This window comes from Cryptomeria japonica, chromosome 5 (assembly GCF_030272615.1).
Source record: "Cryptomeria japonica chromosome 5, Sugi_1.0, whole genome shotgun sequence".
NCBI classification, from domain to species: Eukaryota; Viridiplantae; Streptophyta; class Pinopsida; order Cupressales; family Cupressaceae; genus Cryptomeria; species Cryptomeria japonica.
The window spans coordinates 472,048,387-472,120,475 of NC_081409.1; the positions used below are offsets into that span (position 1 = coordinate 472,048,387).

The 72,089-nt window shown below is 36.1% G+C and overlaps 1 protein-coding gene across 1 annotated transcript; it reads left to right on the top strand.

Annotated features, from left to right (window-relative positions):
• Window positions 1-9,903: 9,903 nt before the first annotated feature.
• Window positions 9,904-55,138, top strand: LOC131049919 (PHD finger protein ALFIN-LIKE 2). Its single transcript, XM_057984013.2, has 5 exons — window positions 9,904-10,310; window positions 10,409-10,441; window positions 32,548-32,770; window positions 54,182-54,305; window positions 54,421-55,138. Exons 1-5 carry the CDS (start codon window positions 10,208-10,210, stop codon window positions 54,679-54,681), a joined length of 744 nt encoding a protein of 247 aa, XP_057839996.1. The 5' UTR covers window positions 9,904-10,207; the 3' UTR covers window positions 54,682-55,138.
• The last annotated feature ends 16,951 nt before the right edge of the window (window positions 55,139-72,089 follow it).

Consider the following 72,089-nt stretch of genomic DNA (forward strand, 5'->3'; position numbering starts at 1 on the left):
AAACCAATTGATTTGACCTAATTGATTCAGATTCAGATTGCTGTGAGATTCTGAAATGCTCTCCCCTTGTCATCAGGCTTCTCCCCATACATTAGTCTTCTCCCCCTTTGACAACAATGCCAAGAAGTAAAAGAGCTAAAACATGATTTCTTCCGCTGAGAAGTGAATTCCTTGCTGTTATGTGTCAACTCAGTCTCAGTCAGAGCATTATGTCTTCAATTCTTGTTCCCTGTATTTGTTTTCTGGCACACCTTTAGAAAACATCCTAAAGTGTGTAAATCAACATCAACTCCTAAAAGATATTCTTTAGAGTCATCGAATTGATGCTTTCACCGAACTCGGTCAGTGAGTAGAAGATAGGGGTAGGACCCCTAACTTGCTTCTGAGATACTCAAAAGTGTCCCTTGGCAGTGGCTTGGTGAAAATATCTACTATCTGTTCCTTTGAACTAACATACTCCAACACCACTTTCTTCTCTTGAACTTCTTCTCTAAGATAATGATATTTGATAGAGATGTGCTTTGTCTTAGAGTGAATAACAAGATTCTTTGAAATGTTAATGACACTAGTATTGTCACAGAATATAGTTACTGGCTCAATAACTTTCTCATTTATACCTTCCAACAGTTGTTTGATCCATGCTATATTGGTACAATTCAATGCTGCAACAACATATTCAGCTTCCGCTGTTGACTGTGAAACACATCCTTATTTCTTGCTAAGCCAACTCACTAGTCTTTCTCCTAAAAAGAAAGCTCCTCCACTTGTGCTTTTCCTGTCATCTATGTTGCCTGCCCAATCATCATCAGTATAAACTTTCAAATCAAAGTCATTTCCTTTCTGATATACTAAGCCATAATCCTCAGTACCTTTCAAGTATCTGAAAATTCTCTTGATTGCTGTCATGTGTGTTTCCTTGGGATTTGCAGAAAATCTTGCAACTATACCTACTGCATGTGCTATGTCTGGCCTGCTGTGAACAACATATTGCAACTTTCCAATCATAGATCGGTAAAGTGTCTCATTAACAGATGCAGATTCATCATTCTTTGATAATTTACAGTTGGCCGTCATAGGAGTACTTACTGGTTTTGAGTCCTCCATTCCAAATTTCTTCAAGATTTCCTTTATCTACTTGGATTGAGTAATGAAAATCTCATCTTTCATTTGCAGTATCTGTAGACCTATAAAATACTTTATCTCACTGATTAATGACATCTCAAATTCTTTGCTCATTTCATTTCCAAAGTTCTTGCATAAAGAGTCATTTTCACAAAAGATAATATCATCAACAAATATGGCTGAGATCAGTATTCCATTTTCATCATTCTTCATGTACATATTGTTATTTTCACTTGTTCTTATAAAACCAATCTTGATCAAATAAGAGTGCAATCTCTCATACCATGCTCTAGGTGCTTGTTTCAAACCATATAATGCTTTGTTCAATTTACATACCTGATCTTTATTCTTGTCTTCAACAAATCCTTCAGGTTGTTCAATGTAAACTTCTTCTTCTAATATACCATTCAGAAATGCAGATTTGACATCCATTTGATATACTTTGAAATTTTTGAAAGCAGCATATGCCAACAATGTTCTTACTCCTTCAAGTCTTGCCACAGGTGCAAAAGTCTCACTATAATGAATTCCCTCTTCTTGAGCATATCCTTTGCAAACTAGTCTTGCTTTATTTCGAATGACCTCACCTTTTTCATTCAGCTTGTTTATGAAAATCCACTTTGTACCGATTACATTTTTGTCCTTCGGTATTGGGACCAGTGTCCATGTGTCATTCTTCTTGATTTGATCAATCTCTTCTATCATAGCATTTATCCAATCTTCACTATTAAATGCCTCTTTCACTATCCTTGGTTCAAATTTAGATATCAGACATGTGTTCTGTCTCAGTTTTTTCCTTGTCATCACTAGATCATCTTTATCTCCTATAATCTAACTTGATGCATGATTCCTTCTGACATACTTGGCTAACACAAGCTCGGTAGGCTCTGTATGATCTTCTTCATCACTCGGTAACTGAATATCCTCTTTATTTTCTAACTCTCTCGGTAGGACTTGTCGGTTGAACATAGACAAATTCTTCATAATCTTCTGGTTCCTTAGAATTTCCTTCATCATTTCTTTCTGCAAATTCATCAATTTTCACATTTGCACTTTCTACTATTTTGTTAGATGATTTGATCAAACATTTAAATGCTTTACTTCTAGAGGAATAACTAAGAAATGTTCCTTCTTCACTTTTTTGATCAAACTTTCCATTTCTATCTTCTTTGTGTACATAGCATCTACTTCCAAAGATTTTGAAATAACTTACATTAGGTTTCTTGTCATACCAGATCTCATATGGTGTCTTCAAAGTTTCTTTCTTCAGTTGTACTCAGTTCAGGGTGTAAACTACAGTACTGATTGCTTCTCTCCAAAATGTTTGAGGTACCTTCTTTTCTATCATCAAGGTTCTTGCACAATCCACAATTGATCTGTTTCTTCTCTCAGCTATCCCATTTTGCTGTGGAGTTCTCAGTGTAGAGACTTATCTTTTTATACCATGATCATTGTAGAATAAGTTGAATTCATCAGAAGTGAACTCACCTCCTCTATCTGATCTAAGACATTTCAGTTGTCTTCCTGTTTCATTTTCAACTCTTGCCTTGTACCATTTAAACATTTGAAAAGCTTCTGATTTTTCTTTTAAAAACATAACTGACATCATCCTTGAGTAATCATCCACAAATAATATGAAATATTTATCACCATAATAACTCTGAACTTTCATAGGACCACAAAGATCAGTGTGCACAAGATCTAAAATTCCCCTAGAAGTGTAGGACTTACTTGTAAAGCTTGATCTTGTCATCTTACCCTTCTGGCATCCTCGGCACATAGCATTCTCAGGTTTCTCAAGACTCGATAGACCTCTTACTCAGTGCTTCTTGCTTATTTTGATCAGATTATCAAAATTTTACATGACAAAACCTTTTATGCCATAACCAGGTATCATCTATCTTTGCATAAAGACACTTATTCCAAGTTGAGTCAAGGTGAAATGTGTTACCTTTTGTTTGAGTCCTGGTAGCAGCTAACTTTCCATGCTTGTCATGAACTTTGACAATTCCTTTCTGAAATTCTATTCGGTAACCTATGTTGTTTAGCTATGCTACACTCAACAAATTATATTTCAAAACTTTAACCCAATAAACATCATTACATTTAGCATTGTCAAGAAGTGTTATGGATCCTTTACCTTTTACCGGACATGGTGCATCATTACCAAATCTTACATAACCTCCATCATAATCTTCTAATTTAACAAACTTGAGTTTATCACCTGTCATGTGATGTGAGCATCCACTATATATGATCCAAGAATCATTAGTATTTATGTGAGATATTAGGGATTTTTCTTCATACCTTTCTTCATCTGATCCATCTTTGATAGCCACATAAACTACTTCCTTTGTATCAGTTTCATCTAATTTATCATCATTTGATTCCTCATCGGCTATTAGGCATGACTTTCTATCTCTTCTTCTGAAGTCTCGGTGTCCTCTGTAATGATTATCTTTCTGTCTGTCATCTCAGTAATCTCTCTTTTCAATGGATTCTTTGTCAGGGCAATTAGAAGCCATATGTCCTATTCTATCACAGTTAAAACATTTCAAAGGCAAGTTTCCTTTGTACTTACCTTTTCCTCTCGGTAGCCTTCTGGCTAATAGTGCTTCAAACTCTTCTTGCTTTCTGATTTCTTCATAAAGTTTGTGTACCTCCTCCATGTTTTTGCGAAATCTTTCACTTGCTCCACTGTGATTCCCTTCAGAGTACTTATACTTTATATCATTGTAATCATCAAATTCATCAAGATGAAAAGAACTAAATGTAGACTCGATTTTATTTACCGAAGACCCACTATTATCAAAGTTACTTAACTCAAATGCATGTAGCTTACCAATAGTAGCATCCAAAGAAACTGGCATATTGGGTACAGACCTCAATTCATTGATTGCAGAGACTCAGATTGCATAAGCTGGTAGAAGGGTCTTAATAACTTACTTGTGACATCCTTTTCTTCAATGGTTCCTCTTGCTCCTTTGATTTGATTGACAATCTCCTTTAGTCTTGTACTGTACTGGGTTATGTTCTCACCTTCATTCATCCTCATAGATTCAAGTTGTCCTCTTAGACTATCCACTTTTTCTCTTTGAACATGTTCATTACCGCCATACACAGATATGAGCTTGTCCCACATTGCCTTGGCATCATTGCAGCCTTCTAGATCATTAAACTCCGAGTCGGTCAATGCAAATGTTACTTCAATCATTGCTTGAATATGTTCTTGCTTTGCCTTTATCTCTTCCATTGTCAATGGATAGGTGCTCGGTGTAATGAAATCATTCTCCAGATAATATACAACATATTCTCTAACTCCTGATAAGTGCAGCTTCATCCTTTTCTGCCATGTAGAGAAGCTTGACTTGTTCAGCTTCGGTGCATCTCTCTTAAACATCTTTGGATCTTTGCCTCAAGTACCTTTAAACTTTTTCTTCCGGAGTCCAAAGCTCTAATACCAATTGATAGTTCTGATACTAATTGTTAAGTACAGATGCCAAGCTAACAAGACAAGAGGGGGGGGGTGAATCATACAAACTTAATCTTCCATAAAATCAATAGATTCAACCTCGGTAGCTTAAACAGATATATGTAATCAAAACTGTAAAACATGCAACCTTAAGAACACATAATCATAACTTCACTCATAACACCAGATTTAACGTGGAAACCCAAATAGAGAAAAACCACTGTGGGATTTCAGACCCACTAAGAAATATGCTTTTCTAGAGTATGCTCGGTTAAAAGCAAACATTGTTAAAGATTACAAACACATTGCTAGATGTGACCCGATTAAGGGATTTCCCTCATATATGTTAGGATCTTCACCTTGTTAGAGGTGACATTGTTAAAGGGTTTCAAACACTCAATCAGAATGTCACCTTGCTAGAGGGTTTTACAAATAAGACTGTTAAGTCCACTCGGTTAAGAGATTTTCTATCACTTCACAAAATAACAGTAATAAAAATATATCAACAACTTTGCATCTAAAATGCTAAAGCAGATTCTTATTTGCTCGATACAATCTAGTCATAGGACTTATCTTGTCCCTCTACTGGGCTCTATACTCTATTAATCAAACAGGTCTTCAAGCTTCTGTGCTCGGTAATCACTATGTAGCATCCCTGTGCTTACACTTGCTCGCATACATTGTTTATGAACAGTTCCTTATTTATAAATAATTTGCTAATCGCTTAATCTCCTTGATCACATATCCCATGATCAATCATAGCCATCAGATCTTCAAACTTGACCAGGTTTAATGTATCCTTCAATCTGAAAACGTTTTACCTCACCTTGGAACTTGCATACATTTCTTGGAACTTATGCTAAGGTATTGCGGTTCAATTTGAGCTGTAGATCTTTATGCCGATCTTCCATTGCCATAGATTCTTTAACAAACTTCATGCACAACATACCGATCATTTAATCAATTCTAGCTCATCAGCTTCCTTCATTAAATAACGCTTTTAATCATTTAATGCATTTTGTTACAGCTCGGTAAATACTAAACTTCACTCGGTAGACATTCCACCTTCATTAACCGATAGCGATAACCTTAGGGTTTACCGACTAGGTTCCATTCTCGGTAACATAGTATAGTATTAACCTTACAATCAACAACATATGTAGGATGTCAAAACAATCTAAACATCATGATCTCATCATTGTCTAACTCAGTAATAGTTGCCCATTGAATAACTTATTTCTCCCCTTATTCATCACAATCTTTTTGTGTCTTTTACCGATATCTTTATACTCATCAAATCATACTTCTTAAGATATGGCAACATCATACTGAATTAGAAAATCAATTTCTTGACATCAATGATAAAATAATAATATTAAGACAGTAAACATCCTTAATCAGTTATATCCATAATCATCAACAACCTTCTCAATATCCTTATTGAAATGCCAACAATCTCTCCTTGTCTGTTATAATGCCAACATATGGTGCCCTGGTCCCTCCACTTTGCAGTCAAATTCGATAGGTTGCAGACTCAAGACCTCTAGTTTGTAGTGTCTCAGTTGCAGCCTCCTGTCTGCAGAAACATGAAAGTGGAGTGGCACCCTGGTCTAGGCTAGTTTTGTTCAATTTGCAGCATTAGGTACACATCCTGAATCCTCCCCCTTTCATACTTTCAATATCTCAATTTCATATCTGCAGGTTTGTTCAATTCTGAGTTCATTTGTGCTTCATTTTGTATCTCCTAGTCTAGGTGACCATTCAAACCCTAGTTTTTCTCATCATTTGCAACAAGAGGAATAGAAACCCTAAGAGGTAATCCTTGTCTCTCTCTTTCTCACAAGAAGTATCCAAAGTGATCTATCTCCCTAGGCTCTTTCATATTCCCAGTGTGTTGGCAAAAGTGGGATTAGGTCCTAGTCACCCGATCTTGCTTTTCCCGCCCCCACACCTACTTGCAACACCATATTGAGATGGAAACAATAAAATTGATTGAGTCTGTTAGATCATTCTCATTTTCTTCCACTTGTAAAGGTGATACAGGAGCATCCTCGGTTCTTGGCAATCTTGCATCAACCAAAAATATTTCCTTTCTATTTTGCTCTATGTTTTACAATTTCAGCATTTCATTATGCATTTTTTGACATTGGCTCACTGGATCTCGAGGAGTTGTATTATGCTTGAGGACTTGATCATCTACCTTATCCCAAAACCGTGGAGCATTTGGATCATTTTTCGACAAGTTATCGCTATCAGTTCTGAGACAGTTTTTTGGTATCGGTTGCTTGGACCTATTTGCATTCGTAATCTACCGAAATCTATCATATCCCTTCCATAGCTTGCATAGACTTGAGCATTGATTCTGATGTTCCTTGGTGTGTGGCCAACCTTCCCTTTGATCTACACTTCATCCTTTGGATTTTCCTAAGGAATTTCTTTGGTGGAGGCCGACCTTGTCGTTTTTACACGTTAGGTCTTGTTCTTTGGCATTTGATCCTTTTTTGGGCTGACCGGATCCCCTTAGATCGTATAAATCATTGTAATTGAGCATTAGAATATAGATAAGTTAAGATATAAAATATAGAAGATAGATCTGAAGATTTAAGGTCCCGATTGTGACCTGTTATGTAATTAAGCATGTTTAGCAGGCTAGTGAGCCAGTTTCTGTAACCCGACTATTAACGGTTGATTGTAATAAGTTTTCATGATATAATTCATTAAGTTCTGCATTGCCTCCATCATATCCTTGTGTTTCTGTTGTGTTTACTCTTGCTAATCGGTCCGAATTGATCTCTTTGAGGTCCCTCTTAACCGGTGATTGCACCAAAAGGTGCAAGTGGAAAGAGAGGAAACAAAAGGCAATTGTCAATGTCTTTCCTCGATTCTATGCTATTCTCGACGAGGGTTTTGAACATTTTGAAATATTTTATTAGAGTGAGCTGGTTCTGTACAAGCATTTTTCTGACATTTCTAGAAATATAGGTCTCACTAAAGATGACATTGTTGTAAAATTGGAAGCAAATGAATATAAATAAATATTCCATGGCATATGTTGATCACCTAGTTGACATAATGAAGAGGACGAGAACATTGAAAATGAGATAGATATAAGAAATACAATACAAATGAATGAATGGGAATTGCTATCATAAATGGGGCTTGCTACTGGTGAAAATATAAATGCCCTTGAAATGCTTGGTAGATGTGACTTTGACAATATCAATATATGGGATGAATGTTCAATACCTCCTCATTTACATGACATCACATAAAATTTCATAAGCACAAACAAGATGTCCCAACAATATGAAGAATCCACATTACAGTTCAATGATCCAACATATCCACTATCTACCAAACAAGAACTAACACTTACCATTATTAAAGAACTTTATAATCCTACCTAATCCATTGCATCACATACACTTCAGAGTTTAACATAAAAAAAATTAACCCACTCCTCATTGTTTCTCCTACAGGATTTGTTGCATTCAACATACATGCCTCACCTATACATGTTGCCCGCAAGATTACAATAAGAGAAATGCAACCATTGAAGAGGTAGTCACTAACAATTTTTCAAGAGGACACGAGACATGCAAAATACCTCCTTATCAATGAGATGAGCTTCATACGACCAAAGTTACTATTGAAAATAGATAGTAGATTACAAGAAGCTCTCCCCCACTAAAAACACCTATACTTTAGTGTGACATCTATCATTCTTGTTGGTGACTTGTCACCAACAAATGTTATTTACAAACCCATCTATGCATCACACTCAAATGCCAAATTCTTATGGGAACAATTCATTGCAATTGTTACATTACAAATAATTTTTTTTCAACAAGGTGACACTCAAAGTGAAATTAACTTTCGTTGAATATTAGAAAACAATTGTCCAACTGAACATGTTTGGGAATTACAAATGAACTGCACAAGCAAATCACTATGTATTGATGGACAAAAAGACTTTGACTAGTCAATGCACCTATACTCTACAAATGATTTAGTGAGGAAACAACAAAAAATTGCTTAAACTACTAAATCTTCCTATTGTACCAAGTATTGCGATAAAAACACATGTAAAACCAAACTTTGATAATGACACTGACCAACTTCCCCAAGAACTCTTACTACGCAGAGGCCAACAAATTATGTTAACAACAAACCTATCGATTCAAAGCACTAGATTTACCCTTGTATGTAGTTGTCTAATCTGATAGTTACAATGGCCCACCTTGGAACCAAGATGACCCAAAACGTATGCCTATAAGACCCATAAGTCTAGGTGATCATAAACAAATACCACTATCCATGGCATGTGCAATCACCATACATAAATCCCAAGGACTAACACTCCCCAAAGCAACAATTGACATAGACAAAATAGAAAGACATGACTTAACTTTATCAATTATATCTAGAGTTAAATCAACAAAGGGTCTTTGAATAAAACCACCACTCACCTTCGATTGATATTTAAGAATGAAAACTAACCCATACATAATTTTTAGGAAAAAGGAAGAGTCTCAACTACATTAGCTCTCATTATAATGAGTAAAGGTACACAATTTTAAATTTAACCTTCTGTAGAAAAACTTTCAATTGATTCTTTTCGTTACTATCCTCATAGCATATTCTCTATGAAAAAAACGCTACTATATTAATACTTTCATGTTATGTAAGTTGTTGCTTAATATTGATATATTGCTATCTCAACTACTTCTCATGTGTTTTCGATGTTATAATCTTACATCTATAATTCCTTTTCTTTGTTCACAAACTTTCACATTTTTACATTTTGTACTTTTCATACATAAGACCATCAATGCATTCATGATAAAAATTCACTAACTTCTTGTTTCGTTGTGTAAGAATGCAATAAAAGAATAACCCAAAATATTTTGCCAACCTCATTTTGTACAAGCAAAACGAGTCATCAACTTCAAAATCGTGAAAATTAAAATTCTAAATTCTAAATTTTTTTCCTTCATTTCAATATGACCAAATATGTAATTCATATATTTTTTTAAATGTTACAAACAAGATTGTATATATACACTTCCTTAAACATATTTATTTACATCTAACTCTTATTCACATAACCCTGGTGCAAGTGGTCGTATAAAATTTGCCATCTTCACATACACTTAATCTAATAAATTAATTTTCAAGCATGCCATGCTACATTGGGTACATTAGCTTGCCCTTGTTAAAAAGTGTCATAGCTAATAAACGAAGTTATTCGCTTGAAGTTATCTCGGAATGACATTAAGAGGTTGTTCACTTTGGGCCCACTTTGCATCCTCATATTGAAACCCAAGTACAAACAAACTGCAAACTAAGGGAGATATCTGTGCAGCTCATCGTCGTGCAACCGCTTTTTTGGTTTTTTGTTTATTGGCAGCTGATCTGCGTCGTTTCGTTATGCGGTTTTTTGATAACATATCTGTTATTGGTGGATGTTTTACGATTTTGATTTAGCACGAGAGATGGTGGGAGCGGAGTAAAACCCGGTTTACACGAGAATTTGGGCGGGGAATTGTAATAGTCTCGATAACGTAATAGGCCTAGAAAGAAAAAAATATAATAAGAAAGTGGGGTTTGGGCATGGAGACCGCCACATCAGTTTCTACAAACCCTCGGACAGTGGAAGAGGTGTTTACAGATTTCAGGGCACGCCGAGCTGCCATTGTTCGGGCTCTTACTTCTGGTACTTTTTCCTTCGTCTTCTCTTTCTCTTTTTTTTCCTTTTCATTTTAACTATTCCATTTCTTAATTTCCTGTTTTCTAATTTGATTATGTTTGCAGAAGTAGACCAATTTTATTCGCTATGTGATCCAGGTTAGTATGTTCCGCTTACAATTCTTCCAGATCTGTGCTGTTTTTTAGTTGTAAATTTGATTTTATGTGGCGAAAATTAAGCTTCCTTTTGATGTTCTATCTCAAATCGGTAACTATGCAGGCTTTCAAAGGTATTTTTTTTCCAGATCTCAGAAAATATTTAGACAAATTTACCTGTTATAACATTTCCAAGTGCAACTTAACTAAAAAGAAAAAGTAAATTATTACTTCTGATGAAAGCCGTTGCTTACGAGCGAGCGGCTCTTTAGGAAATAATTTTGACTGTTTCACCTATGGCTTTTTCAGATCTGCTAAAACACGGGAATTGTTTTACTTTTGTTTCATAGCACAATTTTTTTAAAATCAAAGGCCCTGTAAATTATAGAATAATGACCATTCCCGAATTATTTCTCTTTTCTAAGCTAAAACGTTTTAAAAATTTTTCTTTCAAAAAAACTGGAATTTTTTTCTAAATAAAAAACGTTTTTTAATTTTTTTCAAATACTACAAAAAAGCTGAAGGGGAAGGAGAATTTTTTAAAAGTTGTCAATTCATATTGATGGTTAACATGTGTTTTTATGCGGATGACCAGAAAAACGGGAAAAAGGCCTTGGACGGCCCTATCTGGTGATCATGGTTTTTATTTTTGTAATACGCTAATTTTCGGTCCATGGACATGATATGTCAGTAGTTTTGTTTGCTAAACAAGCTACCTGACGTCTGTGGAAGTTTGATCTTATACTAAGCTGTACGGTTAAAATCTTAATGTAAACACTAAGATTTAAAATTTGAAAGATAATGTAAATTTAAAGGGAATTTTAAATAACTGAAAGGTTGGAGTGATGTCAATGGGGACCCGACATCATGGGTAGGGTCTTAAGATCCTGCCACATGCCCTTGGTGCAATGAAGGTTTTTTTTGTGTCTTTACACGTGTCTTACATATAAGAGTTATAGTAGAGAAGTCTTGCTAGTAAAAGGGAAAGGGAAAGGGTTTTTTTATAGTCCACGATGCCAGCCATCTGTGTATGGGTTAGAGCAGTATGGGACTACCTCGTACTCCTTGCGGGAGGTACCTAACTGCACTACAAATGAGGCGTACATACCTTACCCCCTTGTTGGATTTGAACTTGTGACCTCTCTTTCAAGAGCACAAGTTCTCCACCACTAGGCCAACTCAGGCTGTACACAGGCCATCTCAGTATGGTAATGAGAAGAGCCTGTAACTAAAAATTCTACATAACCCGTAATATTTCTTTCAAATTAATAAGCCCTCTCAACTATAATAAGATCTCAAATTAACCCTCGGATAATTAATTTAAGCTCTAATTTTTGGTTCTCCTTGCATTTATTTTTGTCAACCTGTACACGTCTTACATATGAAAGTTGAAATCATTACTGTCGAGAAATCTTAGGCTAGTAGGGTATGGTAATGAGAAGAACCTGTAACTAAAAATTCTACATCACCCATAGTAATTTTTAGTCTCTTCAAGTTAACAGGACTTCTTAACTATAATAAGATCTCAAATCGACACTCAGATAATTAACCTAAGCTTGAACCTTTGGTTCTCTTGTCAAAAGTTGGGAGGGATTTTCTGCAAATTTAAATATTGAAGCATTCTCTTGTGAAAGGTCATTAATAAATTCATCATGCGCTGGAAAAGTGCAGAATTTTGGTTCATAGTGGACAGTTTTCATAATTTTGAAGGATATGGTTCAGGTCACCTACTTATTAATAGTCACCCATATTTTGTCTTTGTTAGAATGTTCTGCTTTTCTTACTTAAAATTTTATTCACAAGATTAAAAATAATTGCATGGAGCATTTCTTTATCTTATAGTATATGCCATTGTTGTAGAGGAATCATGATAGAAATGGATTATATCTAGATGAAATAGTTGTTTTCACTTTCACAATGCACAATGCATGAGTATGTTATGAATTTATAACTCTCCCTTTTATTAGTTTTACTTATTTATTTCATTGAAAGTAACTTAATTTTTGTTGTAGTGTTATCAGAATTTATATGCAAGTAATTGGGGGTATGTGGCCTTATGCAAAGTTAATGCTACTTGATTTTAACTACTATGAGTTGAGTCCTCTTTAAAACAAAAAAAATTGCAGAAAGGTAGTTCATTTTTTTTAATAGATAAAATAGGGGTATTATTTGGGACCCTTGGTCCAATGGTAAAATGTAAGCATTTATCCATACACGTGATCTTATGGGATAATGTGTAGACAAATTAATGTCAAAAGCATTACAATGTGGAAACACAAAAAGACCATTAGGGCTTGCTAGATTCAAAAAGTGGCCTCTATCACCCTTGGGGCGAAATTGGACTAGATGCTTACAATTCTAGTTGTAGAAGAAGCTTCAAAATTACAACTTCAACATCCCTTGTGGCAGCAGATTAGTAAACATGCCTTGCTTGAAAACCATTGTCAATGTAAGGATTAGGTTTCCCACACTTCCTGAATTTTATTATGTATATTTATTTATTATTTGGAAAATAATGCGCCCACATACAAAAAGGGCATCCCACTTGGAGTGGCACTGATCACCACTTGTAAATTGAATTATGATGTGTTTTAAGAGCACCTATGTCATAAGAGAATCTATGATGCATAAGAACTTGTAAGGAGAAGTTACAAAGTGGACTAGAAAAATCATGAAAACTTTTGGCCAATTTAGAATGATGTGCAAGAGCTTCTTTGAAGAGGTTGAATAAGTTCAAAATGTAGCATACCATTTTGGTACGAGGGCTTTTTTGACTTGGAAGTTACATGCTATCACTGGAGATACACATGTGAAATGAAATGTTGAACATGGATTTTTGTGCCCAAGTTCAGCTCATGGTTTTGACCCATTGTATTGGAAAGCATTGATGGTTTCTAGATTTGGACTTACCCATTCATTGAATGCTTGGGATGGACGTATAATGCACTTGTATTTGTAGGGGGTTATGTTGTTGAAGTTCTCCAAACATGGTTCAAGGTTGTGATTGAAGGGATCGCTACTTTGACATTGTATCGTAATTTAAGTATTTATTATAATACACATAGTTCTCCTTTGATGCTATTTTTTTTTTTCAAAAAGGGCTTGTCTTAGTGCCTTGTATGATGTGATCTTGCTTTGTGTTGTATGTTGTTGCATGTCTTCAAGTCTTTTTGAAATTGTTAGATTTGTATTTATTTAATATTTCTCTTCAAGTAGGAAGATTCATAGTTTTATCTAGCTTCCTTCATTTGGTATTAGAGCCTGATTGTAGCTTGTTTGATTTATGTAAGGAAAAGGTTTTTATTGCTATTAACCCTAGTTTGAGTGGTACCTTTTCATAGGTGATGTTTTTTCAAGTTAAAGATAACATGCACATCAAGGATGGAGATTGCTAGATTTAATGACACTACATATGAGTTGTGGAAGATCAAGATCGAGGACTTACCCTTAGACAAAGATCTACGAGCTGTTGTATTTGGTTAGAAACCTTAAGGCATGAAGGGTGAAGAGTGGGTAGTGTTGGGTTGGAAAGCGAGAAGCGCCATAAGATTTTGTTTGCTAGATTTAGTGCTCCTACATGTTTCAAGGGAGACTACCATGGATTCCATCAATGATGCATTGGTTGTCAAGGGTAGATTGAAGCGTCATAAGATTTTGTTTGCTAGGTTTAGTGCTCCTAGAAGGGGCTTCCTCATGATTTTCACTTAAGCGTCATAAGGGTAGTGTTGGGTTGGAAAGCGAGAAGTGTCATAAGATTTTGTTTGCTAGATTTAGTGCTCCTACATGTTTCAAGGGAGACTACCATGGATTCCATCAATGATGCATTGGTTGTCAAGGGTAGATTGAAGGACAAGTGCAAGAACAATAAATAGAAAGAAGGACCAAATCAAAGGGCAGATCTAAGTTTCTTGACAAATCCAAAGTTATGTGTTGGAATTGTGGCAAAAGTAGCCATATAAAGGACTATAAGGAAAAGAAGGGCTAGAAGGGGCTTGCTCATGATTTTGACTTAAGAGCCTCTTAAGATGACTCCACATAGGGAGTGGTTTTTTTAGTATGAGAGCATTGACAATGGAAATGTTTACTTGGGTGGCAATACATTCTTTAATATTGTTGGATGTGGCAAAATCAAGTTGGGTATTGACTGATGGGAGGATTCTCTTTTTAGAGTTTTTCACATCCTTGGTCTAGCTAGGAACTTATTGTTTGTAAGCAAAATGAATGACATGGGTGTGCAAATAGTCTTCAACAAGGATGTTGTCAGATGATTCATGGAGCCATGGTTATGGCTAAGGGAGTTCATGTTGGGACTCTGTTATGCCTTGAGACTAGCACCTTCATAAAATGTAACAATTTGGAGGGTTTGTAGTATAACTGTATAGAGGTTCCATAATGGATTCACAATAAAGGGATCCATGCTAGATGGGTTCCATATCATGGTGGTTCCTCAACATGCCCTTATATGAATGAACCATATACTTCCAATTGAGAAGACAATGTTGTGGCATGAGCACACAGGCCACATTAGAGGAAAAGGCCTTAGGGCCTTGAAATGTAAAAACATGGTTGGGTCGGTTGATTATGCCTTTTATATTGACTCTTGTGAACATTTCTTATATGGAAAACAAAATTGTGTTCAATTTTATTTGAGTTTTGCTAGTTTTGTAAGGACTTTGGACTAGGTTCATAGTGATGTCTTTAGTTTTGTTGATTTACCTTCACTTTGCAAAATCCTTGTATTGCCTAACATAAGATAGCTCTATATACCCCTCCACAAAATGGAATCGTAGAGAGAATGAACATGATGTTGATGGAGAGAACTAGGAGTATACTTATTTTGTTTTGGATTATAAATTTTTTGTAGAAGTTGAGTACAACTTGTTAATGATAAACAAATTTCCTATACAAGCATTTGTTGACAAAGCCTTAGAGGAGGTCTAGATGGGTAAGAAGTTCTTACATCATTATATGAAAATTTTAGGCTATGAGATATTTGTGTGTGCCTAAAGAAAAGAGGTTAAAGTTGGACTTCAAAGTTGAGAAATTAATCTTCTTTGGTTACAATGATGGCGTGATGGTGTGAAGTGATATGAGCATTGCAGTCTAGTGATATTAAAGATACCATATAATGGGAATGGGATCTTTAAAGAGATCAAGTTTTTCACTACAATTGAGCAATCAAATGATTAATGCAAAGACAATGGTGCAGGTAAAGCTGAAGACTAAGAAGGTTGCACTTGACTCTCAAACAAAGTTTCAGGCTGGACCTAATGAGGAGGATGATGATAATAGTTTTGAGATTTGTTATCAGGTTCCTTTGAAACTCCCTCTTACCTGTATGGGTACAATTTAGGTCTCAGGTTGGTTCCCCATTGGGGTCACCCATGTTCAACCTGGCCACGCCAACAAGGAACTTGGGGCAAACCCAATTACACCCAAGGGCTGCCCAAAAAAAGAAAAGACAAAAGATTAGTTTTTAGAACATTTTTATAAACAAAAAAGTGCTTGTGTATGTAATTTTGCCCTTAAGTGATAAAATTGTAAAAATGGCGTATGTCATGAAGGCTTGTGTGGTTTCAAAGGCCTTTATTTGGGCTTGGTGGTAGGGACTCCTCACCTCGACCTCGCCCAATATTTCGATGAGGAATGCAGTTGGTGTGATACCCTTGAACCCTGCAAGGGGCGTTGCCTGTAGATCCCCATGAGGGGCATTGCCCCTTGACCCCTTCAGGCACATTGCCCCCCAAACCCCCACGAGGGGTGTTGCCTCTCAACCATGTTGGGGTCTCCACTCACAAACCCACCCTAGTTATTAGAATCTCTTGTCACATAAGGAACTTGATTACAATGAGTGTGTGACGAGGAATTGGGAACTAACTCTTCAGGGTGTTGATTTAGAAGTTATTGTTGCACAACTTGCCAACAGATATCTTTAAATGAGGCAACTTGTAATGGCTAGTGGAAGTGGCATTGTAACTCATTATGGTTTGTGAAATTGAATCAAATGTTGACTTTAATGCTTTTAATAAAGAGTAATATGGAGAACATTAAATATCAGTGGTAATTATCATTGTCTATCGACATTTGGTAAATCATTGAATTATGAATGAGTGTTTTCATTTTTTCAAATTATGAAGTATTTAAATACTTTTTTTAATTGGAAATAAATAAATTATAACTATTTAAAAAATAAAAATAAAGCGTCTACCAATGAGTATCACTATTCTATATTATATAATTTTAAATTTTTTAATACATATATATTTCTATATACATACATATATATATTCTTGTACTTGTGCTCGTACCCAAGGATTTTTTTGTTGTATCAATATTAGGTATTGATACTTGTATTGGCACCTGTACCAAAATTGCTAACTTAGGAAGAAGAAGAACTTCCACTCCAACTTGTAGGAGGTCCATTTGACAAAGGATGAAATATAGCCCACTTGATTTTCCTTGTATTTTTGCTTTGACCACTAACGATGAGAGCCTAGAACTATGAAGAAGGCATTGAAGATGAAAGGTAGTTAATCCAAAACAATTGCCATTGATAAGGAGATGGCATCATTGGAGAAGAACAATACATGGGGTTTGGTTGAATTGTTTAAGGGTAGAAAACCTATAGGTTGCAAATGGGTTTTCAGAAAGAAATTTAGTTCTAAGGGCTAGATAGAGAAGTACAATGCAAGGTTGGAATTTGCACATTTGTTGAACATAGTTAAGCATTCCAATGACAATGGGAATGATCTCAAGGTGTGGGACCCTTGTGTTTGAGATTAAATCTCCAACAAAGGTTGGTTCCTTTTTTAAACCTAGATGCATGTCTTTATTTAACCAAACACAGATTAAACCTACAAAGTAATCACATTTTATTGATTTGCTAGGGAAAAGGGAGAGAAGAATATAGATTGGAAAAGAGGTGATGCATCGAGATTTAATGAGTTTCCTCCTTGCTCACAATAGCACAAGAAACCAACAAAATTTTTGGAACTCACAAATCTCCATTTAGTAGCTCCTATAGATAAATATGGAGGTAAAGGATTTAACAATCACTAGAAGGTGTTGGAATTGTTTGCCATTGCGCCAGAAGCTCAAACTATCAATGCTCGATACAAACGCCAATTTAACTCGACCCACGGGAGGCGGTTAAGCCATGTCACGAGTCCCCAAGGAGGTGCTGACCACCAAGTCAACAATCTACCCCTCAACATTGATTGAGCCTTCAACACCCACTGAAGGGAGACTTGAACTAGGGAGACTCGAACTTGTGACCCAAGGATTTGATACCAATTGTTGGAATTGTTTGCCGTTGTGCCAAAAGCTCGAACTATCAACGCCTGATACAAACGCCAGATTTAACCCAACCCACGGGAGGTGGTTACGCCATGTCACGAGTCCCCAAGGAGGTTCTGACCACCAAGTCAACGAAAGGGAGGAGAGAATACATAGATAGTTCATGTAAACCGTTGTTACACAACATAATCTTTCTAAAAGCAACAAAACTCATTCAAACATGAAGATAAGCAAAATTTACACAAAATATTAGAATTGAGAAGAGATGAAACAAGCAATTTTATCGATTTAGAGGCAATGAGCTTGTTTATAGTAGTAGAGTTGTAGAGGATGCAAGTCTTTGAAGATAAACTGAGAAGGAACCCCTAAAAAATGAGCACAACAAGCCTTTTATTCTAGAAGAGAGACTAAAATTGTCAAAAAATGTGGCAAGCTAGAGAAGCCTTAGATATTTTGCTTCAACCAACAAACAATAGACATGTGTACAGTGTGATTTGATTGATTGAGATGCAAGGAACATTCTTTTACTAATGGCTTGTTAGTAGATCAAATCCACCTAGGAAATATGTTGTAAAATATAGCTTGGGGATGGTGTTGTCAGAAAGGGATGTTCGTAGTATTGAATAAAGCATTTATATTTTGGCCTTTGACAATTTTGGCAATGAGCATTGCAATAGCAATAATGGTGTTGCAGAGTGGTAGGCGGAACACAATAGCCTTTTGGAGTGGTCTTTTCACTTGTCAACAGTTGACGTCGACAAATGATTTCGTTTTGAGAATTGGTGGAGCTCCAATGTGGTTGTAACAACCTTGTCAAGAGTTGATAGAGGTTTTGGAGGTTGTTGAAGCTTTTGACAATCTTAAATTTTCTTCTTTCTTTTTCTTTCTTGTTTCTTTTTGCTTCTTTTTTGCGTTATCTTTTGTTTTGTTTGTCATCCATCTTCCTTTGGTTCTCTTTTGTACATCGACACTTAGTGTTGGTGTTAAAACCAATTTTGAGAACATTGTTGGCCTTTGATGGGGTTGTGACAACCTTGTTGGATACCAACACAAGTTTCAAAACCACAAAAATAGCCTAAAACTTAACTTTTTAATTACATGTCCACTTTCTTCGTTTCATTTCTTCATGCTTGTTGGCCTTTGGGGTGCTTTCGACAACCTTGTTAGCTTTTGATGGAGGTTTTAAAACTTGTGAAACTTGCTGAAAATAGAGCACTTGCATCTTTTTGCTTTCTCCCTTTGGATTCGTGCAAATTTGAATTTAGAATGATTTTGGGCACCATTGAATTGGAATTTGGAGGTTGGAGGGCATTGGATAGCAACAATGGTAGAAATTTGATTATTTTGGTGCTTTTGGAAGAGTTTGAGGTGCAATTGGAACTTTGTGAGAGTTTCCATCTGATTTGCAGTTGGAAAAGTTACTTGGGATTGGCTCTGTGGAACTGAACTTGCCAATCACTAGCCTTTAGTATCCAGTCTAGATGGAAAGTTTTGTTGATGATGTCACCGTGATATAAGGATGAGACGACTTGCATAAAAATGCAAGTGAACCCAACTTGGATTTTAGAGGCCAAGTTGGGCTCATGGTTTTTACCCATGGTAGAAATACTTATTGGTTCCTTGGATTTGAACTTATCATTATATTGGATGCTTAAGATGAAGGTATAAAGCACTTGTTATGTTGCAAAAATTTCTCCAGACATAGTTGAAGGTTGTGATTGAAGGGTCGACTATTTTGACATTGTACCATAATATGGATGTTCATAATATTGCTTGATTGCTCCTTTGATGCCAGGGTTTTTCCAAAAACGGTTTTTTATAGGAAATACCTTGTGTTGTGTGATTTGCTTTGTGTCACATGTTTCTAAATCTTTTTGAAATTGTTAGATTTGTATATATGTAAATATATAGTGTTGCACCTCTCTATGGGTTAAGTAAGAAGTTTAATAGTTTTATCTAGCTTCCTTTCACCCACAATCATCACCATGACATCCACAACCACATCCCCAACCTCCTCTTGGCTGCAATTTGTTACCTTTTGCCAAGATCTCAAAATTTTCCTTACTCCATTCTATTATATACATATCCCTTTGGATCTTTGGAAAATAGGCAATCCAAATAGTGAAGCACTCCACATCCACAACTTGCAACTCCTCGTAGATCATGTTTGGCCTTGTTGGAGCATTTCCATGCTATGAAGGCATTTGCTCTTGGAGTGACTTAGAATGAGAAAACAATCTCATTGTGCATGACCCTTAAACATAAGACAATAGGAGGGGATGTCTAGGGGATGAGCGAATGTTTGTTGTTGGAAAAAGATAGGCCTTGTTGAATTGCTCATGACATTAAGAGATCCCTAATTCCATTTCTTAGCTTGCTTGCGTTATCAAATTCCCCACATTCAACGTGGTGGCCTTTCAAGTCTTCAAACTTTTGCTCTAGAGCAAAGATTTTTCAGCCAAGAGAGGAGGGAGAAGAACTTACCCCACTAGGCATAGGGGTTGATACCTCAACAACCCTTGATGGCATGTTTTGACATGCCCAATAGAAGTGTTGGCTCTTGTAGCATTCTACACCAATTTTAATTGATCTTGGTTTGGGAGGAATATTTCTTGTAAGAAGATAGTCATCAAAAAAGCCAAGTGTAATCCATGCATATATAATTGTAATTCAAGCTTATTGGGCTGCATTCCCTTTTTGTTGAAGCTTTTGGATTGGAGAGTTTTTGTATATTTTGAAGCATTTGAAAATTCTTGGTTGTTGTTGATCTAATGCTTACTCCAACAATTGATAGGGTCTTAGAAATGCTCTTTTGCTAGAGCTTCCTCAAAGGCATGCTCATTGTTTACCTCACCTTTGAGCTAATGGTTAAAGGGCTTTTGAAGAGTCAACAATTTCATAGCTTTCAAAAACTGTGCTTATATTGTTATGTACCTAGGCATATGATATCAAGATATGAGTAGAGATGTTGACAAGTGGATCCCTTTTGTTAGTTAAATTGGGTCATAAGGATAACTCGTATAGTTAATTATATTGGGTCATAAGGATAACTCGTATAGTTAATCATATTGGGTAAGGATCCCTTTTGTTAGTTAAATTGGGTCATAAGGATAACTCGTATAGTTAATTATATTGGGTAATGGGTGGCCTTTGTTAGGAGGTTTATATATAGGAGATGAATATAATTGTAAGAGATATGCAAAGAGTATGTTATTGGGTTTGAATCTCACGTTGGAGATATAATGTGGAGTGCCTTCTTCGAAAAGGAGTTTTGTATTGTGTTGCCCTAATTTAAGGGTTTTTGCTATTTCTAAGAATATTATATACGAAGGCATCTTGGTCCACAAACATATCTTGTTTTGGTTTGTGATCTCTCTTAATCTTAATAGAATTTTCATTATCTTGAGTAGTGTCGTAATTATATGTGGGAATCCTAACAATTGCTGATTAAAAAGGCTTTTGACATGGCACCAATCCTACTCTACACCACAATTTCCTAGAAGATGAATGCTCTTGACTATAATGTTTCCTAGAAGATGTGCTCATTATTGAATTTTTCTCAACTTCATTAAAGGCTACTAGTTTCCAAAGGCTAAAGCTAAATGGTTTTCCCTCAAAGAGGCCTTAGTGCTGTAAAGTTCTTTTAGAGCATTTTGAAGATATTGAGAGGGCTGCCAGATAATAGCTCCTATCATTGATTTGATGTTTCATCCAAGGACTAATGGGCAATGCTAGATACAAAAGGTAGATGAAAATAACTTAAAAGAGTGGGTCTTGTGATTTAAGCTTTATAACAATTGGGCAATGGCAGATATGAAAGGTAGATGAAATTCCATAAAAGAATGGCTCTTGTGCTTCAAGGTTTATAACAATAAAGTGCATGAATTTTTTTTTATGAGCATTGAATGTCTTGTCAGATGAGCCATTTGTTTAACATCCATTCCTCCTAAAAGATAGTCCCTAACCATCTTTTTCAAAAGAAAACTCTTGTAGAGAGAAAAGTTAAGACAAATTTGATGACCTATTGTACAAAATCAACAAGAATACTTGTAATGGTTTAATCCATAGAAGCAAACGGCGACAAAAACTTGTTGATTGACATTTGCAACACTTTTTCGTGTTCAAATCACCTAAAAAATGCGTTTAAAACATGTTTGAAACCCCTTAAGAATCTCTCACCAATCCATGACCCTTGAAACCTGCAATTTTTGAATAGATAGCATAGTTGTGGGATGCTTTTAGGGCACAACTGCAAAACATGAGATTGTTGGAACATGCAATGAAGGCATTACTAGTTCAATAAGTTTGCAAGGAGTTGTGAGGCACTGTATTTGAGTCTGAGGGAGGCAATTTATATTCTACTTTTTGAATGATAGGTTTTCAAATATCTGTCATGTAATTTTAAATTTGTGTATTGTTGGTTGCAGATGTCAAGGTTTGAGAAATCAAACAATTTAAACATATTTGTCTAAGTTACTAGTCTTGGTACTGGTTCAACTTCGGGTTTGGGAGGTCAGTCAAAATTATTTTTGGGGTTGGATTTGTTTTGGGTTTGTTGATACAAAAACATAAAAAAATCATAATTACATACATATTTACAGCTCTAAATCAAGACTATTAGACGTACTATATATATTTCTAATATATAAATAATATTTATAGGCCTTATACAATATTAATAAATAATAAAGTTAATATAATACAATATTAATAATATACAATATTTTTTTTATATTAAAATAGTTCGAAACATATACATCATAACCACTGGTGCCCTACATTTTACATGTATTTTGCTATCTACAGTATCATTTTCACATGTATATCAAAAAGGCCGTAGCCCTGTGTCAGATCACTTGGTATTACAATATGAACAGAATATAAAGGGGATTAATACAACAAAGTGCCTCCTGTGTCAGTATACATATATCAAAAAAGAACCACACTGCTCACTGAGCTCTTGCACCTTTCTCCCCAGTCCTAGGAGAAAGCTCATCTGGATCTTCAATCTTGAGTCTCTGCATGTACTGTGCCAAAGCCTTATTCTCCTTCGGATGCAACATATCCATATGTTTCTTGAAGTACTGGACAAACTGGATATCTTCCTTGTAAATCTGAAGAGCACCTTCACAAACCAGAGTCATGAACCTGTCTTTAGAAATCTCCAAGACAACAAAAACCTGTGACATAATATAAAAATGAGTGAGTTTGCTGCTAAACTCAGTAAGCCTCCTCCTCTTGTTTTGAAAAGCTTCTCCATTTCTTTCTTTCCATAAAAATCACAAGACTTCACAAGAAAAGATAGACCAGAACCGATTCATCCTAAGGTCAAAAGATTCTACAAAACAAGCAAAGATTTCACTCCAGGAAGGGCCAGGCCAGTGGTTCCAGACAATAGAAGGGCCAAGGAAGATGGACCACACACCACAAGCAAAATCACAATAAAAAAACAGGTGTTCAAAGGACTCCTGGACATTACACACACCACACCTAATAGACTTAAGACCCTCAGCAGATAAAAAGGAACCAACAGCTAATTTTTTCAAAAGAAGCAGCCATCTAAAACAAGACTTCTTAGGATCAATGGGAGAATGCCAAAAGAAATAAAAAACAAATTGCCACCTGGACTTAGGCCAATCAAGACCCCAACACTGATTAACTCTAGTAACATCGTTCAACATCATATAGATCTGTTTAGTAGAGATGTCCAAAAAGGAAGAACCATCCAACCATTTTAGTTGCTTCAAAAAGGAGTTAGTATCCAGAATCTTACTAGGGAAGAAACAACCTGTAGCCTTACCAATAAGAGAATATGTTTTCTTTTGTGAGGGAGGAATCCCATATTTAGAGTTAATCTCAGCCCAAGAGCCAAGTCGGTTGTCAACCAATACATTGCTAATAAGAGAAATACCCTTATCATTCCAGATCTTAGTAGAGCAGCTTTGAGTCAAAGCAAGAGGTTTGTTATTCAAGTTCACTCCCCACCAGATAGATCTATCCACAACAGCATATGATGGAGAGCTGCTTATGTTGAAATTAGCCTTTCAGATTAATATAAGAACCTAGAAATCAGAATTAGCTTCTAATTAGATTGTTTGCTGATAAATAGAGATAAGAAAAATGAACACAAAGACACAAGTACCCTGGGAAAACCTCCTTCTAGGAGGAAAAACCCAACAACAACAGATCCTCAGATCTGATTATGATATATTGAATTGTAAGTACAATATCAACCCAGCTAGGGCACAATTATCAGCTGAAACCAAACTTATCTCTTAACCGCCGATTTGTGTGTGATTCAAGGGCTTCAGCTTGTTTGCTATTCTTTGCAGCAGACTGTAGTATTTCGCATCATCAACAGAAGTGTTTCGCAACACCTTCCTTGCTGACCTATGGAGGAAGAATTTGCACTATAAGGAGCAGAGATATTTCGCACCTCTCAAATCCGCATGAAATGTGAATGTATCTTTAAACCTTGCAAGTGGCTGGAATATATATGAGGTTCATCTTTTTACTTATCTCTAAGTCGGCTCATTTAACCTTGGGCGCTAAAACCATTTTGCAAATAACAATGATGTGGATAGGTCCACACGTTTGGAGTGTAGGCTTAACTTCATACATTTCAATATAGGGTTGACCCTATAATGGAAGCATGAGTTTCTTTTATGTTGGCGTGTAGGATATAAAGGGGCCAGCCCTATGCACATAGAGATAGGGCCCAGCCCTAGAAGGATTCGGATGATGTCTTTAAGGCAATCCGAATCCTATTTAGTTTTCTGACCTAGTTACAAAATCAACAGCTTATAGCATCCTTAGAAGGGAGTAACCTCCTTACCTGTGACCATGCCTTTCATAATGAAGCAAATACATTAGAACCAAACACCTTCATGTTATACTCCCCCAATACAATATCACATAAAGGGATATTCCTCCACCTTTTGCCTTTTTTAATAACCGACCTTTCAATATTGTTCCTGATCAACACCTTCCAAGGTTCATTACCATACAGAGCTTTGACAATCCATTTGGAAGCTAAGGCAGTGCCATGGGACTTGATATCCTTGATAACCAATCCACCCATACTCCTTGGTCTGCAACACCAATTCTAGTTCACAGAGTGCCTCTTATTATGACCCATCCCATTAGACCATAAAAAGTCCCTCATAATCCTCTCAAGTTAATTGGTTTGGTAGTTAGCAAACACCCATGCAAAGGTACAATAAATATGATGGGAGGAGAGAACCTTTTGAACAATCTGCACTCTTCCGGCCAAGGAGAGAAGGTGAGTCTGCCATTTTAGATGTTTCCTTTCAATGTTTGAGTATATCCAATGCCACATATCTTGAGTAGAAGGGTTAATAGCAAAGGGAATACCAAGATACCTTACAATAGAGTTCGGACCTGCCCATTGCCAACCTTTGCAGGGGATCCAACTTGGAGGAACCTCAGACCACCCAAGCACTGTAGATTTGTGAGGAGCTACCTTTGCTCCAGAGGCCAGACAAAAAAACTGTAATCTATCCATAGCATTATCAAAGTTTTCCTCATTCAAGGCCAAAAATAAAGCAGTATCATCAACAAATTGGGCATTGATCAGATCATCAACATTAGGAAGAGTAAGTCCTCTGATAGAGGGCCCAAGTTCAGGAGCCCTCAGAATGTAGTAAAGAGCATCAACAACAATGACAAACAAGGCCGAAGCAATGGGGCATCCTTGCTTGATAGACCTCCTTAGAGGGATAGGTTCAGAGGGTTCACCATTAACCTCAACAACTGTGGAGGAGTCCTTAAAAAGAATATCTATCCACCTACAAAAGTAGGAAGGAAAGCCAAAAGCTTGCAACATTCCTCTAATGAAAGGCCACTCAATTCTGTCATATGGTTTCTCGAAGTCCAAAAGAACCATTGCAACATTCTGATGATCAGCTTTAGCCCAGTGCATTGCCTCCCAACTAGTAACCAAGTTTTCCAGAATATATCTATCTTTAATGAATCTAGTTTGTGTGGCAGAGATGAAATTATCCAGTAACCCAACAATCCTCCTTGCTAGCACTTTTGCAACAATTTTGTATGAAATATTCAGTAAGGTGATAGGTTTCCAGTTTTTAACCAGAGTCTTATCCCCACCTTTAGGTAGCAACTTGATGACACCTTTGTTAATGTTTTCTCCAAGGGAACCCTGATTAAAAACATCTTCATGCAATGGAAATAGTTCCAAGCTTATCCATTCCAGGTGCTTCTTTTAGAATTCAATAGGTAACCCATCTATCCTTGGGGACTTACCATTGGCTAATGAACTGAAAGCACTTTTAATCTCCTCCAGAGAGAATTTATGACTCAGAGCCTTAGCCTCCTCACATGAGATTTTCTTAGGGATTAACAACAAGCACTTCTCGAGGGCCTCCTGATTCATATCACCATGTTCAGAAGAAAAGAGACCATTGTAAAAACTGAAGAAAACCTCCTTGATGGAGACCGGATCATTAGTGATTGAATTGTTGACTTGAATGTCTTCAATAAATTCCCTCTTATTCTTTGCTCTAATAAGATTGAAGAAGTAGCTGGTTCCCTTATCACCACCTTTAATCCAGCTCATTTTAGCTCTAACCTTCTGCCCTTTGATCTTGAAGTGTTGCAATTTCCTTAGGAGGTTCTTGACTGAGGATAATTCTCCCTCAAGTGTCAGGTCATTCCCCTTACTCTGAAGTTCCTTTTCAATCTCATTGAGCCTAGACTGAAGAAAAGATTCCTCTTTAGACCTCTCCATAGCATATTTCTTACTAATGATCCAAAACATTTTCCTCCAAGAAGCAGTAAGAGCCTCCCATTGTTCCCTAGGTGTGAGGTTAGGAGAACATAATTTGGTCAAGAGGGAGACCATCTTGATAGCCTCACCATTATCCTCATCATTAAGCAAGGAGACATTAAGTTTGAAACCATTTTCCCTTTTATGCCGTATCACAGAGGAAGGATCAAGGTCCATGTTAACAGTGACAGAGATAGGAGAGTGATCCGAGAAACTAGCAGGAGAGACACATGTAGGGGCCTGCCCCCCCTGAGAGAGGAAAGAAAAGAAAGAAGCATTTGCATAGCATCTGTCTAGTCTACAATACATTCTCTGCTTACCACTTTGATTATTGCACCATGTGAACCAGATACCAGAAAAGGAACCCTTTTTCTTCTCCATAGGATCTACCAAATTAAATCTCTTTTTGAATTTAGCCCAGAAAAAATGTTCATTATTACCCTTCCAACAATGTTTATTGCCACCACTTTTGTCCCCACCATGTTTTATCATGTTAAAATCACCCACAAAATTCCAATGGGCATTCGGCAGACCGATTGTTAACCAGTCCCAATGCCTAGCTCTATCTTTGTACTCATTGGCAGCATAAATGTTGCAAATACCAAAAACACATTCATTCTCTTTAAAGGTGACCCACAAGGCTCTTTGGCAGGGGGAGACACCATTAGCAATGATCTTATCTACCCACTTAGGGCCAACCAGAATGGCAGTACCACCTTTACCCCTATTAGATTGGAGTGGAACCCTATGGCCTGGGCCCACAAGAATTTCAGCATAGTATAAGCATGGAACCCTACCACTTTTGATCTCTTGGAGGCATATAATGTCTTTTTCCTTGATACTGTTACACCATTTTCTAACCACATATTTTCTATTAGACATCTCCAGGCCCCTAACATTCCGGCTATGTATGTGCATCATCATAAGAACTATTTGGTGGAGGGTTTTTGATTCTTGTACAACCTCTTAAAGCACTCAGGCACCTCATTGGCTTTTTTACTATTATAATTAGAGAGAGATTGCCTATCAGGTGTTTTCCTTTTCTTTCTAACTTTTTTACTAACCACCTCTATAAACTGCTCAGCATTACTGATAGCCATACCATCCGCACCAAAGGGCACAATTTGTTTATCATGAGAAGCATCCACCATGGAATTCATGATACTAGGTAAGGAGTTGCTCATCTTCAACTCGGATGGGACTTGTAGGGCATTCCTTAAGAAACCAACCTTCTCCTTAATACTTGCAAGGGCAAGCTGTTGAGCATTCAATCTGGGTTGAGGGGAGGGATTCAAAACCTTCACTTGATCACAATTAGAAGGATTAGCTTGTACTGGGTGACACCCGACAAGGATGTTGGGGGGATCATTCAAGAGAGGGGCTTGGACAACCTCATACTCATCCTCGAATAGAGGATAGGGTAAACTAACAAATTTATTGCCATTACTATCACCAGTCGGGCACTCAAGGCCAGAATTGACCTTCTCCTTGCCATTATCAGATGGGATATCCACTAGTAAAGAATTGCCTTCCTCAGTTGAATTAATAGAGTTTTGCATTTTACTACTATCACTTCTCAAATTGTTTTTATCATCAATATTAAAGTTAGCATTGTGAGAGTTTTTCAGAGAAGGACAATCCTTTCTTATATGCCCATTAACTTTACAGAAGAAACAGGCCCCCAAATTGCCCAGCATGGACAATTCCCAAGCAAAGCTTTCTCCTTCAAAATCAATAGAGATAATGTCAGGAAACACAACCTTGGGATCAAGAGCAACAAGAGCCCTAGCATTCAAATGAGGGAGAGTGGTTCTCGAATCCTCAACTTGCAGAACCAAGCCCAACGGCTTCAAAATCTGAGGAATGAATGGCCAAAATTCGGGTTGGAGGTTCTTAATTTCAACCTAGTTAGGGGAGGAGCGAGCAATAACTTGCTCGACATTTCCTTTGGGAGGCCCTAAACAGGGAGCGCCCAACATTCCAAAAATTCTTCTTCAAGACCCTATCTTGCATATAATGTGATTTAAAAAAAATTACAAATAAACCCTTCTGAATCATTCTGCAAAAATTAACATGAATACCTAATTTCTTGCCCCAGACATTAGCAATCCAGTCATCAAAAAATTAATAATATACAATATTAATAATATATAATATTATCACATCACAATAAAATTATAAATGAAAGTGAATATTAATAAATAATAAAGTTAATATATAATATAATATTAATAAAATTAATATACAATACTATAATATAATAGTAAAATTATAAAAAAGTAATATTAATAAATATTAAATATTAATTATATTATTAATTTTAAAAATAATTAACATACAAAACTTTTAATTTTTTTAATTATTTATCATAATATTAATAAATTATTTAGCTTATTAACATAAATTTTTAACTCATTCCAATGGGAAGCCCTGCTCTCTCTCAAACTGAGAGGTGATGGATTGATCTTAGTAAACAATGCTGTTACTTAGCCACTATTAGAGGTTATATGCCCAAAGAAGTTTTGATTCCCATTCATCCTGAAACACTAAGCATTGAATCATTTACTAGCAAAGCTTACATGCTACACTGCATTGTGCTATTTTAGACAAACTTTACATTTGAACAGTCTTAGATTCATTGTAACTGAAATTTTGCCAACTGTCAGCATCCAGATATTATTTATGCACTATGAAGTATGCTTTGTAATTTGTATAATTCAACTCAGTGATATGAATGAATCTAAATAACAAAAATCTATTTTTATACAATTCATTGGTTAAACTATATTTTATTTGCTCTTTATATCTCTATGCTATGGAAATGTGTTTAAATTTAAAAAACAAGTAGTTTTTGTCTCTTTTTCTACATTTTTTAACCTTTTTTTAAAACGTAATTTTTCCAAAAAATCTTATACTTTTGGTTTGCTGATTTTTCCCCCAAAATATTTTTGCAATGTATGTGGCGTATATCTGGGAGGGAATCAGTAATAGAATCGTTTGATAGTGTCCACACTCCACAGCATTGATGAATCATTGATGATAATGGACTGGGATATTCACCAGAAGTAGAAAATTTCTTGTAGGGCAAGTTGTAATTAATTCAGACAATGAGGAAATATTAGTCATTTTGTGTTGAGCTAATTTTCTGCATATCTAAGTATCAAATTTTGTTGCTACTGTAGGTAGTTGTTAAGCAACTTTGATATGTGGCCTGTTTTGACCCACTTAGGGAATATGTAAATAGTATAAATATAGCTTCTAGCTTTATGCTTAGGACCTCGTTTTCAATTCAATAGCAATTGTAATGTTAAATGAAAAAAAAGCAATTGTATTAGCCTTTGTAGTTAAATATCTATTAAATAGTTGCTTAACCTCTGAAGTTGAATGCAATTGAGTATAGTTGAAGCACCAATTGTAATGTTCTGCAATTTATTGTAGTTCTTAGCATTATGTTCTTTGTTGATTTCAATCTGATGTAGTTGTGTTCATAGCATTATATAGTTCAATCTTATGTTCATACCTTTTACTTTCTTGCCTAATTGTGTTGTTTTAATCTTTATTAATAGTTTAGTATTCCAAGTTGAGTGTTGTGAATTGTAAGAATTGATCAGACTATTTTGGTGCACCATAGTCATGCCATACCAGGAATTATTGGTTGTGTAGCAGTCTTGTATTTGGGTGCTAGTCAGACATATTCTTTGACCTTTCGGACAATGCTGCAACAATGACAATTGGAATGGTATTAATTACCCTTCAAACCATACTGAAATAGTGACAATTGGAATGATGTTTTAACTGCCTCCCATCCATTTGTCATCTATGTTACGTCAAATGTTCTATCTCATTTCCATATGTTATGTTACATTGAATGTTTTATGGGTTTTGATTACCACACTGTATTTTGATTTGTATCTTTCTACCAATCAAAGGTATTGGTCTTTACTCCAATCTAGTTTTATTTCTAACTGAATGACAGGGTAGAAACGATTTTGCCTTGTTATTTCTATGAGTTGTGAACCCTTTTTATATCTATTATCTGTTTCCCCCAAGTGATATTCCAACGCTAGCAGTTAGCATTGGAATAGGGAGTCAGATCGAATTTGGAGGTTGTAGGAAACTGCCTCAGTTTCTTGTTATTTATGTTTGATTGTGGGGGCATGCTCTAGATGGGTATTCTAGCAAACACAACTGATTCACCACTTGAGGTCAGCTTAGTGAGGAATGAGTCAGCAAGTGCAACGTTAGTGTTTTAACTCTTGGCCTTTCCTCATTCATTTGGGCTCAAAATGTCTCACAACAAACCCAAATAAATTCTTTTTGAAGTCACACAAATCTTCAATCCACATTTAGAAACTTTCTCATGAAATAATGTTTCTTTGCATGTGAACAATGTGCTATAGTGAGCGAAGCAAGGCAGAAAAAGCACTAATGCTAATAAAGAGTAGAGGGAGAAATTAAGAGGGAAAAACAATGTGAGAAGACAGAAAGGCATCACATTAAAATTTCAATCTGCCATGATCTCTTCACATGCATTTGAAGCAACAAGATGTTCAAGTGTTCTACTGAGTGACATAATTGCTCTTCCCTTTTAAGGAGATGACAAATCATCCTAAAATATTTGATTGAAGATTTAACGGGGTCCCCAATCGCCTTGGAATCCATTATATTGCCTTACTTATGGTTGACAAGTTTATCCAATCATTGTCATTGGAGCTAGCTATTAAAGGGAAAGTGTTTTGATCTGCCCCATTCGTTGGCTAGGAGGTTTGCAGGCTTATTGGCCTTGTGCAGCAATGAGCAAAGGTTACAAATTGGAATTTGGTTGCTATCTATCTCATCTCCCATAGAGTGTTGTTAAGCTTCCAACTACGTATAGCATGCTTATTCATTTTTGAGGTAACCAGTTGGGAGTCACCCTTGACTTCCAGAGAAAGGATGTGGAGCTTTAAAGAAATGTTAAACCTATGAGAAAAGTCCAAGACTCTGCTTAATTGTTTATCTTGTAAGGGATGACCATCTAAGAGGCCATGAGCTATTTTTCGAGCTCGTCTCTAAGGTACAGCCAGTAACAGCTTTACCTGGATTTCCCTTTGAATCGCTATCAAAATTCCATTTCCACTTCAATTATTTAGTGCATACAGCCAGTAACAGCTTTACCTGGATTTTCCTTTGAATTGCTATCAAAATTCATTTTCTACCTCAATTATTTAGTATATACAGCTAGTATTATTGATCCTTCAATGGACGAAGGTTGTTTCAAACTTACTTCAATGGTTTTAACTGTCATTTCTCTCGGAAGATGGCTATGCTATCACAAGAGAGGAACTATTAAAACTAATTGAAGTATATCTCAATCGAATGATGGAATTCAGCTTCAAAAAGACATTTGACTTGATTATATTATAAATTTACAAATTTCCCTCATTTCAAGTTAAATTATATGTATTTAATCAAAATTTAGCTTAATTTTACTTTGGGAGTTACTGAAATTTAAAAGTGGGGGAAGTGGCCCCGTGTGAAATTAGCACACACCTAATTTCTTTATCCAAAAACACTTGAATTTTTTGCCTTATGTAAATTGAAATGTTTCGACAGATTATATTCAAATTTAAGTCAACTATGTATTTTGTATAGCCTCATTTTGCTCAAATATCTGAGATAAATGTCTTGAGTTTTGTGTACAAAGGTAATTATTCAAATTCAAGACTATATAAATTTTTGCCGTTGTGGAACAAAAAATTTTGTGTTATCTTTCAAGCATTTTCATTGTCCATTAAAAATCACTAGAATTCTATGCTGTGGAACAGTTGTAAGTGGTTCAGTCTGTATATGCCATTGAAAATTACTGGGTTTCAGAGGTCATTTCATATATTTAAAACATTTTTGAATTTTGCCCCCACAAAGAGAGCTGGAATTTACCGTTTAATATTCTTTAAAATAGTACACAATTAGCTCTTTCCTACTATTTTTTATCAGGGCTAAATTAAAATTAAATGAATTGCTGCAGAGAAAGATAATCTGTGTTTGTATGGATATCCCAATGATTCTTGGGAAGTAAACTTGCCTGCGGAAGAAGTCCCACCAGAACTTCCAGAGCCTGCTTTGGGTATCAATTTTGCAAGAGATGGTATGCAACGGAAGGATTGGCTTTCCTTGGTTGCTGTGCACAGTGATTCTTGGTTGCTTGCTGTTGCTTTCTACCATGGTGCTAGGCTTAACCACAATGACAGGTATTTAGTTGTCTAATTTCTTTTCGAGTTAAAAAGAATTCTCGAAAATTCTTCTTTTTTTTTGGTTATGTGAAGAAATACTATTGTTATTGTATTCGATAGAAATGAAACTTTTTTTATTAAAAATATTCTTCTTAGTTGGTTCTACTCATGCACTGAGAAAGCACATTTATTCTTTAACTATTCATAGGAAAATGCTCATGTATTTGGTTGTGGATTTATATATAACATTCTCTTGTTAGTGTGAGTAAAGATTGACTTAGTGGTTCTATGAGTTATATCGCTTGTGACGTCCTCGGAACATGTGGATGGTCAATATATGTAAATGTTTAAACCTGTAAGGAAGTGATTGAGAAATTTGCTACAACTAATTATTGTGATCTGTGGAAGGCTTGCTTGGTGTATAGGTTTGCCCATGTTTCGCCCATGTTAGGATGGAGGAACTTTGGTCATGTTAAAACTGGTTTGCAGCTAAGGCAGATAGAGAGATAAGGAACTGGTTACCATTGTGCAAGGAGCAGGAGCAGGTTGTGTGAAGTGACATTTGTTAGAGTTCTTACCTATTTGCTTAGACGGTGTTCTTCTCAGCAGAGGCACACTTCAGCAGCAGTAACATCAGCAGATCCAGTTCTGTGAACAGAAAGAGAGAAACTTGGACACGTGGCATGCATATAGGAGTCTCATCCTCTTGTAGAATTAGAGTAGAATTAGAATGCTTTTCAGTTTTAAACCTCTTACGTTTGAATTTGTATTCATAGCACCAGTATTCACGCTTTTCTAGATTTAGAAGTCTAAGTTTGCATATGCCTGCATTTTGTTTCAGATTTAGAAGTCTAAGCTTAGGTTTTACATTTTGCCATTTTTCATTAGCGGTTTGCTTTTTCAGATTTAGCTAGGCTCCATCTTTAGCTACAGTTCGATTTTCATTCAATGTGCAGAAGTTAGGAATTTTCCAGTTTTTAGGCAGTATGGCTCATGCAAGGAAGGGTGCACTGTCACGACTCTACCATAAAAGGGCAAACACAGCATAAGGAAGAATGATCTGTTTCCAAGGCTTTGCAATTTCCAATCAAAACCATACGCTAACAATCATAACTAGCGAATGATGGGTTAACAAAGATCGTGGGAAATTAGTTAAGGCAAGGCTTAATTCTAAGAGGTGTGATTGGTGGAGGATCAAAGGACACGAGGGAAAGGGACAAGCCTCATGCAAACCATTGCTAATAAGAAGAGACATGCCTCTTCACTTGGAGAAGGTATAACTATAAATAACAAAGATTGGCCTCCAAGAAGAAGCATCAAACAGAAGGAATTCAGAACCATTAGTCAAGAAGATCATATTCAGATCAGACGTGAGAACAGCAGAATTTTAATCATTTCAGACCTGTATAACAGCATATAACATTCCTAATAATTATTCTCGTGGTATATATATATATGGCCCTTGCATTATTTGCTAATATTTATCTTTTATATGTTTGTGTATGATTGAATATAAAAATGCATGACTGTTAATAAATCTGTTTGTAAACCCCATCATGGAAGGAGTGAGGGAGGTGTAAGAAGAGGGGAAACTATGAGATTGCCATCTGAGTAGGCCACCTGGAGCGGATGTCCATGTTGCTTGCCACTGGGGCCAAGAGGGCAAAGATCCACTCTTGGACTCAGATGGGACAATCAAGATTCCCCCTATTATGATCTCCGCTCCGACTCTACCATGATGGGTTATTGACTGTAGGGGATGAGGCATGGATAAGGAAAGCAAGTACAAGCACACCACTAAGTAGGCCACCCTGAGTGGATGTCCATGTTGCCTGCCACTGGGGCCAAGAGGGTGAGTGTCTGCCCTTGGATTTAGTGTGGGATGGCTTCGGGTGGACTTATCACGCTTCTTCCTCCAAACCCTAATGTGTTTGAATAGTGAGAAGTAATATAGATATTATGTGTGTTGATTTAAAGATTATTATGTGTTATTATCTAACCCTAATAATTGGAAATATATATACATGTATATGTATCTTTGGTTATGATTGCACTATCTAAATCCAGATCCATATTGTTAATGAGATATTTACTTGATAAAAAGGTAACCCTAACCCTAGCTTATTGCAATTGTGATTCTAGGGCAAAAATCTAGTGTAAATCCGGAAGGGGACATTACATGCACTTACACTTCCTATCCTTCATCTATAAAAGAAAGGAGGGGGGTGAGCGTTTTTCGCTTTTCAATGAGATGTGTTTGCAGATTTTTGTATTCAAAATCAGCAGTTTTAATAAGACTTGTGAAGTTTAAGTTTCCTAATGTTTAAGAATTTTTTTTCTGAGTGCAGAATCTGCTTGTCATGGTTGAAAATTATACATGTTGTTAGAGTGGAGCTGAAATCTTCCAAGGTTTTTGTGGATGGAAAGGTTTGCTACTTGTGACAGGGAGTTGTCGAAGGGTGGAGGATCTCAATGGGTGTGAGGCCTGAACTTTAGTGATTGAAGTCAATTTGTGTCTATGAGAGGCACAAGGACCTGTGATAGTTTGTTGGGTGTGATGCCCGAGATCTTCCAGCGATTGGAAGGTTGTTTTTAACCTTAGATGGGTGGATGATTTATTTCAGTGTGTATGATGCCCAACAGTCTTCAATAATCGAAGAGATTCGGACCTGTGGGAGGTCATACAATGGGAATCTTAAGTGCTTCTTTGATTGGTGTGTCAATCTAAACCTGTGATGGGCTTCTATCTTAGTTATTCCTAGGTGTTTTGTTTGGTTTTAGCCTGTTTCAGGCACTACAATATGACTATTCTTGGTCTAAAAGAAAGTGATGCTCTTGAGGTACTTCCAACAAGTTACACCTTGGAAGCGTAGATAGTAGATGCTATTGGAGGATGTTGGTCTTGTGGAGATGAAGGTAGAAACTCCATTGATTGACTTTCTTTCGTTGGCCATACAAAACAAAAAGTCAGCCAAAGCAAATAAATCATCCTAGATTTGGTGAAAGGACTATTTATCCCTCACATTGTGGAGAAGATGACAACAAAAAAGATTGATGATGCCTTGACCACTCCAAACCAAAGTGTGAACATTTCCCACAAGGTTTTGCCAAAGAACAAGCTCAGTGCCACATGCATAATCAATAAAGACATAGTGACTAGTTACCTTATGAAGATCATTGACCTTTAAAGGTCAACTTGTTGCTATTGAGGTGGAGGTGGAGGTGGAGGATGATGAGTTGGTGCCTACAGCTATAAATTAGTTCTCTGAGATGAAGGTTTCGACTTTAAGTAGAGCAGAGGAGCTATATCTAGACTTTCACCAATTTTTTCCATGGTGTTGTGCCTACACACTAACATTCTTTCTAGTATAAGGTGGTATGTGGACAATGGAGCATCCAGACACATGACTTTCATTCAACAAGAAGGTGTTCAACAAGTTTCAATAATGAGAGAGTGGCATAAAGGTGACGTTGGGCAATGATGCAACTTTTGTGGTTATCAGATTGGACTTTTTCTTTTTGCATGCGTTGAGGCGATGTTCTTGAGCAAGATGATATCATGTATGTTCCTGGTTTAATGAAGAATCTTTTTTAAGTTTGCTGCATAATAGATCTACTTTGTATTACTGTTGTTTGCTGGTCAACAAGTGATGATTAGAAAACATAGGACTGAACCTAATCGAATTTTGACCAAAGGCGTTTGTGATAGTGGCCTTTGTAGGCTACTTCTTGATATATTGAGCAGTTATGGCAAGATGCGATGATGGGGTGTCCTTCGTTCTTTGTGGAGACAGTTTCTAAACATGCTGTTGAATTGTTAAATGGTTCTATGCATGCAATTGATAGATGATTTGAAGAGTACCAGGATAAATTTATTGGAGGAGGATTCTCTCAAAAAGGAGTTGACCATAATGACTCTTGCTTCAGTTTCTAGATGTTTCTTTCAAAAAGAGGGAGTTGATCTTGTATGCCCATGAATTCAGATTTAAGAAGGTCCTAGATGGGCTGATGTGCATCATGAGTTTGGTATTTTAGGTTCAATGAGTTTTTAATCAAGTTGGGCTTTTCCAAGTTTAGTACAGATTTAAAATCTTTATTTGATAGATGATCCACTTATGTTGGTTGTGTATATAGACGAGTTTATTATTTTAGCCTTAGGGGGTGCTGAACAACTCATGATGTGGTGCGAGGATAATTTGACATGAAAGATGAAGTAAGTTGGTAGGATGCTGATGATGTTTTCCTTGATGAGGGAATCAGACTTTGAATAGTTTATGAGATTTCAGAGTACAAAAGGAGAAGTAATCTGAGGTTATATTTCTTCAGGTTCACATGTGGACAACTTGATGAGGATGCTCCTTGTTGGTTAACAGTTTTGTTGCCACTAATTTAATTCTAAAATTACTCTGAAATATCCAACTTGTGATGGCAAACAGACTAACTGTTGGAGAAGATATTTCAATACAACTTTCTTCCAAATTTGAGAGGTAGGACTCCCTCTTACGATAAATTTAGGCTTTTGGGGTTTGCTTTTGACCAGAAAGCAGGAAAGGCAAAAAAAGAAAGAAAGAAGCAAACAATTCCTCAATATAAAAGACTACTAATCTCACACAAAGTGAAACAAACTCAAAGATTTGTTCCTTTTAGAGCCACGATAAGCATGACTAAAAATAGTTTTTCAGGTGTAGCCAGAATCACAGACCAATAAATCACCTTCCAAACAAACAAATTTTGCTTACTTCAGAGGTAATCTAGAATACAAATCAATATGGAATATTAAACACTCTAAATAGCTATTACATGTCACAAGAATACCTCAAAAGTTTGACAATACATAGACTCAAAACAAATTCCTTTTTACAAATGTTCAAAAACTGCAATTGCTCACATACTTACAGTCTTCCATATCAGAAAAAAGTTCTCTCTTTTTAACCATTGTGTATTAAAAATTAAACCATTTAAAAAGTCCTTTACAGATCCAATCGGTTGCATATAACCCTTCCCTGCATAACCCCTTAGAATAGTAGGGGCCCACCCCTTGCATTGAATTAGCGTGATCAACAAAAGCTTCCTTCCGAAGATTGATCCAACAAGTGATCTACCTACAAGTGATGGCGATAACCCGGTGGAGAGGGAACCTAGACTGACCTAGCTCCAATGCACCATATCATATTACGGCTACTATAATCTACTGCCTTCTACAGCCTTCCTGCCTTCCTACCCTTCCTATATTGCTATGCATCTGACAGAGCAGCACTCTCAGTGGTGACGGAAGAGAATGGATGGTACCGACCATAGTTCCCAAACTCGCTGCGGGTCATGCGAGTTATCCGAGTTGCCGAGCCGAGCAGACCTCGCAGAGTTTTTATGACTCGGCCCGAGTCATGGAATATAATATATAATTTCATATATATATAATTGTAAAAGTATATAATTTCAAGATTTTGCCGAGTCATTGCCGAGTCATTGCCGAGTTGTAGCCGAGTCACGAGTCGAGTTGGCCTTGCCGAGTCCGAGTTTGGGAGCTTTGGTACCGACTTTCCGACTTTCTTTGCGGTTCATTTTTTTGGCACTCGACATACTTACTACTGTTAGGAGAGGCACTTTGAGCAGGTGGAGCTTTGATCGTCGTTATCCCAGAGAGGCCCCTATATCCTAAAATGAAACTGATTCTTTTATTCAATTGTTAAATAAGCGTAAAAGTTTCCTCAAAATTTTGGAAACTAAAACACTTTAATAACTTAAATTCTTTGAAATAGAAAATGATAGAAATAATTTAAACATTGTATTGAGGTTGCACAATATCCTCGTCTTCCTCATCTTTGTCCTTTGTTGGAGATTGTGACATCTGGGCAACAATCTTGACTTGGTGAACATGGAATGATTCGACAACAGAAGCAAGTTTGTTGTGCTTGGGAATGATAATGTTTTTGGTCCTTAGCTTCCAAATTGCCTTGCTGTTCCGAATAGTCTTCAGTTTGTTTCGGAATGTAGTGAGATGATCATTACAATGTAACAGAATGATTCGACAACAGAAGCAAGTTTGTTGTGCTTGGGAATGATAATGTTTTTGGTCCTTAGCTTCCAAATTGCCTTGCTGTTCCGAATAGTCTTCAGTTTGTTTCGGAATGTAGTGAGATGATCATTACAATGTAACAGCGCAGCATTGACGTTTGTTAACTTCTTCATAGCCTCTATGCTAAATGTTTGTTTATCAAATAATTTTTCAATCATTTATTGAAGCTTTCCTTGATGGTCTGAGTGTCAATGACCTGTGAATCATCCTTTGCTTGAACATCTGAGTTGATGGACAGGATCAATTTGGACATCCATCTTAATTCGATCACATTCCTTCAACAGTTTGATCTGTTCTTGGATATTTTGCCTGAGGGCCACTAATCTCCATTCAATTTTCATTGGCATTCAGAATGATCTGTTCTGTAACAAGCTTATCATTGCCCATCTCAACCATCTCGTTGAGTTTTTTGTCCAGCATTATCCAAATTGTCTCCTTTTGTTTTGACACATCAATCTCATCAATTTACTTCCTTTTGGTGTCAATTTTATCATATCATTTTTTGGCTTCCTCAATGAATTTCGATCCTTTGGCCACAATTTCACTTACCCAATTGTCAATTATTTTGCTGTAATATTGATACCTACATATCTTTTTAATTATCTCCTTCCCATTTCTTGTGCTGGGATCAAAAGAGGCATCGATTTTGCCCACTGACTGAGCTCTGAGGTATCAACGATAGACATAAGGCAAGTAGTTAAGGCCCTTACTTCTTGTTTAAGTTCATCTTTGGAGTGTTTCTCTTTCTTTGTTCTGAACAATGTACCCATATTAGTACTAGGTATGTGCAGTTATGATAATTGAGCCACATTGTGCCCATATTTATTACTAGGTATACTGATATGTGTATCAAGGAAGTGACTGACATAGCCTGCAACTGTGGTAGCTACACATACCTACAGTTACTGCAAATTTGAATTCTGTAATTCTCAGGTGGAATCAGCGTTTCCAAGAGGAACATGGTCTGAGAAGAAAGTCTCAGACAACAGAAAGCCACACACAACAGAGTTGTACACAGAAGGCAGAAGGGAAGTAGAGAGAACTTCAAGAGCAACTCTGCTTGCAGAGCAGAAGCATGTCTGAGAGGGGCAGAAGCACATGCATGAGGAGCTGAGAGGGAAGTAGTGTGCTACCCACTTAGATCCAACACGAAAATCCCTTTGCAACTCTGGATCTAGTGGAGAAAGCAGAGAACCATGCAGAAACTTCATTCAAAGTAATCAGGAATAGGCATCTGTACACATGAAAATGCAAAGTAACAAGAAAATGAAATTATCACCAAACTTGATGATGGACACTTTGTTTTTCACGTGCCAGAATTGTGCATGCAAAATCATGTTTTGTTCTAACCTAACTCAGTCACTGTAGCTGTAGTGATTTGAAATCCTCCTGAGATTGTCTAACTTACATGCAGTCATTGGAGCGCCATTGAACTCAGTTAAGTATAGATGCATGATAGTGAACTCAGCCAAGTATATGTGTAAAGTATTTACAGGGATGCAGTTAATTACAAGAGAAGTTAATTATAGAGGTGATTCCCATCATCCTCATTGAAGTGGGGAAGTTGTCTCCAACTTCTACATTGGATGAGAAAACTTGTCCATAATATTTGATTGAGTGCCTTGACAATTTACAAGGTATTTAGTTGTTTGCTTATGATTTTTCTGAGTTAGAATATCAAATAAAATATCCTTGGCCAATGACTGGTGAAATTCAAAAATCATAGCCTCAGGATGAGTAATGAAGGCCTCCTCTTTTGAAATGTGAGGGCTTATACAACTTAAGCTGTCTCACATTGACAGCATGCTTGTTGAACTGAGATGAAAGGTACATGTTAGGACTGTTTTTACATGATTATCTTTCTTTTTGAGTTGGATGATGCTTAAATTGGAGGAGGGAATTATTTCCTGTGTGCTAACTTGTTTTTTGATGGAGGGGTTTATCTACAGAATGTTAGTCCCTTCCAATGTTAAAAATTAAAATTCGTTGGTAGCTTGGAAGTAGCTTTGAACGTCTCTTGTTATTACCCTTCAGCTATCTTCCATCCTGATGATGGATCATGGAGTGTGATCTGAAACGTTGATACAAAAAATTGCTACACAATCGAACCCAGAAACAACAGTGATTAATTTCCCTTCTTTTCATGTTCTTGTTATTCTTACAAGTTCTGTAATGGATTCACTAATATTATATGCTAAAAGAGTAACCTTTCCAAGGTGTTCATGAAAAGAATTTTTGCATGATTTTTAAACATCTCACTTCATAATATGGACATTGGTTAAATTAATTAGGGACCTAGTTACAGACTAAGTCACCGGTGCAGGTCTGATCTGGCTCGGATCTTATTTAGGGTTTGGTTTGGCAGGAAGTGTGGGCAGAGCTCAGCAATTTCCCTATGGGTTTGTCCAGGGCAAACCCAGGCAAACCTCTCATGAATTTCTCTGTTTTCCTCTGCTGATGTGGAAAATCTGCCAGTTTTCCTCCATAAATTGCTTTCAAAATATTTAAAAATCTCTTTTCTTGTTTTTTGTGTTTGTAAAGAGTGCATTTGTGAGCAAGGAATTTTTGCTTGTGTCTATATTTGTGGGGCAGAATGAGCTAAAGCGTGTCTCTATTTCACAATGCAGAGGGATCAAAAGTAAGTACTATGTGTTGGAATCCAAGAACACTGAGAGAGGGGGTGACTCAGTGTTCTGCCGGTAATTAAGAATTTAATTCCTTTAGATACTTTTCCAATTAACAACCAGTAAGCATATAAACAAGATATAATGAAGAACAACGCAACCACAAAGATCAACACCATAACACCACAGATTTATATGTGGAAAACCTCAAAGAGGAAAAACCACAGTGGGATTTGTGACCCACAATATCTATCCACTGGGCAGTTGAATAAATATTACATAAGAAGGGGGCCTACACATGCAGGAAGGCACACTGCCTAGAGTGCACTGCTCATCACAAAGGAGCCTCACTGACTACAGATAAAATACTGAATTACAAACAAAATTCTGAACTCTGAGTGTGCATCTGATATACTGGATGAGTTCCGGTTTAAGCACTGACTGTACCGGTTAACACTGTCTCCTTCCTTACGGTAACCTGATTCGCTTTCCAATCCTCTTCACAAATAACCAAGACCGATTACAGATCATTACATTCGCATTCTGTCGATCAAGTTCTCGTTCACACAATTGCATAAATCCTATCGCATCTATGTCCTGAAATGACCTAACTGAACTGACTTATATACCTTACATACATAAACATGAATGCCTTGTGTCGTCTTACAATCATATTACAAAAGATAAATACATGTTGGCCTAGACAAAAATATAAACATTAATCTTTATGACCGTTGCCGCTTTAACCTTTGCCGGATCAATCTCTTATGTCGGCCTCCAAATACCGGTTCCTAGTTTGCCGGTTTCCCTTGCTTTTCACAATGCCGGTTGTCAATCCTAGAATACCGGTTAGTATCGGATAAGTATCCCAACCCAAAATGATGTGTGTTGCCATCAATGACAACACCATGATCCCGGATGAGTGTCAATTGCCAACACTATGTGCATTGTGGAAAGATTCTTTGCCACCTCGGACAATCTATCCTACCAGACATTTACACTCATTCAGCATTTGGATAAATGAGCAAAAAATTTAGGTTTGTGAACACCTAGGAAAAATAACCTTAAAATATTTTTTCTAAAAAGTACTAGGGTTGCAAAAACATCTTAAACATATGAGATATTGATGATAATTTTTATTATAAATAATAAAAAACTATGCAAATAAATTATTAATAGTACTACTAATAATAAAAAATCAATGGCTATGTCTGTTAATTAATTTTTAAAATAAATAATATATATTAATATAACTTTATAATTTTTTTTACTATAAATTAATTATTATTAATATTATATATAAAGTTTATTGATATTTTACAAGGCTTATAAATATTACTATACATCAAAAATATTTAAAATATATATATTACCTCTAATATTCTTGATTTTAGGCTAAGTTACTGGTTCGGGTATGGATGCAGGTATGGGTATCAGAACTTGGCATGGCAGTATGACAATTTTTTTTTCCTTGGGTATGGGTAACATAGATTTTAGGCCATGTTACTGCTTTGACCCTGTTACATTTGCCAGTTTGGGTACAAACAGTTTCAGATCTGGATATTGGTCTAGTGTAGGCTGGGGTGCGACCAGGGTTTGGGAATTGGCCTGTGGGTTAACCCTGGAGGAACATAGGAGAACTTACAAAGAATTTTGATGTCTTCTTGGACTCTATTGTAAACCCACAGCAGTTTGGCCTGCTTTTTTAAACTTTTTTTTTTTTTTTTTCTGAATCCACTTTTCACAATTATTTTTTTTTGTTATATCCCACCTTCTGAGTTTTGCATTCACGGTTTGAGGAAAGGGTTTAAATGGCATGCAAGAAGAACAGATCAAATAGCTTGGAAAAGCCATTAGTAGGGTAACAAAGCAGCAAGACCTCCAATAGATGAGGATGACCTCCCTATTGGTCATGGCGCTGATGTATTATATGAATTGGGTTGGATGTCAGTTGTAAATTATGATATCAGTTGTGTATTTGAGTATCAGTTGCACGTTATGATTTGTCTTAATGTATTTTTTATATTTCGTATTTATATATCTATGTTTATTATTTTATTTGAAAATAATAAACAGATATATATTTTTTTTGGTCGGTAATAGTTGTTGATTTGAGAAATCGGGTTTTGAACTGGTCCGAACCAGGTGGGGCTACAATCAGGGAGCCACCTCCCCACAGTCACATAAATTAACTGACCCATTAAGAGATCAGTTATTACATTGCTGATTTAACTCCCCCTTCTCTCGATAGTGAAGGATCGGGCTGATACTCTCATCCTTAACTCTCTTTTCTCGCTTCCTTTTAACCTCTATCCATCCTTCCTCTCTTGCATTTTCCAATATCTTTAAATTGGAAACACCCAACACATCGTTCCCCAAAACAGTTTGCATTAATTGCCCTTGTGACACACCCCATCTTTGAACCAAATTTAACCCTCGGCTCTTGCATTTTCTCTCTTCCGGCTTGATCAGCAAGCTGTCTTCATTAACACAATCTTTCACCATAGCTTCAGAACCTCCTGTCTTTCCCTGCTTTATCTCCCAACCCTTAGGTGGACCTGAGGTTTCTTTAATCTCTGGCTCCTTATCATTGACATCTATGTGCCCACCACTCAAAACCTGAGGGATATTATGAATCACCTCCACCTTCTCCACTGTGTACTGTTGAGGAGTCACCTCTTTCCACCAAGTTGCTGGTTTCTCCACTTTGCGCCTGTCACAAGAAGCAGCAATATGCCCAGTTTTAAAACATCTCTTGCATCTAAATGGAACCCCTTCAAAGTCCACAGGCTGTAACCAGCTACCTTTCGAGGATTTAATAGAGATCTGTGATGGAAGATCTTTAGACACATCCATCTCCACCGGAATCCAAGCAAAAGTTGTGTGCAACAAATTTAAAGAACCGTCATCAACCATTAAGAAATTACCTAAAGAGTTCCCTACAGCCTCAAAACAGGAGTCAAACCAAAATTGCATGGGAAGATTTGGATGCCTGATCCAAAGAGGAATCCGGTCAAAAGATTCTGACAGAGGGTTAAAGGCTGGATGCCATGGTTTCAGCATCAACAGACGACTGTCCTCCCAACACTATTGACTATCACAAAGGATCTTGTTCCTATCATTCTCATTTTCAAAAAGTACAACAAAAAACCCTCGAGCATGCGGATAAGTTTGCACACAACCTACCAAAATGGGTTCTCAATGAACAAAAAGTCACTTATGAAGATCACCTAGAATCCTCTAAAACGCCCAATGAGCCCTGAACTTGAGAAAACCCTTTCATTATGATCCACTTCTTTCTCCATCTCCTCTGTCAGATTAGCTATAATAAGCTTAACCATCGATGACACTTTCATTGCAGAGGAACCAACCAATTTACCGGCCCAATGAGACTGCAAATCCACGTGGCTCAGATGGAATCACCCTCCGACCCTTCTAATTTCCGTTCTTGACCCCCTTAGACCATCCTTCCCTTGCATCAGACCTGTAAGGGGGGTGATTCCCCTGACATTGCCACTCTGCATAGCTACCCCTGCCCACGGCATTGCAAGAGCCGTTGTGAACATAACTAGCACCTCCCTTTCTATCCCACTTGGAAACAACTGCGAAATCCTTTTGGAGGCATCCCTGTCTTACCACAGCAGCCCAGCTATCACACCCACTTTGTGGAAATCTTCCTGCAGAAGGCCTCCATACTGTCAAAACCCCAGCAGCAGGAACAGCACGCAGTGGCATCTCGCAGCCCTCCCCAGCTATATAATAAACAGATATATTATTCATATTAATATTAATATATATTATATCTTTTATACATGTAATTGTATATACAATCTTATTAACATATTTTTTAAATTTTTATTTGTATGTAGCCTGAAGGGGCAGCGTAGTTGGTTAAGGGCTTTGGGTTCGTCCCATATAGGTCCCAAGATCAATTCTCTCTGCCTCGGTTAAATTGGTGTTTCCAATGGACTAGTCTTGCCTCAGCTCGCCTCCTCCCCAAAACCTGGGGAAAAAGTAAGTCCAGGGCAAGGGTAGTTGAGATCGCTGGGCTGAGTCACAGACCTACGTGGCATACCACATGGTTAGGGATACCACTGGGTTACCAAAATATTTTTATTTTTATTTTTTTATTTGTATGTATATAAATGGATGTTAGATGTATTTTTTCCTGTGTTGCATGGGTACCCGTACCCAACCCCCTAGAACGTGTACTGGAGACTGGTACGCATCTCCCGTACCGGAGACCCGTTAGGAGACTTCTCTACACATAGGAGACTCCACGTCAACGAACCCTGCCGTCTCCACCCTAAACAACACGTGCAAAAGTCAAAAAGTTTGTCGCGATGCATGGGCAGAAGCAAAAACCACCGACGTGAGACCCATTTTCAGACATTTGTATGACATTTTGATTTGACTCATTTCACATTTGTGTACTTAAACTTCAAAGTGAATGTTAATTCTTGTTTTGAAAGTTCAATGTCATTATATTTTCAGATTTTCTATAAATTATTAATTTGTATTTTAAAAAAAATTGGCGTCTCCACGTACCCCCGTCTCCTATTTTGAAAAAATAGGCGTACCGGTACCGATACTGGTCTCCAACGTCTCCGAGTACCCCCGTACCCATGCAACCTTGATTTTTTCCTTTATTATATTTGTTTATTATTTATTAAGGGATGATTTTTATGTCTTTTGTATGGATGGACCTAAAACAAACCCAACCTCCAAATTTTTTTTGACCAAACCTGTGAACTGGAACTCGAACCAGTATCAAGACTGGCAACTTAGAGTGTATGCTGTAAATATAAAATATCTATATACTTAAGATTTTAGGCTTTAAATATGTATACACTTTAGATTTTTATATGTTTTTGCACCTATGAACCAAAAATGAACCCAACCCTCTAAATTTTTTTGGCTGAATCTGCAAACTGAACCAATGAAGCTGAACTCGAACCAGTACCAGGATTGGTAACTTGGTTTACAAAGAATAAAAATTTTCTAAAGTTTTTTTACTCTGTGTCTAGTGATGTTTGAGAACTCTAAATCTATGAGAATGGATGCACCTGGTAATTCTTTTTCCTATTGATGACTTTACATTCAAGGGAGAGGGAAGGCAACCAATCAATGCCCTGATCTTTCTGCCAGATTGGCAGTTAAGGGAATAGAAGGTCCAATGGAGGGAGGATATGGGGCCAAAGAAATTGTGAGACAAAAATGTTGGAGGTTCTACATATAGTATAATCTCTTTGGAGTTTTCCTGTGCTAGTTATACTTTGTATTTGCAGAAATCACTGTGATTCATGAGACAGAATATGGGAAAGTGGTTTGATGTCCTTTGTCTTACTTGGCCATTCATCTTTGGCACAACCTTCTGATTATCAAGAATAAGGTTTGTTTTTTCATGAGTAGCTAACTATATAACGATAATAGGGTGCTATGGAAATGTGGGTTGTAGAACAGCATTGTAAATTTTTCCAGGATAATTTTTCACTTTGAGAGATTGGATACTTTCTGGAAAATGGGTTGACAGAGATGTTTTTTTTTTGTAGAAAAAAGGCCATATGAAAGGCTGGACAAACTGGGGTATTTATATTCTTTGATGTCTAATGGTTGGATAGAGTTTTACGAGGGTCTGACATAATTGTTTTGAGTTTCTCCTCTATGCTTGCAAAGGTTTTGCTCTACCAGCATTGATGGTCAGCATTTAAGTACTATAAGGGGCTTTCTTTTTCCTTTCTTCAATGAGTACTATAGGTGGCTTCTTTATTTCTCCTTTCAAACCCTTCGTACCTGTTCTGTTTGTGGGCTGTTTATCGTACATATTACAATCAGTTTTTCTAATTTATATGCTTTTTGGTTCTGACTGATGATACTATTTGAACATAGTAATAAAACAGAAACCTTACCTTAGCTATATTTTGGAGGCTTCAGAATATTCCTAGAAATAGCTTCATAAAAAATGTGATTGGTCTTTTAAGTGCACTTTGAACAAGCTTTGAAAAACCATTGGGAAATCTATATAACTGCTGAATGTAAATTTAAATGAAAATACAGAAAGAGAAAGTTCTTTGTGTTCTTATATAAATTTTTCATATTATTGTAACTTTTGTTTTGATTAGATAAAGCAGGAAGGGCTTGAACCATTAACAAAAATAACCATCAAGGCAAGAAAGAAGAATCTTACGAGTGATGAGATTAAGAAAACAAAAGCTTTTGATTGGAGCTAAGAACAGGCGGGAAACAGGGGTCCTGACCCTAGATTAAGAATTCTTTCTAAACAGAAGAAAGAGGGAGAGACGAGGTAACATGACCTTTCCTCCATCTACAAACACAGTCCAAGCAATACTATCATTCAAAATCCCACAAGGAGGGGAAAGAATAAGAGGCCCCCCCATGGGGAGACAAACATTGGTTGAAGGGGGAACAACCACCGAAGAAGACAAAATTGGAGCGGAAGGCTATATAGAAATAGAAAGAGAGCACTCAGAGGGAGGAACCACAGTATGGTCATTATGTAAAGGCAAGGCTTGTTGAAAGGTTGTCATTGATGTCAATATGACTCCTATGCGATCAAAGATCATCATTTGTGTTACTTATACACAGATCAGATTGGTGAGATCAGCCATCATTTGTGCTACTAATACATAGAGATCCGATTGGTGAAGATCGGACTAGTCCAGTCAAGATCAGTTTATATGCAGAAATCCGATAGGTGAAGAGTGGACTGACTAGTGCAGTCATTTGTGCAGAATTATTCATTTGTGCAGATTTATACGGTTCTCTTCTGAAGCAGATTGCAGAAAATAAAATGAATTGTCTGACTAAATTTAGATAATATGGTTAATATTAACATTAATACCACGATTTGATAGTAATGATCAAATTGTTTATATTAAGGATGTCACGTCTTTCTGAAAAGCTACGAACTCATAAGTAATACAATCCTTGAAGAAAACTTCACATATTAAGTAATGAATTAATGAAAACAATTTGGGGTGCAGTTTATGATAAGGCACGATCATGACAAGGAAAAATACTATCCCAAATAGTTTTTTTTTTCTTGGCGAAACTGGCAAGCTACTAATATTATATATTTATATATAAAAACTGATTCAAGAGCTCCAGGAGGAAAGAATCAGTAAAGAAAACCTCCCTTCTCAGCTCAAAATACAATGATAAGTAATTGACCTAATCTACTACCTATGGAAGCAGTTTACAACCATTTTCCTTAAAAAACATGTTCCATTTGAAATCAGGTAGGACATCTAAAGTGCTGCCTATAATGCTAGTAATGACATTGTATGGCTTTCATCACTCTGATACATTTACTCAACATTTACATCTAAGTTTACATATTGCAATGTGTAGTAACAAAAGTAATTTCTAATTTCTTGATTTGCTTTATCTTGGGTCGGCATACTTATCGTTGAAGAACTGTCCATAATCATCAAAACACCAAACGAGCACCAAACAAGCATCAGGCTATATAGTAATGATGAAAGATTGTCGAGATGGCAAAGCATAAACGTGAAGAGATCAGTCAGGGAGGAGGTTGACTAGGCATGCCCAAAGTGGGAGTAGACAATTCTGCCTGAAAAAAGCTCTAAACCTTTGAAACAAAAAAACCCCTCAAATTTCATTTGCTGAATATGGTGATGCGAAGCTAGACAGCTCATCAAAATTTGAGACACGGGACCATAGGAAAAGAACAACTATTCTTCCATAGCTTCTGGTATTGACATTTTCATGCAGCTGCTCCTGTGAATTGCCTCCTTCGTCACCCACAGGTAAAACCCTTTAATGTGCAAGAGGAGCATGGGATGTGCTGGCTGCTTCCTGGTCAAGGTGCATTTCCCCCGCTCTCAGTATGATATTCAGATCACGAACATGGTGTGGAAGAGGGCGGTCGACAATAGTAGGTTGATCCACAGTTAATAGAATTAATAAAGCATTAACCACCTTCTTCGTTTTATCCTCCAATTCATGTCCATACACTTTTTGATACCTGTGAAGAGTTTCGGAAACATATCTGAAAACACGCTTGTCAAGGGTTTGCTTAATGCTGTCATACAGGGCAACATAGGCACTCCCACTATGTAACCAGTGCCTTGGGAAAAGACCCCCTACTTCTGCTTGACTTTCCCATAAGTCATATTTCTGCACTGCTCTAAGAAGTTTGTCTTCTGGGAGATACATGTCACAGACCACTCTTCTAGCAACAGATTCAAGTAATTCGAAAGATTGCAGAAAATCTAACGCATTTGAAAGGAAAATTGAAACCAACTGAGAAGGGAAAATGAGTCTATTGGTCTGAGGGAAGAGTGTCTCCTCACCAATGATTCGTTTGATACTCTTACTGATTTGGTAGCTGCCAACAATGAAGATACGTTCAAGGATTTCATCAGTAATGTGCCCAGAGTAAGGATATTCCCACTCTGCAACCATGATGTTTACTTTGTAGTTTCTTGGCCTGTAATCCATCTTCAAAAAAGCCTTAGCCAATCTGGGATTTCAAATGCGAATGCAGATTACTTTGCTAAACACTCCGATCAAATGAAGGAGAAGGTATGTCTATGGCTACGAAGATAGTCCTTTATAAAGTGTGAGAGCCATAGGATAGAAACCAGCCAAGGCTGCCACCTGTTCAGGGAAAATAAATGAGAAACCCTGCAAAAACCGAAGTTAGCAGAAAAGGGAGAGTGACAATCAATTATGCACATTTCTCTGTCCTTTGGAACCCGGTGTTATGAGTTGGAGCCGTACGATTTGAAAGCTTCTAAACATTTGAAGCAAGTAATTCCCTGCAAAGCCACAAGAGATGGAGATAACAATCTGCATTTGCAATGATTTCGTATCCGATTAGTGCTATGGCCCTCGAGTAAAACAGCTTTGATGAGGGGCTATATTTTTGCCAAAACTTTTTCCTTATACATCTTAAGCTTTATCTTGTCCGAATTTGCAAGGAAATCATTACATCTTGCCCATTCGTGCTGCCGTAAGGTTGGCATAAAGCCTGCAGAGATTCGCATGATATCCATTCTGGGAAAAATTTAACTTCTATAATGCGAGCGGATATGAAGGGGGTTTAATGATTGGTAGCTCCGTAGCACTTGTTTAGCCCTTCTTTGGTGACATCATCTAGGAAAGGTAGGAGAAGAAAAAGGTCCTCGTCAGCATCCATCGAATCAACTACTATCCCAAATAGTTGCGATTTGGGTTAGGTATTTTAATTTGTTTATTAAACAAAACAAAAGGGCATGTCTATTGGGTTAGGTATTTTAATTTGTTTATTAAACAAAACAAAAGGGCATGTCTATCAAATAAGACATGACTCTTAGTGTGGAAATCTATATCTTGAAACCAAGAATGAAATGATCCGTGTTGTTGTGAAAAAAGGCTGAAGGAATATCAAAGAGGAAAAAAGAAATTTGAGACTGCAAACATTATGACCAGATTCTTGATTTGAGTTATATCAGATTTAAATGACACAGAATTCTATGAAGAAATTGTGATTAGTTCACAGCGGGACTGAAGAATGTATTGGAGCAGATTATAAAAGAGACATTATGTTTGTATGATGATAGATTTTGAGAAAGACATGATAGAACTGGTGATCAGATTTTTGGCAGATTTGTGTGAGGAATACATCAGTTGAGTGAGGGGTTGGTGCCTCTAAGTTGAATAAGGGGTTGGTGCCTCTACAAGTTTTAAAGACAATTGTTCATATAAAGCAATTTTATTGCTGTGGTTTTCTCCCTATTCAGTGTTTCCACATATATATTGTGTATTTGTGTTCTTTGCATTTAAGTTGTTGGATTATTTGATTTAAAAAGTTTAAATTTAAAGAAGTAAGAGTTATATTGATTCACCCCCCTCTCAGTATAATTGTGGGCCTAACAAGGCTAACCCAGCTAAGTCTTCCTCAGAGCCCTAAGAGGAGACATCCACTAAAGAGATAGGATCCTCAACAGTAAAGTGATCACTAGAAGCATTCTTCCATTGAGTTGCAGGACCCTTCCGATCCCCTAGAGTAATCCGAAGCCAAGTGGCCAGTAGTGAAGTAACGATGACATCGAAAAGGGATGCCTCATAATCCAAAGGTTGAGACTAAGGCCAATCGCCAACCATCAAAACCATGTTTGCCTGAAGAGGTGTGGAGAGGTCAACATCCACCAAAAAGTGAGCATAGGTAGAATGCCTCATGAAGGAAGTGGATTCATCAAACCTCAGGAATTGGCCAATAGAGTTTCCATTGGCTTCATAACAAGACAACTCCCAAAATTGGAGGAGTAGATTAGGGAGTTGCAACCATACTGGACACACATTAAGTGGTTTGGAAAGGGGCTTGAAATTATTAGTTCGAGGCTTAAGAGAGGATACTCTCCTTAAGCCCACAACTTGTCCAAAACTGAGTTCTTGTCCTCTAATGAAGTTAAGGAAGCAATGAAGAAGCCTTTAGCACAGGGGTAAAGCTCAATCTTATTAACCTTGAGGGGCTGCCAAGAACCAACCGTGGAGATTCGACAGAGAAGGCCAAAGACCAAAAAATCTTTAAACCAAGGCCCTGCACAGGTAGAACAATTCATTCTCCACAACCTCTTGACCATAGACCACCACAGGGGGGGGCTTGGCACAAGGAAGTGGACTAGGTTTTCTCTGGGAATGAGGAACAACCGAAGACCCAGCAAGTTGAGCAAAGCACTAGCAATCCTACCAGAAGCCATTGGACTCAAAGCTGCCACAACCCCAACATCGGAGGGACCAACACTTCCAGAGACAGGCACTGAGGGTGCCATGACAGAGACCCCAATGCTGACTACCACAGTAGCAACATTTGAACCAGCAGATCCTAGCACCAGACTAGGTGAACCTTTCACAGCTTAACTTGAAACAGGAGCTTGGGGAGCATAGTGAATAGAGGCCAAAAGAGGGGTGAGAGTAGCCGTGGCCCTAGGAGCAGGCTCTGTAGTCACCATCGCGAGAGCAGCTTGAGCAGAGGCAATGGCATGTGCAGAAGACCCAAAACAAGCAGGAGCAACAAGAACAGCATGAGCAAGAGTCACTGCACTAGCAGGAGTGGCTTGAATAGGGGTGAGGACGTGAGCAGAAGCGCAAGTGGGAACCATTGTTCAAAAAATATCTGGGATACTCCTTTTTTTTGTAACTTTTGTTGTTTCCTTGTTTAGTTGTAAATAAAATCCAACAAAAAGGTAATTTAGTTTTCTTCCAAAATTTATCTTATGAGCTATAAATATCTATTGCATGCTTTTGTACTAGCATTAGTATAAATAAGTGTTTCTTGGTGGATCTCCGAGTGACCATTAGCCTCGGTACAATTCATCTGTGGACTGAATTCTTTATATTCTGTTTTTTCATCCTTCTTATCATCCATTGAATTATTTTTGTAAATGATATGGAATAGTTTGTTTTATATAATTGATGCTGGGCTTTCGTTTTCAACCTTCAAAGAGTGCAATTAGGGGGCTTGCTTTCTTCTTCCTTGGAACTTTTTGTACCTGTTTCTGATTGTGGGTGGTATATTCATCATACTGACTGATAAGACTATTTGAACACAGTAATGAAATAGAAACGTCACCTTAGGTTTATTTGGAGGATTCAGAATATTCCTAGAAATAGCTTTATTTAAAAACTGATTAAACGTTTATGTACAGTCAGAACAAGGTCTGAAAAAACCTTTTGGAAATCTATATAAGTGCTGAATGTAATCTAGGACAAATGGCAGAGAAACAAGAGTAGTAGTGATCCTATAGAAAGGTCATTTTTTCAAACCTTCGTTGTTTCCCTGTTTCTTGTAAATTAAATCTAATAATATGTTAAACTTAATCTAGTTTTTCCGAAAATTTTCTTATGAGCCATGAATACCTATTGTGTGCTCTTGTTACTAGCATGGATGTAAACCATCTTATAAGTGTTTCCTGGTGCAACTTCAAGTATCCATTAGCTTCAGCATGGTTCTTCTATAGTTTCAATGATCCATATGATGCAGGCAGGCATAACTGTCACAAGTTGTCCAAAATCAGTAGTATTGTCATGACACATTGAACACGGAATTTGAAATGGAACATACTGACGGTTGGTGCTGCCAATTCTAAACTGAAGTCAAACATCTATAAGGGCATGATGAAGCCAGTTGAGGGGTTTAGAAAGTGTATTATGTGTTGATACATTTGAGAATATAGCTGTAGGAGACCGTAAGCTTTGAGAAATTGGAGCAGCAAACCGGTTGCATCCCCTCTCTGTACTTGTGTTTTTTATAATAATATCAATAGGTAGTTAGACATTTGCCACCACCAGCTGGTTTTTTCCCTCAAAGTGGGATTTTATGAAATAAATTTTTTCTGTGTTTGCAATTTTTTTGATATTCTCTCTTGTAAACTGACATATGTGAGTGATCAAGTAGGACAGTAGTTATTTTAGTGATTTTCATAGTTTCTGTGTTTTGATGAAATTACGGATGACCCAAATTCTGATATCTTTGTTTTTTGCCCGTCTTGTCATCTTTTTACTTGTGTAAATGATATGAAAAGTTTGCTAGGATGATTCTTCTTTTGAGATTCTTGGGCTCTTCTGATTCTTTGTAACTCTGCTGAATTTTTGCAGTGTTCACTGGTAGATAATGTTCAGCTATTCCTGTATATTTCCATATAGAAAAGTTATCTATTTCTTATGTATTTTTAATTAAAAATCTCTGGATATTGACTGCAGGAAACGACTTTTTAGTATGATAAATGATCTCCCAACTGTTTTTGAGGTGGTTTCTGAGAGGAGGCAGACAAAGGATAAGATTCCTGCAGATAATAGTGGAAGCAAATCTAAAGTATCTTCAAAGGTTGGAGTTTCTGCCTGTATAGGATGGGATATGCATCATTTCACTTAACATTGTTGTTTTGCTAGTTATATTTATGCGATGAAAGATTTCATAGTATGATATTTTCAAATTGCAGCGAATTAATGATGGACAGTTAAAGAATACTAAACCAGTTCTGAAGGAGGATGAAGAAGAAGATGAGGATGAAGATGAAGAGCATGGTGATACAATATGTGGAATTTGTGAAGGAATCTATTCTTCTGATGAGTTTTGGATTGGTTGTGATATATGTCAAAGGTGGTACCATGGTAAATGTGTGAAGGTTACATTTGCTAAAGCACAGACTATCAAGTCCTACAAATGCCCATTATGCAGTAGCAAGAAAGTTCGCCAGTGAAGCCTCCATAACAATAGTTACAATTTTATTTAGCTGTTAAGCTTGGAACTGCTTCAGAAGGTGCAGGGCCCATTGTGTGAAGTATCTTACCACTCCTAAGTTAGTTTAAGATAATTGTTGATCTGAAACCACTTGTAAGATATTGACGATTCTTTGCTTTTGCAACACATTAAACATGCACGGTTGTAGAAGACTAAGTCTATAATTTCAAAGGAAAAGTCTTGTTACTTCTTTGCACTTTATTTTTTTGGTAACACTACTGTATTCTCTGACTAAGGTTCAGGATATAAGCAGTTCGGTGATGGTTTGGGATAGAACTTTTACAAATGAACTTTGTAGGAATGGGGATGCAAAGAGAGGTCTCTAGGGTCTCTTCATTTGTAAAATTTGGATTACTCATTTGGCATCGCATGTCATTCATTTGAGCAATTTTAGGATTGGATCTGATTTGTTTCAAGTTGGTTTTTGTAAATTTTTGCTTGCTTTTCTAAATGACCTACCATTTATTTTTGGAATCATATGCTTTCTTGAAGGAATATCTTGTAAATAATAATCCTGGTTTTGTTTTACTTGGCTAACATTTGAAGTTGCTGTAAAGAATTGACGCATCTTACTTTAATTGCTGCTCTATATGAGGAATTGCTTTTTCGACTATATGAAAATGTCTGTATAATTATGGATTTTTGTGTAACTTACTAATGCGCATGCCTCAGTTCTGCATTCAAGGTTTTGTATTGTGTGGATCTGGCGCATGGATCACAAGCTACTTTTGGGACGTACAAACTCGAAAATATGTTATCTAAGTAATTTTTCTGACTATTTCATTATTAAACATATACAAAGACATTTGTTACCCTAATTCCCTGCAAGTAATTATAGTAATATTAATAAGATGATATAATAGTAACCAACAAGGTTGAATTGGACTACAAAAATGTCAGGAAAGATACAGAAATCAGCGGTCGACGATGTTCAAAAATTAGTGCTAGTGTGGGAAATTCACTAGGTTGGCATGCATGCCAAGTCCATTATGAATCACAAGGTATGTTAGCATGGGGTATTCACTAGGCTGGTACAAACATGCTTGGAGATTTAATTGATTTATGTTTTCGGGATGAAATGTTATTTTAGGGAATGCAAAATGGATGATTATATAACAAAGAAAAGATTTGCTTTAAACTAAAAAATTACTCAATATCTTTATCATATACATTATATAGATTTTACACAAGATTTGAGTTGAATTGATATTTCACAACAGCTGACAAATTAACAAATGTCAAAAATCAAAATTAAGTGCTTCCATTATTTATTATAAAATTAAAAAATACAACAAAATGTAAAAAGGCTGTCAAAAATCAAAATTAAGTGCTTCCATTATTTATTATAAAATTAAAAAATACAACAAAATGTAAAAAGGTTGCAAATAATTATATAATAACTCACAAAAATGTAAAAAGTACTATGTTGCCTTATTGACAATTGTCAAAATTGCATCAAAATTAAGCCATTGTTAGGCATTGTTTCAGTAGACACCAAAATTTAAAATTCTTGTAGTAGTCAATCTTCACTAATAATTAAATATTTTTTTTAATTATTTAATCAATCTACTAATCGCCCTTCCTCTCCATATTAATTAATTAATTTTATATTATTTAACTAATTATCATTTATCTCATAATTAATTAATTATTTTTATTAGTTTCTTTCTCTATGGTCGAATAAATAAACTAATTTATCCTTTCATTTATACTTTCATTCCTTAGTTTGATAAAAAGACAAAAGTTTATTTACTTTTACCTGTTTGCTCATGAAATTAAATAATTTTAGTATTTAGTTCTCCCATTTTCTTCGACCTCTCCACTATTTTACAGTCATCGCTTACTTGTCCTCTAATTCCTTTCACTAGATTCTCCACCTCTCTACTATCTTACGACCTTTGCCACTTTCCTTTAGATTCCTTCGAAGCATCTTCCCACTCTCTCCCTATCTTTGACAAAATTTCTCCTATGCGATCTCAATCGTCCATCCCTTTTGGGATGAATTCAAACTTGACTGTTGATCATATTCCCTCTATCTTTATAAATTCAAATCTTTGCTTCCTTTTTTGGGTTTAAACGCTATACTTAGCTCTTATTTTACCATATGTTTATTCTTGCAAATTTCTGAGGGCAACAATATTATCAACATTTTGAAGGAGACTTGAGGACTATGGAGATCTTTAGGGGAGTTTTTGATTGATGCTTTTGGCATTGATAGTTTCATGTTCTTGAATTTATTGCTCTCGATTTCATTCCTTTTTGCTAATCATGTTTTCATTTCTTATCATAATCATCTTGTTTAGTGTTTTGGAATGATATACTTGAGGATTTGATATTTATACTTGCTACTCCCTTTGTCACATTCTTCATAGTGTAAATTAGATATTAGCTGTGATTTGAGGATTTGGTGGTTATCTTAAGACAATCATAACATCTCATTTTTTTAATTTACATTTCTGGCACGTCTGGTGGGACAATTTTTAATCGTGCGTATTTCTAATTGTATGTAGTTTTTCTTTAATTGCATGTAACCTTTTCTTAATTGCATGTAGTCTTTTTATTACATGTAGTTTTTTCTTAATTGCATGTAGCTTTTTCTTAATTGCATGTAGTTTTTTTAATTGCATGTAGCTTTTTTTAGATTGCATATAGCTTTTTTTTGGGTTGCATATGCTTTTTCTAGTTGCATGTGTTTTTTTTCCTAGTTGCATGTGCTTTTTTGGTTGCATGTTTTTTTGCATGTTGCTTTTTCTCAATTAGATGAAGACTTTGTGTTACTAATTCATTTTATGCAACTTGTCCTTTGTTAGACGAAGAGCCCTACTAAGAACTACTAACGATCTTGTTGCAGGGCCAAAGTGTGGAAAGGGGTTTTACTTGAAACTTATAATTTGTGGTGTTGCAGGGTTTTGTATTAATTTTTATTTTTGCTTGCTTCATAGGTTAGAAAACATTTTGAATTGGTGTTCTAAAATGAACCTTGTCTTCCATGTTTGGCATGCTTGTCCTTTTGTCTAGGGTGGACCCACAGTTGTATTGAGTATCCTCTCCCCTCATCTTCAGGATCTTTGGTGAAAGAGAAAGGTATCAACGACACAATTTTTCTTTTATTAGTGAAATATCTTGGGAATTTAATCACCTCAAAGTGTATTTCGATAATTGAAACACCTTTGGGGATTTCATCACCTCATAGTGGGTTTCGAACGATATTTCTCTTTGGGTCGCTATAAAAAAGGCTTATCCAAAAGGTCCATATAGCTAGGGTGCAATCTGAATTCAGGTCTTCTGATAAGGGCTTTAAGAGCTTTAAGTAGATTTCTTTGTGAATCCATTATGTGGCTTTGTTCCTAAAAGAATAACTCAGAACCAATTGTTGTAGAAAGCCAAAAACCCAAGCTCACTGATTTAGGGAATGGATATCATATCCCATAGATACCCCTACCCTTCATCATGAGATATGAAATTCCTTTGGTCAAAAAGGTTTCAGAGCCTTCAAGGAATGATATCTAGTGTGCCCTGTGGTGGGGGAGCCAATGTCACCAAATCTCTACATATCCACTTTTTCTGTGGTATTTCTATGTAGCAGGGGCCTTAGCAAGTAGTATCCACTTTCCATCCTAGGTTGTGCTTGCTTCTAATTGTTTGCAATCTCGATGTGCTATACCAATAGAATCAGTTGAATTTGTGGGCTCCTTTAGGCCTCTCTTGCAAACTCTATATCATGGAGTTCTTTTAGTCCAAGTCAAACAACCTTCTTTGTCTTTCAATGCTTGTCAAATGTCTTCTTGCTTCAAAACAATTTGTTCCAAAATCTTTTGAAACATTGACCACAATTGATGTCAAATTCAGACTTAGTGGATACTAGTAGGACTGCTTATTTCATTTTCTTGCATTTGTCTCGCATCCTAACCAATCATCATTACTCTTTCATCTAGATCAATTTTTCTTAATCAAAATATTGGGGTTCATCATTCACTGCCAAAGACCTTGTATCTTTCTCATCATTGATTTGGCCTTCACTTTGGGTAAGTCTAGTCTATCTTATCCGTTGAGCTTGCACTCATCAGTCTAGAGTGAGTTTGACTAAATCAATCACCATCATATTTCATTATCCAAGGTCTACACATTTCTTTGACAATTCCTAGGTTGCTTTTTCTTTTGCATATCCCTAATCTCAAAAATCTCAAAAACATTTGAAAATCTCCATAAATCCAAAAAAATTCATAACATTCTAAAAAAATATTCAAAAAACATAGTCTTAGATTTCATATAGGTTGCATTTCATCTTTAGAGTCTCCAAGTCTCTCTTATGCCTGTCCTCACTAGGTCCCACCACAAGAACAATATGGACCCATCTGAACATGATCCCATGATCAATCCTACCAGTTACTATTAGTAGAAAAGAAACTCGAGTCCGATACCTAAATATCCATTAGAACCTCCTTTTGACATGTCCATGGAAAACCTTAGAGAAAATTTGACCCAATAAGAGATTGAAGAAGACCTACAAGACCCTAAAATTCAAGCCATAATGAATGCCCTTCTCGTAGTAGATTGAGACCGCTATTTCCTACTATTACAATAACAAAGAGCCAAATTACCTTCTGATTTTCATCTCACAAATATCCAAGAAACCTTACCTGACATGGATTTATTCAATTTGGCTAACTATCAGAATCCACATCAGTATAGAGCAAAACCAGCTAAGGTCTCATCATCATCACTTGACTTCTAATTCAATAACCCTCTTTTTGGTTTACCTTCAACACTTGAAACAAGTGGAACACAACTTGATCCAATTTCAACATATTCAAATCCAAGTGTTACACTCATCGATCAAAACATATCCTAACCAAGTCAAAATGTGACACAATATAATCAAAACTTGGATAATCAAAATGCACCTCCTAAACAAACACAAGCCAATCCCTCATCTTCGTCATCAATTCCAAATCCTTCCAAGGTTCAAATTTCATAAGCTTATAATCAACCTCCTCCTTCGATGAGCACCACGACCAATACTACAAGTACCACAACAAGTGCATCAAGCATCCATGCCAATCATTTGAGTCAAACAAATGTCAACCAAGGTACAACCGATACCACATCAAGTCAAATCTCAAGTCAAAATGTTGATACACAAATATTTTGATCTTGCCCCCCTTGCACTAGGGTATGTGTATGAGAAGAAGATGGTGCCATGTTGCTCCTCAATGCTTGCTCTCCATTGAAGAGATCATCAATAGGGGTATTGATTCTTTATTCATTCACATGAGATACCATAGGAGCGGTACAAGTGTTAGCTTTTCCAATGCCATCTCTAGGATTATCATTGTTTACAAAAGCTTTTATGTGATCTACATATGTAATGCATTTTCTTAAAAATATCATGATAGAGCAACATGCAATATGGATAAAATCTTTGAGATATGATTGGCTATTAGGAAATATTTTTGAAACCCTAAAGATACAATATGCAAAAGTACTATGAATGAAAAGAAGCAATGTAAAGTGAAAGAAACCATTATCCAACATATGATTTTGATAAATATAAGTAAAAATCAATGTAATCATATGTGAAATGGAAAACAAGCTAGATTTAGTAAATGTCATTATGAATGCCTAAAATCAGATCTGAAAAATACAAGTGAAAAATTATGCAACCCACAAGTCAACTTTAGCAAATTAAATTAGGGATTTTTATGAATTTAACCTCTAAATTTATGTTTTAAATTAAAAGTATGATTTATGAGTGCAAATTTTAAAACTAAAATGCATACAAATTAGATCTAAGAAAACAAATAAAAAATTAGCGTGAAAGATGTTAGGTTCACCAGAATGTAATGGTGTAATTAAAATCACTAATAATCCAAATTAACCAAAATAATGTGGAAAGAGGAACAAACCTAATAGATATAGCCTCAATCCAAATAAAGAAATGGCTAAAACTCTGATTAGATTCACATGGTGTTAGGGTTTCCTCTTTCCAAGGGCTAATGATGGGTTGGAATTGATAATTATAAATTAGAGAAAAATGAGAGATAATTGAAATAAATTGACAAATACAAAACATTACAAATGTCCCATGGAGCCATAGACTGGGATTTGGGAAAAATAATAGATTTGGAACCTATTCCCAAAAGTTCGGCCTGATATTTTGGGACTAGGTAGCACAGATTTGCCTTGGTCCTTCAAATTTTCCTCCATCAAAAGCTAAACCTATTCTTCATTGTCGACACTGTCAAAATTCACGAATACAAATCCCACACCTATTTTCTGCACACAAAAAGAGATAGAAAGATTTTGTGGATAGGGGTTTGCCTAAGTCAAACCCCGATTTAGGAATTAACCTTGAATGAAATAATGCAAATACTGAAATAAATGTTAATGAGATATAACTAAGATTGGCAATTGTTGATGATGATGCAGTGCTCTTTGAATGTAATCACAAATGTTGAATATAATGGCATGACAAACACATGACCATGAAAAACCCTAATCACACACACATGCTTGCATGAAGATTGATGTAACTTTGCTCCACAATGATTGAAGGATGAATATGCAACCTTGAATCTCTAAATATGCTTAATGATGAATTCTTCACAGATGTATGAATATTAGGTATAGATAATGGATGGAGTCTTCAGTCGCTTCTAGGTGAAAATGAATTGATAGAATGCCTTTATATATGACTGCCTTGGTTAATTATCGATTAGGCCGACATCCAATGGTCATGTGTAGGCATGAGGACCAAAACACATAGGGGAGATAAAGGGCCTGCCCCATTTCAAATTGGGGCCTATTTAAGGTGGGCCAGTGTGTTTTGGGGCACCTTGGTCCTCCTACAAACATGACCAACAGAAAGGGAAACGAGGAAGGCACCTCTAGGATGTGGTCCACTAAATGGTGTTTATGACATCAAGGTTGGATAATAGGACCAAAAGGGACCTAGAGAGAGGATGGAGATAGGACATGCTAAAGTAGGAGTGTTCGATTACAAATTTTTTGAGTTTTTGTGTAGTTTTAATTGAAAAGTACTAAAAGGAATGGAGAAAATATTCAAATAAAGTGATTTGTAACCCCAATTGTAGACACATGAATACTATTCTTAGATTTCATAAAATTATTTGAAATTGGAAAAGTTACATCACAAAAATCAAGGACTACGTTCTTAAAGTTTTATGATGAATTTTTATAACAATGTTTATACGTTATGAAATACGTTGTAGCAATGCATCTAAATGAAGATACCAAAAAATCGATCCATTTTTATATATTATTTGGAAATAAAATTATTGTTTTAACAAAGAAAGCTCATGATAGAAAATATCATTATCATTTTAACATACAAAAGATCAATAATAAGACAGAGAAAATAATATGACTCCACGATCAAAATGCTTTCTATTTCTTTGCAAAATTCCATAACTTCAAACCTTGTACAAAATTTGTGAGAGAAAAAAGTCCCTTTATAATAGCATTTTAAACATTGTATATGTAGGCTTGTTTCTTGTAAACTATATTGTAACTACCTTGTAACTACTTCTTAATTTTTTTGAAAAAACAAAAATAAACTTTATTTTTGTAAAAATATCTTCAACTTGTTTTGAAAATAAAACCTAATATCTAAGCTTTAATTAGAAAAGGACAACCGAAGACTTGAAACTTGTGACTTGTGACTTTTGATTTTTGAGAAGAAGACTGAATAGTTGGTCTTATTAAGGCATTATCCTCTCTTTATCCCCAATAGTTGGTCTTATTAAGGCATTATCCTCTCTTTATCCCCAATAGTTGGTCTTATTAAGGCATTATCCTCTCTTTATCCCCATCATCTTTGACACCTTCTAGAGACATCTTTGGTAATGAGGATTCTTTTGATGGAGATAAGACTTCACTTTGTAAGCTCAAAACAACTTAACGACTAGAACAATGAACTTGCGTTTGGGAGAACCATTAGTCGTTCAGATCTTCTAAATTGATTAACCATTCGAAACATGATCTAAATAATAATAACGCTAGTCTTCTAAATTGATTAACCATTCGAAACATGATCTAAATAATAATAACGCTATTCAGATAAACGACTAAGACACATAGAAAGAGGGATAAAGATACCACTCAACATATTCATCAATCCTACAATGAAAAGCTTGTTATTGAACACCATTGTGTCAATCATATCTTTAAACTTTTCTTAATAGATTGAACTTCACCCTTAACCATTATATAAAGTTGATTAACAAGAAACCATTTCGAACTTTTTCTTTTTTTTGAAGTTTCTTCTACCTAGTCAAAGTTCTCTTGATGATCATCAACTTCCATTTTACACTATGAAATCGAGAATTGGATTGATTTTCCCTCATGCTTGAGAAATTTATTTTTAGTAGTTGATATGTTGACATCAATTTTGGCCACGTCTTTAATATCTTTTAGAATTCGTTGCTAACCGATTCTTCCTTTTTGACGATTCTCAATTATTTTTCAACTCTCTTTTCTTATTTCTTCTTCGTCATAGATTTTATTTGGTTCTTCAATGAAATTCAATGCATTTGATTTTACCCATTCTACCCACTTTTCTATCACTTTAACACATGATCAATATTTGCAAACATTTTCAATGACCTTTTTTCAACACTTCCTTGAAAATTGGGATCTATAGAAGTGGGAGCTACATCTAGAGGCAAGGTAGATGTGTTTACAATGGGTCTAGTGAAATAAAATATTATTTTTCAATTGACACCTAAAAACTATGAATGCTACCTTCATGATATAAAGAGCTAAGCTCTATCTTAGTGATGTTAAAATCAACTTTAATGGCTTTGTCTATATCCTTCTTTAAAATAGAATGTGTAGCTTTGACATACATATTTCCAAATGAAGAATCTATTGTCAATCTTGATGTGACCTTAACCTTCTTGGATTATATGATATCTTTCAAGTAAATTGGTAACTATATCAATTTCTAGAAGGACCAATTAAGGGACTATTTTTTTCTTCAATAAGCTTTGTTTTTTATTACGGGAAAAACAGGTTTTGAAGGGACCCTGAAACCCTTTACATCAGATTACAAAAGATAGATCAAATAAAGTCTATTCATAACAAAATTACAACAAAAACAACTGCACATGACTGAGAGACAACGAAAGACAAACAAAGACTGCTCAGCCCACAAAAACAACAAAAGGCCAACAAAATATTAGCACATAACCAACAACACCCAGATTTTTAAGGTTCTCCTCAACATCAGTGTTAAGCTAGTGCATCTTCTTGGTGGCATTCTTCAAGTCCAGAATGTCCTGAGGTAGTTCAATGGCTTTCTTCTTCATACTGGCATGAATGCGCTTTCTTGGAGGACCTGAATCATCAACACCAACAACCATCTCCTTATCCTTGACCACAACAACCCTATCCATGCGAGCTTTCTCTAGCTTGCTAACCATGGTAGACATAGTATTTGCAGAAGCCTTCACAATATTCTGATGAGTTTCCATAATTCCCTGGAGGATAGCCTCACATTTTGCAATTCTGGCCTCCATATCCACAAATTTTTTGTCAGATATTTCCTTAACACGTGGAGTAGCTTCCATATTCTTGGTCAAACAATTTGTCATCACCTGTTTTCCACTTTCAGTCCACAAGACACCTACCGAAGTATCCTCAACCATCTCTTTACCAGCATCGACAGGGTGAGCACTCACAGTACCATGCGACAAATCTTTAGCATTAGCATGCATAACTTCTGTAGTCACACAAATCTGTCCAGCTTAATTAAATAAATATTCGCTATTTATTTGATTAAAAATGCACTAGCCACCAGTTAATTAAATTAATATTTAATTAATTCATCCCCAAACATTCTTCTATTAATTAAATAAATTATTCAATTTATTTTAATTAATTCATTAAATCAAATTCAAATCAATTAAATAAATAAAATCTATTTATTTAATAAAATCCCCTTTTCCTCTTTTAAATAAATTAAATAAAACATTTATTTAAATCATTATCCCCACCCCACTTGCATTTTCCTACAAATGCAACTTGCACACATTTATTGAAATAAATGAATTTTTATTTTAAATAAAATCCTATTTTCCCTCACCCACCAAATCCAATTGCATTCCTAAATCCCCTTTTAGATTCTTCTAACTCCTTCCTAATTAGCCTAATCCATCCCCTAATTATTGTCACATTCCTAAGCAAAATGGAGTCACTTCTCAAAGACTCCAAAGTCTTTGAAAAGCATTTAATGCTTTGTGTGTTCAACAAATTAACCCCCAAAGTCTTCCAAGACCACTAATGGCTCTTACATGACCATTTATGGCTCTTACATAACCATTTATGGTTATTTCAAACTTGTCTCCCCAAACATTTATTGTTTTGACCATATTCATCCTTTTCACATTTGCACAAGAGTTTATCCATTGGATAAAAGCTTTATTCTTTGAATAAAGAGTTTATTCATTCAACTAACCTTGAGTTTAACTCCCAAGGTCATATCAAGCATTTAATGCTTATTCCCTCCCCTCTCAACCTATCTCACATTGACACTTGTCATCCTGGGATTGGGTTGAAAGCTCTCACATGGATTTGAAATCATTCAAATCCTGACCCTTGTTGAGATTATTCAATCTCAACCATCCATTGCTCCATTTTTCCTATAAATAGAGCCCATTTCTTCATAATCCAGATCTTGAAAACTTGTATGCATTTAAGCTATAGGCATTTTAAGAGAGCATTTTAGCATAATTAACTAATATCTTGTCATTTTGGATAATATCAATCATTTTAGTATCAATAGCTTAATATTAGCTTCTTTATTTACATTTAGAGCAATATTTCAATCTCAAACCTCCATAAGCATCCATAGTGCAAAAAGCTGCTGAGAGCTACACTATTTTGGAACTTGGAGAGGAGAGGAACAAGGGAGAAGGAACTAAGAGCATGCTAAGAGGCATTTGGAGATGCCTCATTATCTTTGTTTCATTAGTTAGATATATTATCATGATTTTAGTGTCTCTCTTGATATGCCTGTTTAGATTAGTTTTTGATTGAATAACACTAACGATTTTCTTGTGTGTCTTGTGTTGTTTGTCATTTGCTAACCTTGCTCACTTTGGAGGGCATCAACTTCCATCTTGGAAGATAAAGACCATTGCTTAAGATTGTCTTCAATAATCTTTGTTGCAACCAAGAGGAAGTAGGATTTTGTGAAGTCTCTAAGATGTCCATATATGATATATTAAATGATGTGAGTGGAGAAGGAATAAATGGGAAGATAACATCATTAGGTAGTGTATTCATGGTTAGTGAAGGTGGAGGTTATTTCATAGAAGTGGAATGCAGTATATCATGATGAGGGGATATGATAAGAATAGAAGGACATATGGTAAGTGTTCATTATTCCACAAAGATAATCTTTAGGATCCACAAACTCTCTTCCTTCAGAATTTTCCTATTTAAGATTTAATAGTTTTTTTTAATCTTTTCTCTCTTTTTCTATTTTGAATTATCTACACATATACTTTTAAAGTTCTTTTTCTTATTTGGATCTTCATTGTCACCACCTTCTTGAATATATTTTTGAGAATTATTAAACAAATTAGAAGTTTGAAAAAGGAAGAAGAAGAAGTTTATCTTCTTGTTTATCATTTCTCCTCCTTGAAGAATCATCTTTACTTGAAGGCTTTGTAACAATTTCTCCAATGAATTTTCTCTTCAATCAATCTTCTGACAACCTAAGAACATGAAAAATGCTTTCACTAAGTTATATAATTTTCTCATTTGCTTTATTGATAGGTGGTAAAATTGTATTTGAATATTTTCAAAATAAAGAGGATCAATCAAATCTGACCCATCATCTTAAACCTTTAAATATCCCAAACAATTTTGAATTCTTTATCTATTCAAGACTAAGTCTTTGAATCTATGTTTTGCTTCTCATAATAATCTCATAGTCCTCTAAGAAGTCTCTAGTTTTTGAAAAAATGATAATATCCTACACCAAAATCCAAATTATTTGTAACATAAATTTTGCTATAAAAGAAAATCTCATGGTGTAAAAGTGCATGTTTAACTTTTTTAGTGAGCACTCAATATTCAGAGTGCTAGAAAATTAGTTACACCTATTGTCGGCATCTAAAAATGGTTAATGCTTGCAGTATCACACTTTAACATGTCTGCGACACCTTCTTTTAGGATTTTTGCATTTTACTAACACTTCCTCTATGTCGCACATTTTATATTTATCATTTGTTAACATTGTATCATTCATCTGTATTCTTATCCTATTTGTAGACACCTATAATTGTCCTATCCTAATTAAATAAATATTTTATTTAATTAATTATTTTATCCTAGGCCTTCTATTTATTAAATAGATTTTTATTTATTTAATTAATTCATTTATCCTCTTCTACCCTTTCCTATTTAAATATATATTTTTAATTTATTTAAATTATCTTTTCCCTATATTAAATAAATATTTTATTTATTTAATTGATCTCACTTCCTCTATCAATTAAATAGATCCTTATTTATTTAATTAATTTGAATTAGATTTTTCCCTCCATGATACTTGTCATTTATCTCTTAATTTTCCTTTAATTACCCCCTCCATATTTTATTATATTTCCTACCTACCCTTTAATCCTAGCCGACCATTTATCATTTCACCTCTTAATCCTATCCCTCCATTTTCTAAGGCGTCTTCTATATAAGAGGATACTTTCATCCTTATCAAACCTAATTAGCTGACTAATGACATATGCAATCAAGCCTTCAAGCGATCAAGTGATTCCACAACCACAATTCATTCTTTGTTGAGCTCTTGTGCACACACAAAATCTGAGAGCAACCACAATAAGAAAGATCAATGGAGATAGGAAAAAATGGAGATCAAACACTACTTGGAATGTGAATGGTATTATTATCTGATTTGTTGATTTGCATGTTCTTAGGTTTCTTCCTTGTTGTATGGTGAATGCTTCATTGTAGAATTAGGGTTTGCTTGTAATTGGATTTTTTATGGTTTTGCAATAGTATATCATCATCATTTTTCACCATATACATTTTGGCACACTCGGTGAGACTCTTGTCCCTTAGTTTATAACGTCTTTTTGTAGTTTTAGTCATTATTGTCAAGTTGCAGATTGGATCAACAACGATTACAGGTGAAATCGCATCTATGGATCATCTTTTTGCATCTACATTTCTGTTTTGTAGGTTTCAGGTTTCACATTTGAGATTCATATTTTTATGTCTCTATTTTTTGATGCGTCTGTGCATCATTTTGTCACATCTTTTTCTGCATCTGCGTTCCAGAGTTGATTTTTTGTAGGTTTTTAGGATTCTTGCATTTTCGATTATTTTTTCCGTGCTTGTGTCGGTTATTTCCGTGCCTGTGTTTTCTATTAGTTTTGTAGAACCCAACTTGTTTTGCGTCTGTGTCAACGCTTTCCAAGTCTGTGGTAGTTATAATCGCGTCTGAGTTTTGCATTTTCAATTTGTAGTTTTTGTCTTTTTAATTTTTAGGGTTTTCAGATTTGGTTTTGTCTTAACCCCTTGCTTCGACTAACGAAGTGGTGTAGCTATTTAAACTGCATTGTTGAAGGCCCCCTTTTCACATTTTGATTTTGATTTTCTAAAATTAACCTAACAAGTGTGCTTGCAGGTGGGGGTGATCATCAAAACTACTAATCATTTTATTGCAGGGTTAATTTTAGTGTGTGTCTTTGCATTTCAATTTTTAGTCTAATTAGGGCTCACATCTTTTTCATTTGGGGTTAAAGAACTTGTTTCAAGTGTATTGTGCTTTTCACACACTTTATGTTTAGAACCCTAAAGGTGATAAAAAAAATATCCTCTCCCCTCGCCTTCCATTGGACCTTGGGTGTAAGAGAAATCGTTATCATCTTCTTTTTTTAGGTAGAAGGGCTTTCCTCCTAAGTATCCCATAAGGCCAAGTGAGAGGGAACGAACCAAGTAGTATTTCCTTTAGCCTAATGTATAAATTAATACATTAGGTGAAAGTCGTGACAACCCGGTGACATATATCTACATCGACAGTTTTCCCTCAGTATCCACACTTGTGTGAGATGTGTAAAAATAATCTTGATGATTGGGAATGGGTTCTTAAATGAGCCATTGTTGCATGGGTAGACACTAGGAACCGTTGAAGTCCTTCCACTAGACACCTTAGGTAAGAGGTTGACCCTTTTTTTTTTTTTTCTTTTGAACATCGCGATAATTTTAGTGCAAGGGGATAACTGGTTTTCCCCCCAAGATACTCACCATAAGGCTCCCTTGGGATGAGATAGAAATCCTTAGCTTAGCATAAGCTACTTGTAGCTTTTCGGGGATAGGGTGATAGAGTCATCCTTCTAGTCCTGAAGGCCCCTAGCCGTTCGCTCAAGAAAATAGAAAAAATAGTGAATACACCAATCAAGGTGTCCCTACACTTGAGCTGACAAAGATTACAAGTTGTGGCCTAAGGTTACCACCATGAGAACATTGACGTTAGGCTAAGAAAGTGTTTGACGTGTCTTCAATTGTGCTAGACCCATGGAACTTGCCTACACTTGAGCTGACAAAGATTACAAGTTGTGGCCTAAGGTTACCACCATGAGAACATTGACGTTAGGCTAAGAAAGTGTTTGATGTGTCTTCAATTGTGCTAGACCCATGGAACTTGTGTTGATTCGACCGATAGAACATACACATTGCACTCAAAAATTGACAAAACACCTTCAGACATTGTGTCTGCATTGTTTGCTATGTTTTCTTACTACAAGATATTTAACATTAAGATCTGGTCACATTCAACAATTGGAAACTTGGACAAAATTGTGCAAAATTGCCAAAAACATGTCTATGTTTGATATTAGCATGTATTTGATCATTCTGGTCGTTTTTGTGTTTGTTCTTTGCACATTTCTAAGACTTAAAATCACATTTGCGTAGAACAACACCACGTATTTGCATTCACACATCAGACTTGGAAAAAATGTCAAATCATCAAAAACTACATCTGTGTTGGATTAAACATCGTTTGTGCTTAGAAATCACGTCTGTGTAGAACATAATCACGTTTCTGTATTTAAACTGAGATTACATCATCAACAATGGAAATCGCGTTTGTGAACTGTGAAACTACGTATAAGTGGGTTAGATCCGTGTTTGTGAACTCACAATGTGTCTATGTTTTGAGATCAAAGAGATTCTAAGGCAACTTACCCTAGGGATTCATTTTTAGTCATCTAGTATTTATCACAACTTTGTCACACATTTTCATTCACCATTTGCAGTCCTCATACACATTTTCAAACTTGAGTCAAAAGGTTGTTTAGTAGTCCACATCATATCTTGCAAACATACAAAAACATATCACTAGGTGGTACCCACATCAGATATATCATCTTGGGTTCCATTTGGTTCTCTATAGTTAAGGTCAAATTACCTCATCAAGAGATATATCATCTCTTTGGATGCCACACCTTGCTTTAGATCACACTTATCTTTGACTTACACTTTTGGACATTGCAAGATAACCCTAGATTATTTTCCATCTCATATTCATTCTTGATCTTCCATTGTCTTCACATTTTCTTCCATCTTTCATTTTAGCCAAGGTTTTGTTCATGGTTGAAACTCGTTCACAAAGGTATAGAAGAGAATCCAAAGAAGCTAAAAGATCTCTCAACATGAGTACCTATGAGTTTGATGGAGATGAATTTTATCCCACAAAATTTTTAGAAGCACAGTAATCCACCAGAAAATGAGAATAACAATGACAATGATGATGAATCTATCACTTCCACAAACATTGAAGAGACTATAATAGATCCAAGGTTCAATATAATAGATGAGTAAATCATGAGAAGAGACCGTCAATACTTCTTTCAAGTGATGGCACAAAGTGGAGCAAGGTTACCCCACGATTTTGATGTGTCATAAATTTTAGAAGAGGATCCTAATCAAGTGAATCAAGCAAATTCAAATCCTATAGGACATTTCAAAAAATTGTGATGTGTCATAAATTTTGATGTCTCATTCTTGAGTCACCCTCATCTTTATTTCAAAAACCGGAAGTGAGCAACACTCATGCTCATACCAATTTCGCTAGAAAATCTCATGAACAACCCTGTGGCCATCCTCTCTCATGGCATAAAAATGTTAATACACATGATAACATTCAAGATCATGCCAATACATATAATTATACCCAAGGGAACATACAAAATCATGACACAAGGAGACCCCGTGTTAGATTTGGGGCAATATTCAAGATCATTCTTATGATACCTCTCATCCTCATGGTCATGACATGTGTAATCGACCTAGGCCTAGTGGTCCTAATTATAAAATGATACCAAGTGGTCCATATGCTAGTTACAAATATGTTCCTCTTGTTTGGTGTGGAGCCTGATCAGTCTCTAAGTGGGAGATTGTTGATATGTGGTGACTAATCAACAAAGTACTGTACACTCAACACATATTCTCGTTGGGGTCCGGGGTTGGGCCAGGCCCTAGGAAAGCGGGCGTAGCCCGCTGCGGGGGTTCAGGGCGACAACCCCCGAGAATTTTTTTTTTTCCATTTTTTGTTGATGAAAATCGATATTGTAATAAAACCCTAAAAAGGCTGACTTTGTTTGTTGCCCTAAAATGCATGTTATAAGCGGTTGGGATGCTTAAGGCATTGCAAGGTTGATGTACTATTTTTGTTGGATAATAAGAAAGATTGAACGACTATGTATGGTGGATGTAACCCATTCTGGGTGAACCACGTTAAATCTCTGTGTTATCTGTGTCCTATTTTATTTCTTCATCTTTTGTATTTAAATCTGCATCTAATTGTTAGTTCATATTTGCTTTGGATCTGCTTGAAACCCAACAATTGGTATTAGAGCGAGGTTTTGTATAAATTGGCAGGACACTCAGATTTGTGTGGGAGCAATGGAGGATTCCAAATTCAAGGTCGAAAAGTTTAACGGCCAGAATTATCAGTTATGGAAAATGTAGATGGAGGATTACCTATATCAAAAGGATTTGTGGTGGTCATTGGAAGGAAAGGCAAAGAAAGTGACCACAATGTCAGATGAAGAGTGGGACATTTTAGATAGAAAGGCACTGAGATCCATTCGATTGTGCCTTGCACTGTCTGTAGCTTTCAATATAACAGAAGCAAAAATGACTTTAGATTTGATGGGGACATTGGCTAAGTTGTATGAGAAACCCTCGGCTTCGAATAAGGTATTTCTTACGAAGCGTTGTTTAAATTAAATAATGAGCGAGGGAGGATCTGTAGCAGAGAACTTAAATGAATTTAATACAATTACCAATCAATTGTCTTCGGTAAAAATTACT

What these genes read in the sequence shown, in the direction of transcription:
- LOC131049919 (XM_057984013.2), top strand. Translation starts at nt 10,208, where the DNA reads ATGGAGACCGCCACATCAGTTTCTACAAACCCTCGGACAGTGGAAGAG. An exon ending in TGTTCGGGCTCTTACTTCTG is followed by an intron (nt 10,311 to 10,408) that starts GTACTTTTTCCT and finishes TTATGTTTGCAG; the next exon opens with AAGTAGACCAATTTTATTCG. An exon ending in AATCTAAAGTATCTTCAAAG is followed by an intron (nt 54,306 to 54,420) that starts GTTGGAGTTTCT and finishes TTCAAATTGCAG; the next exon opens with CGAATTAATGATGGACAGTT.